A 72,089-nucleotide genomic window follows, 5' to 3' on the forward strand; every position below is an offset into this window, starting at 1 on the left:
TTGGTTTCTTTCATCTATATTATGAATGTAGGAAAATGGAGAGAAGTTGGCAAGTAATTTTAGAGGTTATTAAAGATCGACTCCAACTGGAAGGTTGGGAACCGGCAAAGAGATGGTTGTTGGGGGTATGGAGTGATGTCCGCCCAGGGAAAAATAAGAATATTCTAGTAAGGAAGCTTTTGATGGTAATGAGGCTGATGGTGGCCAGAAAATGGATGTCTAGAGATAGCCCCACCCTGAGGGAGTTTTTGTTAGAAGTTAGAAGGATGATTAATTTTGAGTTTTGTTTGATGGTAAAAGGAGGGAGGAGGGAGAATTTTTGTAAGATCTGGGATCCGTGGTTGCATAAAAGGGACCAACAAGAGAGGATGGGATTGGTGGTTGGTTTAAGAGGAGGAGAGGGCTGAAGAATTATTGACTTTTTTTTTTTTTTTTTTCCTTCTCTGCAACCAGAGAGGGGGGAGGTGGGATGAGGTGGGGGTGGGGGGGGTAGTAGGGGGGAAAGGGGTGGGGTTAGTAGTGTTAAGATCATGTCTGGGCACAACTGAAAAGTAATATGTAGAAAATGTAATAGGAGAGATGTTAATTGTAACCGGGGGTGTGGTTCCTGGACACCAATGAGAAATAATGGAGATGGGTGATCGGTGTCGTGGTTGGTCTCCGATGTCTGTGTGAGAGGATTGTGGGGGTTTGGACCTTGGTCTCCTGGCTCGGGGCCCTATGTCGTGAGGCTCGGGCTCAGGTCTCGGTTGGAGGAGGAGGAGGAGGGGTGTTACTATGCTGAAATATATATATATATTTTTTTTTTGGTTTGTTATTATTTTATTATTACTCGGAGGTCCGCTGGTGGTTGAGTCAATGTGAGATAATAAGCTGGAGTGGGCGAGATGGAGCAGCGAAGGGTTCCTTTGCTGGGTCCAGATAGCCTGCTCCGGAGTAACGCCACAAGTCTATATAAATATATGTGGGCGGTGGTGCTGGAGTGTTTGGAGGAAGGAAGAGGAAAAATAAAGAAAAAATAAAAAAATAAAAAATCTCCAATGGTGGCTCGGTACCGTGGAGGGCTGAGCTTCCAGAGGGGGTTGAATAGCATGTAGTATGTATGAAGTATGTATAAGGCTGGACACGAGAATAATAAGGTTTATAGTTTGTTTTTGTTTGTTTCTTTTTTTTTTTTTGGATGCTGATGATTGTACTCCTTCTCGGCCCGGCGGAGGCAGGAGCCTGGGGGGCGGGGGGGATACCCGAGCCTGTGGGGGCGAGTTCTGTCCTCCTGCGGTCCCCTGCACGGAGGAAGGGACCGCCTGGGGCACGAAGGTTTAAGGTAAATTTAGTGGAGGGGAAAAGTTAAAAGAGAGGTAATGAATTGATGGTGACCATGGATAAGCACCCTTTGGAAGGAGAAATGTTATGTTAACACTTCTATTGAAATGTTATGAGATGAAATACCTAAGAAGATATTTGGTTTAAGTTGTAGAAAAACTGCGGTGGTATCCAGACATGAATGGAGGGGGTTTTAATGTTTGTATGGTGAATTTTGTAATAAAGGCTATTTAAAAAAAAAAAGAAAAACATAGCATAGTCCTTTGCATTCTCTGAAGGCAGATCAAAATAAGCTTTTTGGGGCTCTCCAGTTGGATAGGGTGCCAGAACCTCAGGCCATTCACTAGCTGGAGGTTCTCCCTTTCAGCGATCCTTTCAAAGACAGCAAGATAGGCCTCAACATCATCATCTAACGTCATCTTATGTAAGGCACTTTGCACAGACTTCCTTACATTTACAGCCATAGGCCAACTGTCCACTCTCTCTGACTGAGTAGTAACCTTTTCTCTCAGCAATGCAACTTGTTTCATCAACAGACGGTTTGTTTCCTGTTAAGCAGAAGTCGCCTGTTGTTGCTGCCTATTAGCCTGCACCAGTTGCTGCACTAGTTCCTCCATTGCTTGGGAGTAGGGATGGTCCGAACCTGCTGAGGTTCGGGTTCGTATGAACCCCGAACTCTTGGCAATGATTCCCGCTGTCTTCTACCTCCGTGGAGAGGGTGGAGCGGGAGGACCGCCTGGAAAGCTGGGATACAGCCATAGCCATAGGCTGTATCCCAGTTTTCCAAGCGGTCCTCCCGCTGTATCCACCCGCTGCACGGAGGGGCCAGACAGCGGGAATATGATGCTGAGTGTTCGGTAGGTTTGGACCATCCTTACTTGGGAACGCTTCTGCAGGATAACAGCAGGCTTTATCCAAGACATATAAGTTCAAAAAAAAAATGCTGTTGCCCCTAGCAACTGGCTGCCCGCATCCTCCATCATATGTGACCTGGGTGACGTAGACAGGGGGTGTTAAGGTAGCAGTCCAAGTGCAAGTTAAGGTAGCAGTCCAGGGTTTATTTCACCGCAACTTAAAACAGTCAGCAAAACAGTCCCATAAAAATAAAGAAACATATGCTTTCTGCAGCAAACACAAAAATGGGTGGAAATGCTCCACAGGTTACACAGTCCAAGATCTCAGGTTGTGTCTCACCCCAAGGACGGTTCACTTGTCTGGCAGGACTTTTTCCTTCCTTCTGGAGATCTCAGCAGACTCAGACCTCCAGCATCCAGCAACTCACACACTAGAAGACATGCTGCCCCCTCCTATGCCCCCTGCTCTCCTGTTTATTTTACTCAGATCCCCACCTGTGCTAAACATCAGATAGGAAGAAAAACCTGGAGTGGATTGAAGCTCTGCCCAAACAACTCTCATCATTCACAATTAAAAGAACACCACAATGGGAGTTACCCCTCAGTAATACTTGTTTGGAGCATTACAGCACTGAGAGGAGCAGTCTCAGTGGCACATACCTCCCGTTTATCACTTTGCCTGCTGGCTGGTTACAATATATATATTGTAGGGATCTTCTCGGGGGATGGTGTGTTTGGACACAGTTCACAGCAGACTTGGATTCATAAAAGAGCAGCTTGGCATTTATTTGTAGCATTAACAGTCCAGCAAACAGAAATACAGCAACACCGTGCTTTTCAGTATTAAACAAACAAAAAGGTCTTGCCCGTCTGGGTGCTTACTAACAGGTTTTCTCACCTATCTGACACTATATAACACAGCGTATTTTGCCTGTATTTTAGCTCCAGCAGTGGCTGCATTCACAGCTTCCTCCAAACACACACACTGTTCACTCCTGGCTTGGAGCAACCACCTGCAGGCTCTGCAGAGCTTTATCCTTCTCAGGCTCATAAGGGTCAGATCTCACCTGATCACAAAACCCAAACTGGATCAGGGGGAGGGAATGACAGGTCCCACTACCAAACCTACCTGCCATTCCATGTAAATCCAGGCCCGGCAACAATAAATAATAACTCAGCAGCATAACACTGCTGAGCAACAGATCCCTCCTGGACTTACCATCTCACACTGCGTAGCAACCTAGGTGAGATGTACACCCCCTCGAACACTTCTCCAGTGACATGTCTACTATATATATATATATATATATATATATATATATATATATATATATATACATATACACTACCGTTCAAAAGTTTGGGGTCACATTGAAATGTCCTTATTTTTGAAGGAAAAGCACTGTACTTTTCAATGAAGATAACTTTAAACTAGTCCTAACTTTAAACAAATACACTCTATACATTGCTAATGTGGTAAATTACTATTCTAGCTGCAAATGTCTGGTTTTTGGTGCAATATCTACATAGGTGTATAGAGGCCCATTTCCAGCAACTATTACTCCAGTGTTCTAATGGTACAATGTGTTTGCTCATTGGCTCAGAAGGCTAATTGATGATTAGAAAACCCTTGTGCAATCATGTTCACACATCTGGAAACAGTCTAGCTCGTTACAGAAGCTACAAAACTGACCTTCCTTTGAGCAGATTGTGTTTCTGGAGCATCACATTTGTGGGGTCAATTAAACGCTCAAAATGGCCAGAAAAAGAGAACTTTCATCTGAAACTCAACAGTCTATTCTTGTTCTTAGGAATGAAGGCTATTCCATGCGAGAAATTGCTAGGAAATTGAAGATTTCCTACAACGGTGTGTACTACTCCCTTCAGAGGACAGCACAAACAGGCTCTAACCAGAGTAGAAAAAGAAGTGGGAGGCCGCGTTGCACAACTAAGCAAGAAGATAAGCACATTAGAGTCTCTAGTTTGAGAAACAGACGCCTCACAGGTCCCTAACTGGCATCTGCATTAAATAGTACCTGCAAAACACCAGTGTCAACATCTACAGTGAAGAGGCGGCTGCGGGATTTTGGGCTTCAGGGCAGAGTGGCAAAGAAAAAGCCATATCTGAGACTGGCCAATAAAAGAAAAAGATTAAGATGGGCAAAAGAACACAGACATTGGACAGAGGAAGACTGGAAAAAAGTGTTGTGGACGGATGAATCCAAGTTTGAGGCGTTTGGATCACAAAGAAGAACGTTTGTGAGACGCAGAACAAATGAAAAGATGCTGGAAGAATGCCTGACGCCATCTGTTAAGCATGGTGGAGGTAATGTGATGGTCTGGGGTTGCTTTGGTGCTGGTAAGGTGGGAGATTTGTACAGGGTAAAAGGGATTCTGAATAAGGAAGGCTATCACTCAATTTTGCAACGCCATGCCATACCCAGTGGACAGCGCTTGATTGGAGCCAATTTCATCCTACAACAGGACAATGATCCTAAACACACCTCCAAATTGTGCAAGAGCTATTTACAGCAGAAGCAGGCAGCTGGTATTCTATCGGTAATGGAGTGGCCAACGCAGTCACCAGATCTGAACCCCATTGAGCTGTTGTGGGAGCAGCTTGACCGTATGGTACGCCAGAAGTGCCCATCCAACCAATCCAACTTGTGGGAGCTGCTTCTAGAAGCGTGGGGTGCAATTTCTCCAGCTTACCTCAACAGATTAATAGGTAGAATGCCAAAGGTGTGCAATGCTGTAATTGCTGCAAAAGGTGGATTATTTGACGAAAGCAAAGTTTGATGTAAAAACAATGTTATTTCAAATACAAATCATTATTTCTAACCTTGTCAATGTCTTTCACAACGTATGGTGGTGAATAAGGGTGACTTTTCATGGAAAACACAATTGTTTGGGTGACCCCAAACTTTTGAACGGTAGTGTATATATAATGTAGACATATAGGCATATAGAGGGAGAGTTATCAAAGGCTGTAAAATATACACTGGTGTAAACTGCCCACAGCAACCAATCACAGCTCAGCTTTCAACAAAAATGAAAATTAGCCTGGCCCTTAAGGGGTTAAGGTTGCCATACAATATTTTGCACTGGAAGCATAGGAAAAAAGGGGGGGATTTATCAAGCTGGTGTTAAGAGGATTGGCCCAGTTGCAACCAATCAGATTCCACTTTTCATTTTCCAAAGAGTCTGTGAAGAAAGAAAAGTGGAATCTGATTGGTTGCTAGGGGCAACTGGGCCAGTTTCACTTAACACCAGTTTGATAGATCTCCCCCAAAATTTTTAGATGTCTGTATATAGAGTCGCCAATACCGGCAGTGTCATTGAAAACATAGATATTAAAATATGTCTAAATACATGTTGCACTGTATGTATCTTGTATCAATAAAAGCATGAACATTAATAATAATTATCTAAGATTGTTCTATGTATCCACCTTAGTGATTAGAATATACAATAATGAAGAGTACTAAAATCATGATTGGCACTTAGAATGGATAAAAGGAACCCTTTATAAACTATAATTATGAACAATATTATGAATGACAGTAAATTATAATTTCCTATTATCTACATAATCATTTCCATATTATATTAAATGTTTTCTTTTAATAACCCAAATCCCATAGCTCGGGGAGATCTGTAAGCACTTTCCCTTATAACTAGACTCATTAACAGTTTTAGGCTTGTGTCAGTATTTGTTTTGCAAATTACAAGGAGACTCCATAATTTGTCCTTACTATTAGATGTCATGTCCCATGGCTTAGCTTTTATCTGCTGTTAAATATTAATATTGTTATTATGCTTATGTTACAGTCTGTTCACCTTATTCATTTGTCCCTGCTATCTTCCTGTAGCCATGCTCTAATGTAACAATTCCTCTGCAGTGTCCCACTGTGTATCCTGTGGGGTCTGTTGGTTGGGTGTATTTGGATTAGTAGTACCCTTCCTTATATGTTTTGTCATTTTGTTTAGGCCTACAGAGTACAGGGCAACCCTGTGGAAGCCCCTGTGCCATTGTGACCACAACTGTGATGGCCCCAGCCAGCCCACAGATATTCTTCCCCTACGCACTTCTTCCTCTTGGGCTGTCACACTTTCTGTTATATATATTTATATACAGTGATACCTTGGTTTAACCCCTTCAGGACTGGGCTAATTTTCATTTTTGCGTTTTTATTTTTTCCTTCTCTTTATTTTGAAAAAGAAAGAATTTGTTTTAATTTTTTACGCCATTCATTTTAGAGTAAAACTGACATGTTATATATATATATATTCCTCAAGTCAGTACGATTACAATGATATGTAATTTATATCACTTTTATTTCATCTGACTTTTAAAAAAATTTAAATCTTAAAAAAAAAAAAACGAAATGTGTTTGAAATAACTCTGTTCTCATCCTTATAACGCTTTTATCCTTTGGGCTATGGGGCTATGTGAGGTGTCATTTTTTGCGCCATGATGTATACTTTTGGTACTTTGGTGGGTTTTTGCGCTTACATGGTTTACCGTGCGATATCAGGAAAGTGATAATTTGATAGTTTTGTCGATTAAGCACGTGGCAATACCAAATATGTTTGTTTATTTATTTTTATTCATAAAATGGGAAAAGGGGGATGATTCAAACTTTTATTAGGGGAGTGGATTTTATTATTAATAACCCCCCTTTTTTTTACTGTTTACTTTAACTTTTATTCCCCCTGGGGGACTTACTGTATTTCGGCAGTGATCTCCCATAGAGATCACTGCAGTATACTTAATACAGCAATTATCGATCAGATCATTGCTAAATTACTCCGGTGTGCAGCAGACCAGATGAATCAATTGCCAATCTGGGATCAGCGTCAGTGCGACACTGAGCCCTGGTCGGCTCAGTAGAAGGGATCTCCCCTCTGCGGTCACATCATGGGTGGAGATCCCCCCACTAGACACCAGGAAAAGGGGGAAATCATACATTTAAATGCAGCTGTGGTCTGGGGCTACACATAGCACCCGGAATTGTGGCGGTCCAGAGCGTGGTCGCCGCAAGACCCCTCTCTGAACCCCTCCTCCCCCATCAGGGCGTAAATGTACTGACTGATGAGGGAAGGGGTTAAGAGTAACTTGGATTGACAGCATTTTGCAAGAAGAGCTCACAGATTTTCAAAATTGTAACTTGGTTTAGAAACATTGCTTTGGTTTAAGAGCTCCCTGTACTGGGTGGGAGGGATAGTCGGGGAGGGCAATGGTCTGCATAGCATGGTCTACAGCCCTGTACTCTGACCCAGGAAGTCTCCCTCACCTTCCAAATCATGGCAGATCCACTTCAGGCTGGGACTTGCATCAGGAGACAGGACTGTGGAGGTAATCTCTTCATAGCTGTAACCACTCTCTCCCCAGACAGAGAGTGCTGCATGTACAGTATGTGCCCACATCTGCCCTGCTTATTCCTTCATGCTCCCTGCAGTCTCTGCAGCCCTTGTGTTTCCCATCCTCTCCATTCCTGCTATACTGTGCCTGCACTTACATTCAGCTACACACTCTGCTGCTATAATGTGCCTGCACTAACACTCAGTTATACACACTTCTGCTATAATGTGCCTGCACTTACACTCAGCCATTCACACTAATGCTATAATGTGCCTGTACTTACACTTAGCCACTCACACTGCTGTATAGAGAAGTTTCTGTCACTGTCCTCCTGCACAGCTTTGTGACTCTCACTTTCTGATTGGTCCTTGCTGAACACACACACCCTTCCCCATTTTGATTATTTGACCACACAGACCTCTGACAGCAGCCCTGCTTCTCTATTCTAGCCTGTTGTACTTCAATACTGCATTATGGGGATCTGCATCTCCATTCTGTATCTACAAACTGCTGCTGTGTTTTCATTCTTATGCACTTACTATACATTATACTCCACATGCTGCTTATTTATACTTTACAGTAACTTATAATATGACATATCCAGCTTTCTAAAAAAAATATATATATATATTTTGGGGTGTGGAACTGCATTTCAATGATTCCTTATGGGAAGATGTTTGCATGTGTGCATATGCAGGAAGCGGGAGTAAAAGTGTACTTGCCAACACATTCTTAAATGGGAAAAGGTTAATGCTATGGCTACTTGGTGTACAATATTTGTAATAAAATACATTTTTCCAACATGTAAATTTCATCCAGCTTGTTGCAAACTAACTTTATTGGGGGAAGTAAAAAAAGCTTTGCATGTGGATTTGGCATTCACACTGGGAATAAATGATAAGCAGAGTAGTGAAGCATTGAATTTTTCCCACATGCTGTCAAACACAAATGTCCTATAGAGCTGGAGAATTGATTTGTCTGTGTGTCTGATAATGACAACTACTGATGCTTAAATATCACACTGCAACCTTGGCGAAATAGAAGATCAAGCTGTAATTTACCAAGTGGACAAGTCCTGCCTGGTACAGAGGGCTCTCTCTGGCTATGCTCACACATAATAGTATTTTGGTCAGGATTTTTAGCCCAAACCAGGAGTGGATCCGACAGAAAAATATAATGGAAAGATTTGCACCTTTTCTGTATTTTTATCAAAGCATGACAGGCAGAATATAATATTTTCATTTTTTCCTCCATAGCAGTTGCATTTTTTCACCTAGAAACCCACATGAGCCCTTATTTTTTGCGCCACTAATTGTACTTTGCAACGACAGGCTAAATTTGTTCATAAAATACACTGCAAAAGCAGTAAAAAATGAAATGTGTGGTGAAATTAATAAATTTTATTTTATTTTTATTTGGAGGGTTTTTGTTTATACGCCGTTTGCCCTGGGGTAAAACTGTCTTGTTATATATGTTCCTCAAGTCGTTACGATTACAACGATATGTAACTTGTATAACTTTTATCTTATCTGATGGCTTATAAAAAATTCAAACTATTGTTATCAAATATATGTTCCTTAAAATCGCTCTATTCCCAGGCTTATAGCGCTTTTATCCTTTGGTCTATGGGGCTGTGTGATCGCTTTTTATTACAATATTTCTGGATTTGATGCGACCAAAAATGCGCAATTTTGCACTTTGGAACTTTTTGCGCTTACGCTGTTTATTGGGGGAGATCAGGAATGTGATAAATTAATATTTTGGATGATTACGCACGCGGCGATACCAAACATGTTTATTGATTGATTGATTGATTGATTTATAACATGGGAAAAGGGGGGGTGATTCAAACTTTTATTGGGGGAGGGTTTTTTTTTTTAATTAATAAAAACACTTTTTTTTTTACGCTTATACTAGGAGCCCCCATGGGGGACTTCTAGTATAAGTTCACTGATCTCTCATTGAGATCTATGCAGCATACATTGATGAGATCGATGAGATCGATGAGCCGAAAACAACCGAGTGACGAGCCGGGATCAGCGACATTATGGGGCAGACCCTGGCCAGGTAAGGACACGGGGATCGCCCCTCCGCGAACGCGTTGTGGGGGGGCGATCCCCCCACTAGACACCAAGCATAAGGCTGCGAGTAGTAATCAGATGCAGCTATCAAGTTTGACAGCTGCATCTGATAACTGAATTAGTTGGCACGGTGATCAGGCTATATGTGTCACCCGGGACCGTGGCGGTTCAGCGTACGGCCCCGCTCTAAACACCCCTAGGCGGCCGAGGACGTACAGGTACACCCAGGGTCGTCTAGGGGTTAATTATGGGAAATGCACATATACCGCTATTTCCTTTAATTTAGTAGATCAGGCAGGCTTCAGATTCTGTAAAAAAACGTGATGTCACGAATTAGATGTCATTCCTATGGAGCATCCAGCAGGGGGCGCCCTATATGTAGAAGTCTATGGCACTGTATAGTTTCTATGGATGTCTTTGTAAAGTATGCTTTATTAATTGAATACATTTGTGGAATACTTTGGGGAGCAAGTGTCCTTGCTCCCCAAAGTATTCCATAAATGTATGCAATGAATATATTTGGAGAGCACCGAGCAGGGAGGGAGAGAGGTGCCTGTGCATCTACCTACTTCACCCCTCCCTCCCTCCCTGCTAAGTGCTGTGGGACACATATACGCTGTACTAATCCTCCCATCATCTGCTGTAGCTAAGTAGTGGTGGGCTATGGAGTGTGACAGTGCTGTGTTTGTGTGTTTGTGTCCACAATAGCAGAGTATGTAGTACACCCTTCAAACATAATGGGTTACATCTAAAGCAGCCCACTAATATGAGAGGGAGCCTAGGTAGTATTTATATACAAGAAATGGTTCCCAAGTGTTCCATATGTGAACCCAGTGCTATGGTATGGTAGGAATATGTAACAATGTTTTGTATATGGGCCTTTCTTACATACACCTACAAAACTCTGTCACTAGAAGTCAGGAAAGTAGTGTCTTCACAGTAGTCACATGTGTATAACACATGGCATGAATTACACAGGAAGCAATAGTACCATCTAAATGTAGTAAGGAACTGTGACAGGACTGCAACCATACAGTAACCAGTAAGTTATTGGAAGTTCAGACTATACTGATTAAACTTCATATTTTCTTATTTCATCACAGAAGCCTCTGTGACCTGTCAGAACATTTCATTGCTGCGGCAATGTGAAAAAAATATGATGAGCTGATCCGTATTGAGACAGATTTGAGGCAGATTGAATGATGAGTATAAGAAGGAGACGTGAGCTGGAAATGAGTCTAATAAGTGGAGACCTTTTTCTCTGATAAGATATATTACAGTTTCTTAAATTTGCTTGTTCTATTGATTGATGTAAAGTTTGTTGAGTGTTAAAGGTAATGCCTTTTAAAGTTACTTGGCAGAGTAATAGTATGCAACTTGTTCTCGCATGTACCGTTAAATGAATTTCCGAAGTGCATATTGTATTTTATATCCTTACAGGTAACTAATTTGTCAAGTGTTTTTCTCCATTACCATTGCTTCTCTATACTGGTTTTGCTGTGAAAGTACGCTACAGGTCTTACATAATTAAACAGGCATATTCAATTACAGGTTTTAGCTTAAGGGTAACCATAGCACACAAGAATTTATTATTTATCGCAGTTTCAGAGTAAGCTACACCTTTCCATACCAGACGTTATTTCCTTATGGGTGCTGTCATTACCAGGAGTATTCCTATTGTTGTGAGTGCGAAAGTTCGGCAAGCGAGGTGATTCTCTAGAGCTTGGACAATGTAACCTATTGAGTTTTTTTTATCCATGGATGGAGATATAATCAACATGGAGATAAAGCCGGTAGGAGACAGGCAACAAAGAAAAGTGAGGTTCAGGATAGCGTCATCGTATAGTGGACGAGTGCTGAAAGAAGTCTACACTGATGGAGACTCAGTGGATTCTGAATGTGCCAGCAGCTCAGAGACCGACCAGAACAGTATACAAAGTGAAACCGACGGTCATCTCAATGGTTTTTTAGGATCAGAGTATGATGAAAGCGAAAATGAACCAGATGATTTGCTTGTTTTAGCAAGAGCCACTAAAGATAGAGGATTTGGAACAAAGCGGGTGAATATTCTCAGTAAGAACGGAACGGTACGAGGAGTCAAGCACAAAGTCAGTGCAGGCCAAGCTCTGTTTGACAATTTGGCAAGGATTTTCCAGGTAGGAAAATACAATAAACATGATCATTATTCTTATTCTTATTATCAATATTAGTAGTATAATTGGTACAGAGCAATTTAGACTGTGTAATGTGCTTCTATTTAGCCACAATGCTATGACAAATCTGTCACATGACTCACACCTGTAGATCAATAGACTTATACTTGGGTCCACAGGTATCTGCTGAAGTATCCATTATTTTGACAGGAAAAATAGCAGTTGCCATGCACATGTGAACAGTACCTAAGCCACGCTTTACCATGGACCTGGTTGGCTGTCTAGCTATAATGCTATGTCCCATATCACTGACTGATGCATCTTTATTTGTAAAAAAAAAAAAAAAAAGAGAGAGAAAAAGAAAGGAGCTTATAAGGCTGGGAGTTGGAGTTTAAAGAATCTGTTGAGTTGGAAACTGATCTAATGACTAATACAATATTCAGAGGTTTTTACACATACTAGAATCCTGTTTCACATATATTGTGTGGTGTCCCACCACGGGTGTTGCTATTGGTTACACCCTTCGTAAAAGCCTGTACTTTTAAGGTTTAGTGGTGATGTAGTAGTACCAGAGTTTCTCCTCAAGATGTCGTTACTACAAGTATTTATGCCTAGATATTGCACGGACGCAAGCTAGAAAGCTCTCCACAGCAGTCCAGTTGGGCCCTGGCTCCTGTCAGGTCCCCAGTCTAAGTTGTGCAGTCTAGAAGTAGACCAGAGCACATGCAGCTAGAGACCATTTTGTCTCCAGCAACCTCATTCAACACTATGCAGTGTTAAGCCTTCACTAGAGAGGACAAGTCAGGGATCATCTTAACCCACGCCATGGACCAGGATAGACACAGTGCAGGACAGTATTCATAAGAAGTAAGGAACTCATCCGAATAGAGCAAAGTTGCTAGAAGCCTATGAACTCTGTTTCGCAGTGCGAGTGTAAGCAGGGAACCCTCAGCATTCCGCTTATCCCAGGTAACAAGGTCTGGGGCTTGTGTCACCCTCTAGGACGAGTCAATCGACACTGGTGGGCAATAGGTGGTGCAAAGACCAAAGAGTCAAAACACAGGCACAAGTATTCTCTCTCTTCTCAAGTATTCTTCTATTTCTACCTCCGAAGTTTCAGCAGAGCACAGTACTACTTGGGTTGGTACTCTCTTGACATCCTCCTCTCTACTCTTCTGATCCTCTCTTCTACGTCTCATCACACAACCCAGTCAGCACAACTGTACTACTACTTCTGTTTTCAGTGCAGATCTGAACTCTACAGTATTAAGTAACTTATCAAGTGTTAAGTATTGTATAAAGGCAAAGTTGTATTATCTACTGCCTACCTCAAGTATCTTCAGTGTAAACAAAATTATATTTATGCTAAAGAGACTCTGTAATTCCTTGCCAAGCACCGACACAGCCCACCCACCTTCCTTGGGTCATCTCCCCTTTCTGTGGGTGGCAGTACCAATAGTCCGGGTGGGTCATTACTCCACTCTGGACCACCGTGATAAGTACCCAAGTACCCAAGTACAACAAGCTGGCAGGTCACTGTCCACAGGGCAACAAGGTATGGCCAGCCCATTAAAATAAAAGCAGGTGTGCCACCATACCTGTGTGCCCAATCGGCACTGGCGTTACGACACAATACTAACGGGGTGGGGCTGTATCTGAGCCAACCACCGCAGAACTGGTGTCACACCTAACCATCTGGCAAGTGACCGGCCGTACCCTCACACCGGCGGTGTACATCACAATTGTGTAACGTTTTATGTCGCCTCTGGATGGCTGGGATACCTTTTCAGACAAGAAAATAATGTCCAGAGGACAGTTTGCATATGTCTATGTCTGTGCACTTGAAGCCTCATAGCACCAGTCACTGAAATTGAAAATGTCCTTTTTGATATCTTTTTTTTTTTAAATGGGTGATTAGTTGTAGAAATGCATGGCTTCCTTCTTCTAGAATAGCACCATGCCTGCCCTCAAGTTGTGTGTGGTATTACAACTTGGCTCCATTAACTTCAATGGAACTGAGCTGCAATAAAACAGGTATTGTACTGTTTTTTGAAAGAAAGCACAAATGCATTCTTAATTCTGGTAAATCCCACTAATGTGGTATTCCTGATGCTAATGCTATAAAGTTATTGACAGGATGGTCATAGTGATTACAGATGAGCGGACCTGCCGAGGTTCGGGTTCGTATGAACCTGAACTCTCGGCTTCTGGAGGACAGCCGGAGGACCGTCTGGAAAACTGGGATACAGCCATAGCCATAGGCTGTATCCCAGCTTTCCATGCGGTCCTCCGGCTGTATCCACCCTCTCTACAGAGCGGGCAGACAGCGGCAGTCAGAAGCCGAGAGTTCAGGTTCATACGAACCCAAACCTCGGCAGGTTCGCTCATCTCTAATAGTGGTGACTGGACAGTGACATTTCAGTAAATATGATGTAGAATATGACATACAACTTTTAAAGGAGAACACTGAACTCTAGCAGCAGTAACCACACCATATTTATAATTTTTATAAGTATATATACCAGGATGAAGCCTAAGATGGTGCTTATTTATTAGCTTCACTATAACATATGTCATCCAATGGAATTATTCATGAATTTAAACTCTAGATTTCATTTGACAACTGTCATATCCTTTAAATGCGGCTGGTGTAGTAACCAATATTGAGCCATGTAACTGATCTTACCTCAGCATGCAGGTATCTTTATCTACTGGAGCAATGAAACAGTAAGAAGCTTGATATGCATTGGTTGGCTTTAGTCGGCTATTCATTGCCTCTTGTTGTACCTTCTGGATAACTTGTTTCACTGCACTATGGCACAATGAGGTCTTTATGGTTCAAGGCCAGGTTAATACGAAAAGTCATTCATACAGGTATTCCGGAAAGTTTCCTTTACATCACCATCATTGTGTTTTGAAATGAAAGCTTATAAACACAACCAAGACAGATTGTCAAAATACAAATTGTTCTACATCTTTGTGTAGTTACTGTATTCTGCAGGGAAATCTAGGTTGGAAAAAGGCATTAATAAAAATGTACTGTGTTATACTTATTTAACCTAGCACAGGACTTATAATATTACAGATGCTTTATATAAAAAAATAAAAATAAAAAAGGCATCGCTTCCAAGCAAATATAATAAATAGCGTCTGTCTATCTATCTATCTATCTATCTATCTATCTATCTATCTATCTATCTATCTATCTATCTATCTTTGCAGCATTCAACTAGTGTATTGTCATACAGTGCACAAATAACCATACCATATAGTGCCTATTGATATAGTATAGGTGCCACATAAAAGTGTCACACTGTATATTGGCCACTTTCAAACAGTGGCCAAAAAACACTGACAGGACAGTACTGACTTAAAGGGGTATTTTAGCGGGAAAAAAAAAAATAGGGAGTGAATCAGCATGTGATACAGACAAACGTCCCAATTCATGTAATAAAAATGAGTCAAAATGAGGCAGATATCACCATGTGTATTAAAACCAGCGATCAGCTGACTAGCATTGTCAGCTGACTGCTCACTTTAAGCCTGTCAAAAAAGAATCCACTGGCAGCTGCACTGGCTCTCTCCATGTAATAGGATACGTGCGGTCACTAGCTGATTAAAGAAAACGGTTGCACAAACATTGCTGGCAATCATCAAGCCGTGTAATAGGCTCTTCTCTCATTTACACTGAACTTCAGGCCGTCTAATATAACTGCTTATCAATTAATAAGATTTGTTGGTCCCAATTCTTGGGTGATAAGAGTTATTAGCCAAGAGTGTGTTCAGACTTTTTGGTTTTTAATTGCAGTGACTGAATACAATACCATAATTGGATTTGAAAAGAGGTGAAGCTTTAGTTTCTTTTATACGTTTTCTCAATTTTTAATTTACTCCTCTGAAGCTTCTCTCACATGTGCTTGTGTGGTGTCCTACCATGGGTTTTTCTATTGGATACACCCTTTGTAAAAGCCTGTACTTATTGTGGTAATGTGGTAATGAAGGTAATGATAGAGTTTCGCCACTATGTCACTATGTTAGATGTGTGTATTCAGATGCTGCACAGCTGAAGTGTATAAAGGGTTATTGTTTGTTTGTGTGTCACATGGATTCTGTGGACCATAGGAATCTTTTCTTCTTCTGTCCTATCAACTCTCTCTTTACTTCTTCTATTGCACTCTTCACCCACTCACAACACACTTTAGTTATGCTGAGAAAGGAAGTCACGTGGGAGACAGGAAGAGTAGGTCAGTCTTAGTCGGAACCCCGTATGGGTAGGAAGCGAGACAAGACAAAGCTAATAGTTTTCTCTTCAGTAATGCTACACAACACTATGCAGTGTTAAACCCCTTTCAAGAGAGGACAAGTCAGAGACCACCTTAACCCACGTCGTGGACTAGGAGAGTCACAGAGCAGGAAAGTATCCACAGACAGCAGTAAGCTAAGAACTGATCCGGATAGAGCAAAGTTGCTATAAGCCTAGGAATTCTATCTCGCAGCATGGTTGTCAGCAGGGAACCCTAAGCATTCCGCTCATCCCAGGTAACAAGGTCTGGGGCCTGTGTCACCCTCTAGGATGGGTCCCCCAAATCTAGTGGGCATAAGGTGGTGCAAAGACCCAAAGGTCTACCAAAGGTCTGCCTCATCCTCCAACATTGGCTGCCATTTAATGGCAAATATTTACTGTTATTTTAAAATAACTGCTGTTGTATTGAAATAATGGCAGTTATTTAATGTTATCTGGCGGCCATCCACTCAATTTCACCATTGTGTGGACAGAGCCTTTCTGTGTTTTCAATCCACTCCTAGTTGAGGTTGCAAAATACTGACCAAATACTGACTGAAATATACTGTGTGTGAACCCAGTCTTAAATGTTAACGTGCAGTACTTTCAGGCTGTGTGAACCACATTATATGGAGGGCCTGGTAAAAGAATAATAAAATCTGCAACATGAAGGCTGCAGTGTATACAGTATGTGTGAACATGCCCTTAAACTTCTTAAGAGCTTGATGGCTTTTCGTTGATGCACAAGCTCACAGTAAAATGTGATGTGTTTAATCCTGAGATGGTAAAGAGAAGTCACAACCACTTTTACTGTTATGTACTTGAGATCAAACAGAGAAGTGTATTGGATTACAGTCCAAAGGCCATGAACATTGTGAACTGACAAGAGACAAAGATAAATAGCTAATAGTCTCCAGGTAATGCACATTTTCATAATTATAACAAGATAATGGGTCATAGAAGGACTCTTATCTTCAGGTTACATAGAAAGAAACATTACATGATCAGAAGTAAGGGACAATAATAAGGAATAGCATTTTTATTAACAACATTATAATAATGGATGCGATCAAAGATGCCTCCTGACTGACAGGATAGCCAAGTAAATAGAACTTTAGAAGCAACTATCCTGAATGTTTTTCTATTTGCAGTATTTTCGGTACATCCACAGGATATGTCATAAGTGTCTGTTACATGCTGGGGCCACCTCTGCAACCTGTGAATCTACCTGAGGTAGTTAGGGAGCCAACGACTGCCAAAAAGTCTGCAGTTGATGTAACTCTTATAGCGGGTAATGAGAGTTACATAAACAGTGCAATACAGCATGGAATCTGTTTCTGTATGTCAAGAATCCCTCACACACCTTAGCTAGCAGTGCTACGCTGTTTATGCAACTCCCATAAGTTGCACAGACTGGAATCTTAAGGTGGGACCTGCATCTATAAGATGGCCATAGCACATCTGTGGTGTGATAGGCTTTTTGGTCACGGTGTAGTACACGGCCAGTGATGGTGGAATAGTCGTGACGCCAGTGCTAGTCCAGCACACAGTTGTGATGTTGGTACCTGCATTAGATATATGGCCGGTTTTTACTGTTCCCCAATGGACGGTGACCTGTCGGTCTATGATGGGTCCCTTGAGCTCCTGTCATGGGAGTCCTGAGTGGCAATTTACCCAAACGGCCTATCGGTACCGCCACCCACAGAAAGGGGAAAATGACCCAAGGTGTATAGCGGATGTGTATAGGTGCTGGTGCTGATGTAAGGAAGAATGAGTCCCGGTGTGAAATAAATAGAACAGCTTTACTGTACAGTCTCTTGAACATACAGAACATACAGAACACTTTATCAGTTTAACTTAAGAAGAATACTTGAGAGATACTTGTGATTGAAAAGTTACTTTGTCCTGTGTTTAGACTGTTGTCTGACCCCCTTCTGCCCTACATTGTCGAGTTACCCGTCCTAATAGGCTGACACAAGCCCAAGGCTTGGTTACCTGGGTGAAGCTAAGTGTCCGAGGATGTCTCAGTGTCATCTGCACTGCGAGATAGAATACATAGACTTACTGGTTGCTTTGTTCTATCTAGGCTAGTTCCTTTGTGTTGTAGGATACTGCCCTGCACTTTGTAGAGTGGTTCTTGGCGTGGGCTGGGTTTAATCCCCAACTTGTCCTTCTTCTGTAGTGTCTGCATAGTAGAAATAGTTGATAGGCTGAAGAAACTAAGTGTCTCTGGCTGGTACATACACGTGTGTCTCAACCAACTCACTAACACAACTTAACTGTTCCGGACAGGGGTCCTGGCAAAGCCAGGCCCTGGCTCGACTACAGCAGGGACGTCCGCTTTGTGTGTCCTCCTCATATGAGAATCTGAGTAGGACTGAGCTACTTCCACCTCCTCCCACCAGTGCAAAACTACTCCTTCAGGGGCTTTCTAGTGTGCCTCCCAGGGATTGGTGGAGAGGTGTGTGTACAGAGAAAAGAAGAAAAGTGATAGGTTATAAAAGAAGATTATCTACAATGGTCAACAAAATGCATAATATACAAGGAACAGTAACCTCTCCCTTACTACAGCTGTGCTATAGATAGAAGCTTACATACAAAACACTGACATCTAGTAGTGAAATAACAAACTAACATCACCACATGGCTTTGAGTAAAAGGGCTTTTGCGATAGGTGTGACTTACACAACACCTGTGGTGGGACACCACACATCCAATGAATGTATTCATACTTTCCTTGGAAGTATTGACTGAAGATTAAAGACATCAAACAGAAGTTTCAACAGATAGTTGAATAGCATGTGAACAGTCCTAAATCAGTCCTAAACACTGTGAACTAAGTGCACCACCAGTAAGCCACCAGATGCAGCAGGGATGAGTGGACAAAGCAGAGTAGTGGCATAGCAGGAACTTTGCACAGCAAGAACTCATTTCACCAGGAATGGCACAGCAGAAACTCAGGCCAGGGAACAAGGACTGCATAGAAGGAACCTGAAATCTGGGGGCGGTGCAAGAACACTAAGAACTCATACACCAGAGTTCACAAGGCTAGGCAGGATCAGAATCAAGATACACACATTTTTTACCACCTTTTCAATGTCTTTAAATTATGCATTTATGTCACAATTTGACAATAATGGTAAAACAGCCCTCTTACCCCCGTACTGTGCAAAAATATGGATTACATAGTCTTTTTCCAGCAACCATTTGTTATGTTGCTATGGTTTATTAAACTGGAGAGAAAAGTAAACAATGCTATGTAACCGCAAAAGTAATTGTCATTATTTTAATGCCCACATTCTATGCAGATACTTTATATAGGAATATAAGTTTTAAGAATTTTCAGTCAGCTTGCCCACCTGTGACTAGGTTTTATGTGCTTCAAAAATTGGTATACTGTTTATAGGCAGATATTATGCCAATTACTGTACATCCATAGTACTTCAATTATACTGTACCTTGTTAAAGTACTTACCATTCTTGGTATTTTGTCTGTTTTTTTTTTACTATTTTGTTATATTATAATCAGGGAATAAAATTTAGATTGTTTTTAATTGAACTGACAAAATAGTCTAAATAGTTTTTTGTGTTTGCCTTGCACCTTCAAAATGGCCGATATATTGTGTAAATGAAATGGTACAGTTCCCACAAGAATCCATTTTAATTCCAGATTATAATGGAAAAACGCCAAGAGGGTGAATACACAGTACTTTCACAAGACATTGTAAACAAAGTGGATGAATAATTTATTTGAAAATTAAAAGAACAGAATGAATGACATATAACAGCCAATTCCCAGTGAATTACCCAGCAGGCAGGCAAAATAGGAAATGTAGTTCTTTGACGACAAAATTGAGGAAGGATGCCATTGCAGGGATGACTTACTGTACAAACAGTCACAGGAGTCAATACGATAGGAGCCAAGCTAATTAATGGGCATTTCCTTGTGGGAAGGTGTCCTTGACACAAATGGCAAAGGGATATACTGGGCACTTGAGACCTGGTTGGCACTTACTGTCATTTTTATATACAAAAAATATAACTAGTTTTAGTCCGAAAGATATAGTCTGACAGATAAAGTGAATTAAAAGCATAAAAAACCTCCACTCCAAACCTTGGGTATCTTCGGGCGCAGGTCCAAGATGAGCCAATGTTACTAATAAAAAAACATTTATTAAAACACAACGCGTTTCGAAGTCGTGCTGACTTCTTTCTCAAGTGTCTAATACAAAAAAACATTCAAAGTTCTATATAGGGTGTGCACATGCTCAGATCAGACATATTCCAGGTGGTAACTAATTGCATGCAAAATGAGCTAGACGTCCCCCTAGAGAGTAGGAGGTGCTTCAGGTATTTCTAATCGCTATTTGCTATGTATTAGCACACATATATATATATATATATATATATATATATATATATATATATAGACATATACAGGCAAAAGAAATTAATAACAGATAAAACAATACATATTTATAATACATACATGTTAAAATTTTTTGCTCATCTTGTATTTTCGATCGAAAATACAAGATGAGCAAAAATTTTTAACATGTATGTATTATAAATATGTATTGTTTTATCTGTTATTAATTTCTTTTGCCTGTATATGTCTATATATATATGTGCGCTAATACATAGCAAATAGCGATTAGAAATACCTGAAGCACCTCCTACTCTCTAGGGGGACGTCTAGCTCATTTTGCATGCAATTAGTTACCACCTGGAATATGTCTGATCTGAGCATGTGCACACCCTATATAGAACTTTGAATGTTTTTTTGTATTAGACACTTGAGAAAGAAGCCAGCACGACTTCGAAACGCGTTGTGTTTTAATAAATGTTTTTTTATTAGTAACATTGGCTCATCTTGGACCTGCGCCCGAAGATACCCAAGGTTTGGAGTGGAGGTTTTTTATGCTTTTAGTATACCACTTTGGTTCCTGGGAGTGGCTGCGGTCCAATTACCTACATGCAATAGTTGAGTGTTGTGCCTTGCATTTGCACAACTAACATAGGTGAGAGTCTCCTTATACTTCTCTCCTACTAAGTGTTTATGTGGAAGTTACACTATGGAGCGCTGTTCACATTTGTATCTACAGATAAAGTGAATAACATGGGCCATCTTGGGACAATGGCACCTGTCAAGGGGTGGGATATATTTGCAAGTGAACAGTCAGCAGGGGTTGTTATGTTGGAGGCAGGAAGAATTGTGAAATTTAAAAATCTGATCCAAATTGTGATGGTGAGATGACAGGGTCAAAGTACAAAATAATGGGTCTTATGGAGTGTTCACGATATGCAGTGGTTACTACCTACCAAAAGTGATCCAAGAAAGGCCTGGGGAATATGTATTAATAGCTAACATTTTTTTGCACTGCACTTATTTTAAATTTTCCCGGGTTAAGGTACCGGATTTTTAAATGCAGCAGGCTCCAAGCTGGCATAGATTTTTAGCCTTTTTTTTGGCTAAATAGGGCGAAAATATTGTTAAATTTTGCGCTTACGGGGAGCAAACAGGCAAAGAGTCGCACAATTTTTGTGCAAAAAATTTGCGTTTCTTTTCTCGGTTTGCACTAAGCGCAGAGATTGATGCATCTGCCCCTAATCCATTGGACTTATCTAATAATAACAGGGAACCTGGATCTCTGTAGTCTACAAGTATACAAGCATAGTTAATACTAGAAGCACATGTAGTTTACAAGCATAACAAATGGACAATGAGTTTCAGTGTGGTTCACATGCAACACTGTTGTAGAGGAGCCTGTTCTGCCTTGTTAGCTAAACCTTGTCTGATCTGGCTAAGATGTGTGGATCACAAAGAAAGTCATTTTGAGTATGATATTCTATAAAAATTCTTGACATAACTAAAGGACCCTATATGCCATGTCTATGCCATAACTATTTTAGCAGGGACATAGCTAGGATTCCCAGGGCTCCATCGCCATAAATTTGAAGGACCCCCTCCCCTACTCACAATACAAAGACTTGTGTGTATATATATATATATATATATATATATATATATATATATATATATATACACACACAGTATATGCTCTGTGATGTGGCCAAAAAATAAAATTCCTGAGGGAGAATCTTGGCTGCAGCCACAAGAGTGACTGGCAGAGAAGAGAGCCAATGGCTGCTAGGACAGTCCACTGCTTTTACCTATAAGGGCCCATTAGGAGCCCTTATGGGTAAATGCATAGGTGCAGGAGCAGACTACCTTCTGCTTAAACCCTTATGTACTGCAGTGTGTGAGTGATCCAATGTTCAGAAGAAAAGGAGATATCTGCTTTACTGCTCGTGCTCTGATAACCCCTGACCTATGCACAGAGCTCTGCACATTTTCCTACTTGATGGTCGCCAGAGAACAGAGGTCACAGGTTATCAGAGGAGATCTCTTTGTCTTCTGCTTATTAACCCTTTTTTTCTGTTGCATGTAACAGTGAGTCACTTACACACTGCAGTACATAAGGGGGTAACCAGAAGGACACTCGCTCTTACCTTCTCCCCCGAGCCCCCCTCCTGCATGGGCCCCATAGTAACTGCCTACTGCCTCTATGGTAGCTACGCCACTGTATCTTAGATGGAAATCCCAGTGCTGAGTCTGTGGCTATTTCGAACATGCAAAGTGCAGCAGGAATAGGGTGCAGATGTACTGCACATGTCCGCTGGAGCTAATAAGTCAGAGATGGTACGTGATAGGATGGCCTCTAGAAGAGCTGTAAATCACACCCATAGAGGCATGATTACAGCCAAATCCAGCCCCCGGTTCATGATTTTTGCAGCCCAGATGACTAGATGCTTTGCATACAGCACAGGACTTGATTAGTGATGAGCGAGTACTAAAATGCTCGGGTGCTCGTTACTCGAGACGAGTATTTCCCAATACTCGAGTGCTCGTTTCGAGTAATGAACCCCATTGAAGTCAATGGGAGACTCTAGCTTTTTTGCAGGAGACTCAAGTTTGGTAGAGAGAAGGTCATGTGAAAACCTGTCAACCTCAGAAATTGATGGAAACACAACGGAAATGGACAGGACACAGCAGGGGCAGCATGTATGCATGCCTCTGAGGCTGCCTAATGGCATCATTATGCCTAATTCTGTGTAACAGCCTGGTTAAAACAGAGGTAGGCATAGGGACCACACAAAAACTCAGCCTGACACAGCATGGCAGCGAGAACACAGGGAACCATTAAAACAGAGGTAGCATATCATGAACCACCCAAAAATTCAGCCTGACACAGCATAGAGGACAGAGTGAACAAGGTAGAAGCGGTAGCCAGTCAGCCTTTCAAAAATTATACCAGACCTAGCATGGCAGTGAGCACACAGAGAACAATTAAAAGTGAGTGAAGAAGCAAGTGAGCCTCCCCAAAATTAGGCCAAACACTGCATGGCATTGAGCACACAGAGAACTCCCGGGAGCAGTAGCCAACATGGAGGCCAGGCAGGAGCAACAGTAACCAACATGGAGGCCAGGCAGGAGCAACAGTAACCAACATGGAGGCCAGGCAGGAGCAACAGTAGTTAACATGGAGGCCAGGCAGGATCAGCAGTAGCCAACATGGAGGCAAGGGCAGGCACACCAGTAGTCAGCAGTAGTCAGCATGGATGCCAGTTAAGGCCCAGAAGTAGCCAACTTGAACGCAAGGGCAGGCACAGCAGTAGTCAACATGGATGCCAGTAAAGGCCAAGCAGTGGCCAACATGAAGGCAAGGGCAGGCACACCAGTAGTCAGCAGTAGTCAACATGGATGCCAGTTAAGGCCAAGCAGTAGCCAACATGGAGACAAGGGCTGGCACAGCAGTAGTCAACATGGATGCCAGTAAAGGCCCAGCAGTAGTCTACATGGATGCCAGTTAAGGCCAAGCAGTGGCCAACAAGGAGGCAAGGGCAGGCACAACAGTAGTCAGCAGTAGTCAACATGAATGCCAGTTAAGGCCCAGCAGTAGCCCACACAGAGGCATAGGCAGGCACACCAGTAGTCAACATGAATGTCCATTACTGCTCTGGTCAATCCTGCCTTAAAAACGGCTACAACATCGAAAAAAGGTCGAAAGTACTGGTGAAAGAATGGCAGAGGACACCCGTAAGATAAGATGACATCCACAGATAATATGGTTCGAAATGGACAAGACAAGGAAGGTAAATTGAATTTGACTATCAATTTGACTGTAGCAGTTGGGGTAACATTCCCTGCATCATGTGACTCCCCACTTCTCCCCCACCATTGTTTTGAGGTTGAATTTGACTTTAAATTGGACTGTAGCAGTTGGGGTTAGTTTAACTGGTTGACTTGCGGAAATGCGCACAGATGCGGTGCACCTTGTTGAGCAAGTCAGCCACATTGGGGTAAGTTTTAAGGAACCGCAGCAACATTATGTTGAAGACGTGGGCCAGGCATGGTACATGTGTGAGGCTGCCGAGTTGCAGAGCCGCCTCCATGTTCCACCCCTGGTCACACGCAACCAAGCTCGCTGCTAATTACACACGAACCCGGGTGCTCACCATCAAGGGTACACCTGATGCCTCTCGACCGGGGGTGGTGAGGCCCCGGCCACGACTAGACCAAAAAAACTAAAATAAAACAGCTGGCTGGTTGGTGGGGACGCGATTGGCGGGCAACCAGTCCCGCTCCTCCGCAGACGTAGTGTGACGTCAGAGCATGGCAGTGAGCACACAGAGAACCCTTAAAAGTGAGTGATGAAGCAAGTGAGCCTCCCAAAAATTAGGCCAGACACTGCATGGCATTGATCACACAGAGAACCATTAAAAGTGAGTGAGAAAGCAAGTGAGCCTCCCAAAAATTAGGCCAGACACTGCATGGCATTGAGCACACAGAGAACCATTTAAAGTGAGTGAGGAAGCAAGTGAGCCCATCCAAAAATTGGAGTGAGTCCAAGGGCTGGGATATTTAGTGGACATGAACCCGGGTGCTGACAGCTAACTGGCTAGGCCAGCTGTCAGTCACCATCAAGGGTACACCTGATGCCTCTCGACCAGGGTGGTGAGGCCCCGGCCACGGCTAGACAAAAAAAATTAAATAAAACTGCTGGCTGGTTGGCGGGGGCGCGATCGGCTGGCCCCCGGCAACCAGTCCCGCACCCCCGCAAACGTAGTGTGACGTCAGAGCAAGGCAGTGAGGACACAGAAAACCATTAGAAGTGAGTGAGGAAGCAACTGAGCCTCCCAATAATTAGGCCAGACCCTACTCTGTCTAGACTGGGGACGGTTGACATAGTCTTGCTGGGCTGCCATTAAACTGTCAAAGGCCTTGGAGAGTGTTCCCCTGCCCCTTGACAAGCTGCCTGCTCCACCACTCCTCTCCCCCGCTCTTTGGCCTACAGAACTACATCCTCTGGCGCTAGTGGTGTCAGATGGGAAGTACATTTTCAGCTTCTGCACCAGGGCCTGTTGATATTGATTCACTCTCATACTGCGTTCCTCGGCAGGAATGAGAGTGGAAAAGTTCTGTTTGTACCGAGGGTCCAGGAGGGTGAACACCCAGTAATCTGTGTTGTCAAAAATTTTTTTAATCCGAGGGTCACGGGAAAGACAGCATAACATAAAGTCAGCCATGTGCGCCAGGGTCCCAACACGCAAGAACTCCCTCTCCTCACTAGCCTCAATTTCCTCCTCCTCCACCAATTCCTCCTCTTCAGGCCATACACGCTCAACAACTAGTGTAGGGCTGGGCGGCACACTGTTAAAAGTAGTGGCGGCTGGGGACAGAGTACCGAGGGACAGTCACCGCCATGAGGTTCCTAAAAGCCTCTGTCTCTACCAGCCGATAGGGCAGCATCTCCAAGCTCAGCAGTTTGCCTATGTGCACATTTAGGGCTTGTGCTTGCGGGTGAGTGGTAGTGTATTTGCGCTTCCGTTCAAAGGTCTGCTGCAGGGACAGTTGAATGCTGCACTTGGACACCTTGCTGGAGGGTGTGCAGCATAGTGGAGGTGAAGGGGTGCGTGTAGGGCGGGAGATGCTCGTGCCTGGGGCCTGGGCGGGGGGACTGACAGAGCCAGCACGTGAAAGAGGGTGTGGTGTTTAGCACTCATATGCCTGCACATGCTGGTAGTGGTTAGGCTGGTAGTAGTGGTTCCCCTGCTGATCCTGGCGTGGCACATGTTGCACACTACAGTCCATCGGTCATCCGCACTTTCTTTAAAAAAAAACTCCAAACTTGGGAAGCAAGTGAGGAAGCAAGTGAGCCCACCCAAAAATTGACTGTAGCAGTTGGGTTAACATTCCCTGCATCATGTGACTCCCCACTTCTCCCCCCACCGTTGTTTTGAGTTTGACCTCGTCCTCAACCCTTACCCCTGGGGTTCACCATTTTATTGACACTGCACAGTATGGAACTTAGATAGGCCTTGTGTATGAAATACAGAAATCAGGAAAAATACTTGTGCTCCCACAAGTTTTGGGGTTCTGTACGGTACAATCTGGTACTGGCTGGACCTAGATACACGCTGTGATACTCCCGTACAATGAGCAGTGAAGTTCTATGCAGGATGTACTACAAATCCCAGCAATACAGTTTAGTCCCCACGAGTTTTGGGGGGGCTGTACGGTACAATCTGGCTAGGCCAGCTGTCAGTCACCATCAAGGGTACACCTGATGCCTCTCGACCGGGGGTGGTGAGGCCCCGGCCATGGCTAGACAAAAAAAATAAAATAAAACAGCTGGCTGATTGGCGGGGGCGCGATCGGGGGGGCCCCTGGCAACCAGTCCCACTCCTCCACAGCCGTTGGGCTGTGCGATAGAATGTGCTAGTGGCTGGACCAATACACACTCTGTGACACCCCCTTACAATGAGCAGTGACGCTTTATGCAGGTGTACTACAAATCCCAGCAATACAGTGTAGTACCCACTAGTTTAGTGGGGGCTGTACGGTACAATCTGGTACTGGCTGGACCTAGATACACGCTGTGATACCCCCGTACAATGAGCAGTGAAGTTCTATGCATGATGTACTACAAATCCCAGCAATACAGTGTAGTCCCCACGAGTTTAGGGGGGGCTGTACGGTACAATCTGGTACTGGCTGGACCTAAATACACGCTGTGATACTCCCTTACAATGAGCAGTGAAGTTCTATGCAGGATGTACTACAAATCCCAGCAATACAGTGTAGTCCCCATGAGTTACGGGGGGCTGTACGGTACAATCTGGTATTGGCCGGAACTATACACACACTCTGACACCCCCTTACAATGAGCAGTGAAGTTCTATGCAGGATGTACTACAAATCTCAGCAATACAGTGTAGTCCCCACGAGTTTAGGGGGGGGGGCTGTACGGTGCAATCTGGTACTGGCTGGACCTAGATACACGCTGTGATACCCCCGTACAATGAGCAGTGAAGTGCTATGCAGGATGTACTACAAATCCCAGCAATACAGTGTAGTCCCCATGAGTTACGGGGGGCTGTACGGTACAATCTGGTATTGGCCGGAACTATACACACACTCTGACACCCCCTTACAATGAGCAGTGAAGTTCTATGCAGGATGTACTACAAATCTCAGCAATACAGTGTAGTCCCCACGAGTTTAGGGGGGGGGGCTGTACGGTGCAATCTGGTACTGGCTGGACCTAGATACACGCTGTGATACCCCCTTACAATGAGCAGTGAAGTGCTATGCAGGATGTAATACAAATCCAAGGTATACAATGTAGTACAGCAGGACCAACAGCCCCAAAATCAAAAAGGAGTACACTGAGCACTTCTTAGGGGTGTGTATGCCACACCTAATGCTCCCTTTCTGCCAGCAGCCGATCACCACAGTGTGCTGGTGAAATCGTGGTAGCAGCACTGCAAGTCCCAGCCAGCAGTCTGTAGTAATACTATTAAAAACACTTTTAAGCCATGAAAAGGGCTGTTTGTTTGTATTGCTAGTATATACCCTGCCTACTGGAACGCTAAATCCTACACTGACACTCTCCCTGAGAAGCAGCAGCTTTGTCCCTAATCTCTCACAGCATGCTTCTGAAGCGAGCACTGCCAGCGCCGAGTTTTATATGGCAGGGTCATCTGATCTGGCCAACCAATCACTGCTATCGACATGTATGGGTCCCACGTGATCGTAGGATGTACCAAAGAGTCTACTGCATGTTTATTGGCTGAGAAATAGCGCCCAAACTTACGGGAAACGGATGATGAGATTTTCACAAGTATCGCGAGATGCTCATCTGAGTAATGAGTACCATTGAGTACCCTAATACTCGATCGAGTACCAAGCTCGGACGAGCATGCTCGCTCATCACTAGACTTGATATAAGTATGTTTTCAGGGTGGATTAGGGGAAATTTATAGCGTTACTGTTTTATTCTTAGGTGACTGGTTGCCTCTAAGTAAGGTTTGTTTTCACAAAGAGAATAAAAAAGCTCCCATAGACCAATGATGGATGGATATAAAACAGCCAATTGACATGGAGTCTTTGTTGAAAAAATATTGATACTGACAGAACTAACAATATGCTGTCATCTATTCAGCAATAGACATAGTAAAACCTTCATTGCCTTTTCAGTAGCGTTTAATGTGTTGGAATCATTCCTGGTTTAGACTAAGCCGATTATGTGATCCCGCCGTCTTATTTTATAGTCATTAACACAGTCTTCACATCTCTTCATTTTCATTAAATCTATAATAGCACTTGAAAATATTTAGGCCTAATTTCCACTTTATCTTTTTATTTACTAGAAGCAACACGACATTTGTGGCGGGAACGGAGGCATAGGAAATATTTGATTAAGAGACACATTGGGAGTCATGTAATAAATTAGTAAGACACTTGTGTTTGTTTTGCTTGCTGCTGAATAGGGAGATGTGATACAACTGATTAAACAGGTTGGAGATTTGCAGAGTAGATGGGGACTACGGGGGTACCTGTCTAGGCAGTGCAGAACTTTGTCAGGGTGACTTTAACACTTGAATCTTAATAGAAGAAACCTGCACTCACGGTTTAGAGAATACGTGATGCAGGAACATGGGTACTGGGCTTGAACAACCGGGTTTAGCTAATCTGTCAAGATTTCCTGAGGAGACTGAGTGAGGTTGAGTAGGGTACTTCAGCTTTACTTGCACTTTGCCAACCACTGGGGATAGTCCTGGACAGCTGAAGACTTTCTAAGAATACTTCTGTAAAACTTTGTCATCCCAGACATTGATATCCCCTAATGGTAGTTGCCCCTCTTAGAGTTTAGCAAAGCATACTCTTGTTGAATATGCTTGTGAAGGAAAGTGTTTTGCAGGAGCTAGCACCTGGCCTAAGGTACTAGGAAAATGCCTTGATAGGAACTTTGTAGAAAAGGCCTCTGATAGGCCAGGAGACATGTCTGACAATCATACTCTTGTGCATATAACACAACAAGATACAAACAAAAGCATTACCTCCAAAAACTTTTGATGTACTGAAATAAATACAGTAAAGCCCAGTGGCAGCATCTTGTGGCCAAAAGTGAATACTACAGTTCTGAAAACAACAGTGGTGCAATAGTGTCTGGGAGTAAAAAGAACCTTCTAGAAACTACCTTCAAGGGGTTATCCAGCACTACAAAATAATGGCCACTTTTCCCCCTCTCTTGTCTCCAGTTTAGCTTTGGTTTGCAATTAAGCTCCATTTACTTTAATGGAACTGAGTTCCAAACCCCACCCAACCTAAAGACAAGAGAGGGGAAAAAGTGGCCATGTTTTTGTATCGCTGGATAACCCCTTTCAGTGTCGTCTGGAAGAGACAGATACAGTAGTCGCACATTAGTTCTGGGACACTACATAGACATGTCAATGTTTTGATCAGTTGGGATTTATAAGGGGTTTCCCAAGAAAAATAGACTACTGAGCTATCCACAGGATAGCTCATCAGTCACTGATCAGCACCCACACTACACAGTGAATGGAGTTTCTCTCTGTTCATTGTCTAGCAGTGGTGATGTGTAACTGCATCTCAGGTACTATTCAAGTGAAAAGGAGCTTAACTGCAGTTACGGCCGTATTACAAGGTTCAATGCTTGGGGTAAGCGAGTGCTTATTTACTAGATTGGTGCTCGCTTATAGAGTCTATTTCACAGCTCAATAATTGTATACCCAGGGCTGCACAGACATTGTTAACAATGTCTGTGAAGCCCTTACTTTAAAAGGGTACTCTGTCGTCGGCATATGGAAAATAATATAGATGTTATGCTTACCATTCCATGACCCACTGGTGTCCTCCTGCTGTGTCTCTGGGTCCCCCACTGTCCGCAGCTACCAACACTTCCTCACACTAACCTGTCTTGATTGTGACAGCCCACTCAGCCAATCACTGATCGAGATAGGACAGTGCCATGGTCAGTGATGGGTTGAGCAAGCTGTCACTGGAGAGATGGGTTAATTTGCGGCAGTGTTGGCAGTGGCTGTGTACAGCAGGGGACCCAGAGACACGTAAGGAAGACACCAGGGGATAGTAGAGAGGTAAGCATATGACATCTTTATTTATTTCTATATACAGATGCAGGAGAACCCCTTTATTCAGTAACTGCCTACACGAAGCAATGCACAGCGGACAATGATTTTTTATCATGTTAAAAGTCAACAATCAGCCATCGAGTGAATAATTGTTTGCTCCTCAGCTTTACACGGGGTAATATCTGCCTAATTCGGCCTGATTCGGCAGATATTAGCTCTGCGCAATAAGACCCTTGTGACATTGTGGCACTGCAACACAATGAACGGAGACAAACTTTGTTCACTGTGCGGGCACTAAACTGATGTGGGTGTGGGTGTCAGGTGTTGGCACCCAGTCGCTCACTACATTTTGCTTGAAAAACTCTAATGTTAAATGGAAATCATCTCCTGTAATCAGACGGAGTAAATACTGAGCCGTGTGTGTGTGTCTGTGTGAAGTGCTCTATTTTAAGTGACTGCAGTATGATATACTTGGCTTCCCTAGGTACCACCATAACTTACCAATACCCGAACTTCCCACCCAGGGCTCATCCCCTATTCCGAACACTACCCCCCGTACCCAGTAAAGACACAACCAGCATATTGGAAAAAGGCCATGTCGGCCATATTTATTAATACCAACATTATTTCCAATAAACATATAATGAATAACATACCCAGAAAATTGTGCATAAAACATATAAACTCAACATAACAGCACACAGTGTAGGGACCTGAGTTTGACCTGGAGTAGAAGGTCCCCTTGGAGACCCCATTTTACTTCATTTTGACTCCTCTGCCCTCAGCCGCACTCACCGACCCAAAGGCACCAATTCCCCTGTGGGCTTATTGCCTGACAGGACCCACCATAAATCCAGTTGGATGCATGTCTCCCACTCATGCACCTACAATTTGCCTCCAAGGGGCCCCCTTCTACTCCGCCAACTCCTGACCACCATAGACAACCTAATACCAACTAAGGGAGCGTGGGTGGGACTTTCACTTTCCTGACTAGGCGGGCAGTGACGTATTTCCGCCCGCCTCAGCTTTTATACCCCACCTAACCCCTCCTCCCAAGTGACACTCTCTCCACCCTGACCAGTTAACCCTTTCCCCTAATGACAAACCAGCCTAGTGCAGCCTGAGTAAAGCCGCACTACGCTAGGGCTGTGCCTCCGCTCTGTTGCTCCCATGATTGGTGTGGGTCACATCACTCAGACCCTAACTCACCAAGATTTCATATGTCTTCTTAACTTGTCAAAAGTTTTTTCAAATGACAGTAATGCTTAAAATGTTTTTACTGCTAAGAATATATGTATACATCTTGACATCAAATGAATGCTGAGGCTAGAATATAAGGAGTAGAGCCTACAGTACATCTTGCTGTCAATAAAAAATGTTCACCTTATAATTTTACCAGACTCATTTTTCTAGGTGCAATATCTGAGGTGCAGCACTCATTTGAAGTCTTGAAGCAGCATGAATAGTTTTACCTTCTGGTTCTATGTGTAAGAAAGACATGAAGAAAAAAGATGGCAAGCTGTTATCAGTCCCCCCTGTACAGCCTTCAGTGACCCCGAAGAGGCATATAGGATATTTTCCTCTTGTTATCATCCTTTTTCCCAGAAAAAAGGATATAAACTCTATGGGGGAGATTTATCAAACATGGTTTAAAGTGAAACTAGCAACCAATCAGATTCCACCTTTTATTTTCCAAAGAGTCTGTGAGAAATAAAAGGTGGAATCTGATTGGTTGCTAGGTGCAACTGAGCCAGTTTCACTTTACACCATGTTTCATAAATCTCCCCCTATGATTATATATCGAAGAGCAGTTGCCCATTTATCAACCAGTAGCATTTGTTTAACTTTTTAACCCCTTAGTGACCGTCATGCTGCCTTTTCACGGCGGTCGGTAATGGGCTTTATTCCGATGCGTACGCCTTTTAACGGCGGACGCATCGGAATAAATTACCGCCCGCCGGCGGCGGCTGGGCGGTGGATCAGCTGTCAGTGTGACAACTGACCCCCCTGAAACTGCCCAGAGCAGAGGATTCTCCGCTCCGGGCAGTTTAACCCATTAAATGCCACTGTCAAAGCATGACAGCGGCATCTAACGGGTTCCAGTGGGTCCTTGTCGGCGCCACAGTCATACTCACGTGATCGCGACATCCTGCGTTGCCGTCCGGTCCCCCAATGTCTCTATGGTAACTCCAGTTTATGCCCACATATGGGGTACCGTTGTACTCAGGAGAACCTGCTTTACAAATTTTGCAGTGCATTTTCTCTCCTGTTCCTCGTGAAATTGAGAAATTTTAAACTAAACAAACATATTATAGGAATAAAAATATTATAGGAAAAATTTTTTTTTTTCATTTTTACTTTCTAATTTTGAATATTTTCCTCTAATACCTGTGGGGTCAAAATGTTCAGTGCACCCCAAGATGACTTCTATAGGGGGTGCACTTTCCAAAATGGGGTGACTTTTGGGGGGTTTCTCTTCTCCGGACACTACAGGGGCACTGCAAACGCACCTGGCGCTCGGAAAGTTCTTCAGAAAAATCTGCACTAAAAATGCTAATTGGCGCTCCTTTTCTTCTGAGCCCTGCTGTGTGCCCATGCAGTGGTTTATGCCCACATATGGGGTACCTTTCTACTCAGGAGAACCTGCGTTACAGATTTTGTGGTGCGTTTTCTCTCCCTTTCCTTGTGAAGTTGAGAAATTTCAAACTAAACAAACCAACAAGAAAGAAAAAAAAGAAAAAAGTGATGGCACTGCCTGGCTCTCCACTAGATGGCACTATCTCAGGCTGGGTCCAGTATGTGGTGGTGCTCAATCCGAAATAAACATGCTGTATGAACAATGAATAAAGGATAAAAGAAGGCACTCACCAGCAGTGTATTCAGACCATCCGGCTTTTATTGCTGTGCGCAGGGGGAGCGGGGGAGACAAGGTGGGTGACCGCAGTTTCACGGCTTAGTGCCGCTTTGACGAACCCTCCTGACATAATAACAAACATATTATTGGAAAAATTCTAGTTTTTCATTTTTACTGTCTAATTTTGAATACTTTCCTCTAATACCTGTGGGGTCAAAATGCTCACTGCAAACCAAGATGTATTCTTTGAGGGGTGCACTTTCCAAAATGGGGTGACTTATGGGGGGGGAGGGGGGTTTACTCTACTGACACTACAGGGGCTCTGCAAACGCACCTGGTGCTCAGAAACTTCTACAGCAAAATCTGCACTGAAAATGCTAATTGGCGCTCCCTTCTTTCTGAGCCCTGCTGTGTGCCCATACAGTGGTTTATGCCCAGATATGGGGTACCTTTCTACTCGGGAGAACCTGCGTTACAGATTTTGGGGTGCGTTTTCTTTCCTGTTCCTTGTGAAATTGAGAAATTTCAAACTAAACAAACATATTATTGGAAAAATTCTAGTTTTTCATTTTCACTGTCTAATTTTGAATACTTTCCTCTGATACCTGTGGGGTCAAAATGCTCACAGCACACCAAGATGTATTCTTTGAGGGGTTAACTTTCCAAAATGGGGTGACTTTTGGGGGGATTTCACTTCGCTGGCACTATAGGGGCACTGCAAACGCACCTGGCGCCTGAAAACTTGTACAGCAAAATCTGCACTGAAAATGCTAATTGGCGCTCCTTCCGTTCTGAGCCCCATGGGTGCTTTTTTTCTCCTGTTGCTTGTGAAAATGAGATACTTTAATCTGAACGAACATATTATTTGAAAATTTCTATTTTCCATTTTTTTTTTTCGGCCTAATTGTGAATACTTTCCTCCAGCCCCTGTAGGGTCAAAATGCTCATTATACCCCTAGATTAATTCCTTAGGGTGTGTAGTTTCCAAAATGGGGTCACTTATGGGGGTTTCAAGTATACAAACCTCCTAAACCCACTTAAAATAAGAACTGGTCCCTAAAAAAATTCAGTTTTCGAAATTTCATGAAAATTTGATAATTTGCTGATACATTTCTAAGCCCCGTAACACCCAAGAAAAGTAAAACATGCTTACGAAATGAAGCCAGAATAAAGAGGACATATTGGTAATGTGACCTAGTAACTAATTTATGTCATACGACTTTCTTCTTTCAGAAGCAGAGAATTTCGAAGTTTGTAAAGTGCTAATTTTTTAAATTTTTCATGATATTTTAATGTTTTTCGCAAAAATTACAAAAGATAATCACCAAATTTTGCCACTAACAGAAAGTACCATATGTTACAAAAAACAATCTCAGAATCGCTAGCATATGTTAAAGCATCACTGAGCTATAAGCGCATAAAGTGAGACTGGTTAGATTTTGAAAAATGAGCCTGGTCATTAAGGCCCAAATAGGCTCGGTCCCTAAGGGGTTAAGGACCCTGGAAATTAAAATTTTAGCATTTTCATTTTTTCTCTTTTATTTTTCTATCTACAGAGCCTATAAGGAGCTGTACTTTGTAACTATAAATTATACTGCAAAACTGGAAAAATAAATTGAAAAAAAGAAGTTGCAAATTATGTTGGTGCTCTGTTTTTACACTGTTTATTGAAAAAATTTATGTTATGTGTATGCCTCAGGTTGGCACGATTGTAACAATACCCAATTTGTATAGCTTTTGTCATGTTTTACTACTTATAAAAAAAAATAAAAATGTAATTGCCATTCTAACCCCTAATTGTATTCTGACCCCTATAACATGTTTCATTTTATGTCTACAGAACTGTATAGCCATTTGTTGCACATAGATCTGACCTTTTATTAATTTTTTATTATTTTTTGTGGAATATGATTGGATCAAAAATAACAATTCTGGCAGTTAGTATGTGTTAATAACATATTTTAATAGATCGGACATTTCTGAACGTGGTGGTACCAAATTTATGTTTATCTTTTTACTTTTCATTTTATAAAAGGTAAAAGGGGGGTGTTTTATTTTAAAAAAAAAATACACTTTTGTAGTTTTATCCCTGCCCATGTCCTTTTTCTTCTATGAGCAATCATTTGATTGCTTATTGAGAACAATGCAGAACCTATCTGCTGCATTGACCCATTATCTGCTCTGTAGATATTAAAAAATGAGGATCTTAGCAAACTATTTGATCAAATAGAGTGTACCATGTCACCATGTTAAGGTGTCCTCAGAGACATGATCCCTACTCTAGCATTTTCACACTAGCAATGGCCTCTCCTGGGCTGAACAAGCCTACAACTGGGCAGATAGGATGCCAATAATCTTTATTTATAGCACCCTTGGGACATGGATGGAGTGCAAGCAAACAGGAGGTAGCCACACACCCCACATTCAACAGAAAAAAATGTCATCTCGCTGTGAGTATGTAAAAGTCCGCCCCCTTAACCCTCTCACAGCCTGGCCCGTGCTCCGGCTTGCTTCAGGGGCTCCCGGCATCTCCTGGCACTCAGCCAATCAGTGTGCTCCGGCGGGGTAACTATGGATATGACCATGCCTACACAAGCCCTATTCTGATTCAATAGGACTTAGAAACACAATTCACCCAGCTTGGTTGTATCCATAGTTACCAGTTCAATGTGTTCTTCCAAGCAGCCCATACATTCTAGTCTCTATCGTGTGTAAACCATTCACTGCTGAACCTAGTACAGTACATTTACAACATAAAAAGCAGCAAAAAATATTATAAAACATCATAAACAGGTAGAAAACATCACCAGTATCAATGACAATGTAACAAGCCACCAGATAGGCATCAAACAACACCCATACTGTATGAATCCCAGTGGGACACTGTACTATCTATTGTTAGTGAGAGCAGCCGTTTACACTGCAAAAAAAACCAAACAAACAAAAAAAGCCATTCAAATCATAAACATCTTTTTGTTGTGGATCTTCAAACTGTTAACTAAGCCACTATATTTTCTCTGTTTCAAGGAATAATATCATAATATGTAATATGAAATAATTTTGGGCTTATCGGTGAGATTATTTCTAGATTTGTGTACAGGTGCAATATAGGTGCAGGCTATAGAAGCTGCATTCTGTGTGATACAAAACCCAAATATGCCATGTGTACATGATGCTTTTTGCATATTGTTAGCAAGACTGTAAGCCCCACTGGGTGTAAGAATGTAAAAAATGACAATCTCTGCAAAAATGCGAAAAATGTTGATGCCATATAAATAATAGGAGATATATTTTAGCAGCAATTGGGGTCAAAATTACTTTGTCTTAAAGGGGAACCATCGGCAAGTTAGACTATTCTAACCCACTGTAGCTCCTTTTTGCATACTGAGCACTGAGGATGAAGTTATGTCTGTTACCTTCATATTTGGTGTTGTTCCTGTGCAGTTTTAATGTAGTGCTCCGTCCCATAAGGGGACGGAGCACTGCCCCGCCCACAGTGTGCTGATCCTGTCCCGCCTAGCCCGCCCCTTCTAATGATTATCAGTGGAGCAGGGCTGGCAGTCTGGGGGTGGCGCAATGCCCCAAAAGGCCTTAACGGACAAAACACTACATTAAAACTGCACAGGAACCGCGCCGAAAATGAAGGAAACAGACATACCTTCATCCTCAGTGCCCCATGCAAAAAGGAAGCTATCAGCAGGTCAGGTGAGCTGATAGTTCCCCTTTTATGTTCAATCCTTTGTATTGCATTTAATATTATGATAAGAGATGAGCAAACCAAACCAGAGATAAATCTAAACATTGACTAAATATGGGTTTGGATTGAATTTTGGGTGGTTTGTTTTGGTTGAATCTACTAATATAGTGTAAGCCACATGGCAGAAAGGAGGGGAGTGAAGACTCACATGCCATCAGGGTAGCTCAAAATGCCTTGCAAACAACTTACCGTGCCAACCAGAAGGCGGTATGGGGTAATATAAGGGACACTATAAAAATCTATGCATGAAGCTTCAGAACCATTTTAGGGATAGCAGGTGTTAGGGGAAGTTAAGCTGGTCATTAATGCTCAATAGCTACAGGGCCATTACACTGTTTTATACAAAGGTTTTAGAGCTATTGGTGAAGTTTGGGATTGGACTGAACTATTTGGAACTACTTTGAAAAGTTTGCTCACCTTTACTATATGACACTGAACTAAATAGCAGACATTTGCGGGTGGACGCTTCGTAAATGTCCCCCTTAGTATGAAGTAAGATTAAACTTTAGGCTATGTTCCCACAACATACTATCAACGATCGTTCTTTAGTGAACGGCCGTTGTTTAATGCTAAAGAACAGCCGTTGTTGTAAAACTATAGCCAGAGTTAACGGTCATGAAAGTAAATTCCGGGTGTGGTTTTACAACAACGAACGTTTTTTGCGCTCATCTGTTCGTAATGGGAACTTAAGCTTAAAGTAGTATATAAATTAAAAATGTACAGAAGCCTACTACACCCGCTAATCTGAATGGGTATTATGTGTTATCTCTGTCCTCTTAACCTTAAAATTTTTAATATTGAATTTGCATTTTTTTTTTTGCAGTCTACTACCACCTTAGAATATGGGCGCATTGTAATTTACACTACAAGTCTGCGTGTGGTAAGAACCACTTTTGAGAGGTGTGAAATGGTACGGAAAATCTTCCAGAATCACAGAGTAAAATTTGAGGAAAAGAATATTGCCCTTAATAGTGAATATGGGAAAGAAGTTGATGAGAGATGTCGCCGGGTGTCTGAACTGCCATCTCTACCTGTTGTATTCATTGATGGCCATTATCTTGGGGTAAGTGGTTGTTATTATACACTTTAAGGCTGGGTTCACACTACGTATATTTCAGTCAGTATTGTGGTCCTCATATTGCAACCAAAACCAGGAGTGGAATAAAAACACAGAAAGGATCTGTTCACACAATGTTGAAATTGAGTGGATGGCCGCCATTTAATGGCAAATGCTGTTATTTTAAAACAACGGCTGTTATATTGAAATAATGGCCGTTATTTACTGTTATATGGCAGCCATCCACTCTATTTCAACATTGTGTGAACAGAGCCTTTCTGTGTTTTTAATCCACTCCTGGTTTTGGTTGCAATATGAGGGCCACAATACTAACTGAAATATACGTAGTGTGAACCCAGCCTCAGGCTATGTTCACACTGCGTATGAGTCCGGCCGCATTTTATACACCGCCGTACATGTGCGGCTGAAACTACGGGCGTGGGAAAAATAGACATGCGGCCATATGCGTACGAACCGCGAACATACGTTCGCAGTACAGTTATACTTCCCTAGCTTGTTTCGAAGCGATCTGAGGCAGGTCATTTACTTGGAAATCTTCGCCCAGCCCCGTAAACCACACAGAACCTTTTGGATCGAAAAATCAAGTTCAATTTGGCTGAAATAAGTACTCCGTACGGGACCGCATCGAGATCCACGGCCGTGAGTTTCAACATTTCCGTCCTCAAACAATGGTCAAACAATGGTCTTTTTTCACGGCACCATATACAATCCGTCCGTAAGCTCATACGTAGTGTGCATTGTGCGGCCGTATATCGTATACTTTCAAGCGAACGCATCAACCTCAAAACTACGTGCGTATATTCACGGTTTGCACTACGGCCGGAAACATACGCAGTGTGAACATAGCCTAATACTTAAAGAAATACTCCAGCGGATTGTTTTGTAAATCAACTGGTGATAGAAAGTTATAAAGATTCGTAAATTACTTCTATTTAAAAATGTAAAGCCTTCCAGTACTTATCGGCTGCTGTATGCCCCACAGGAAGTGGTGTATTCTTTCCAGTCTGACTCCAGTGATTTTTGCCGCCACCTCTGTCCATGTCGGGAACTTTCCAGAGCTGAAGAAGTTTTCTATGGGGATTTGCTATTACTCTGGATAGTTCCCAATATAGAGAGAGTTGGCATCAGAAAGCACTAACAGGTCTCCCTGTCTGTCAATGATCCTCCCAGAGTGTGCTAACATACAGAGAGCCATGACTAATTTCAGGCGGCTCCCCACCCAGAAGACTAGTTGCCACCCCTCTCCTGGCCTTGCTTTCCAGAATAAAACTACTTTTTCCCCAGTGTGAAGCTACCGCCGCAGAAGCCGTTAGTAGCCTCGGGGAGCTGCACAGTATATCTATACTGTGCTGCAGGGAACCATATCAGCACAATCGTGCTGATTGGTTCTCTTTAAAGTGCACCTGTCGTTATAACTTTCAAAATCTAAATCAACAGTAGATGTGAAATAAAGTTTGCAATATACATTCATTATTTTTTTTGTTGTTATCATGCTGTAAAACAAAGCTTAACTTACCAGAAATCCAGGTCCAGTTTCCTGAAAGCAGATTTTCTGACCTGTGCTGGTTGAAACAGAGACTAAACACAGGAATTCCGGCCAGTACAGAGAGTCACGGCTCAGTATTTCCATCAATCATATGACTGCCTTCTTTCTGTGAGTGCTCAGATGGCCTGGGATACACAGAACTTCCTGTTTTCTGAATGTTTTCAGTTTTTTTGAGAAAAAAATAAATCAGAAAACAGGAAGTGCCTAATTTTCCATGATAACAAAAAAATAAATAAACAATAATTAATGTAAATTGCAAACTTGCTTTATATCACATCTACTGCTGATTTAGATTTTAAAAGTTATAACGACAGGAACACTTTAATTACTGGCATTCCAGGATGTGTTGTTCTACACTGTACATTATTGTGATATACAAAAAACATTTTATGTCTTTATAGGAGTTGAGATAATCTGTTAGACATTTGACTGTCGGCACACTTAAAGTGTTTCTGATGATTAGTTGCAGCATTGTGAATGCAGTGCTAGAGTATAATGTAGCTCGTAAATCAGAGTCGTAAGAAGATAAATAATGCAATGTATTTACAAAGTTACTCAACATGTTATCTTGGTTGTAAACTGTAAAAAGGCAATTAAATGTGAACAAATCCTTTAAATAAAAAAATGAATGTATGTTTTTTATTTTTTTTATTTTATAGGGAATATTCATTTTCCAAAAGTTCCCACTTTTGTAAATCCTGTGTGCCTCCAATTTGTTTATAGCCTAAAAATCACCATATCCAGTGTATATGCAGTGCATTAGGTAGAAGTTAGGCAGAGTGAATTAAAGGGAACCTGTCACCCTCCGTGTCGGGGTGACAGGCTCCCGACCCCCAGCTACAGCCCCCTATACTCACCTGATCCCGCCGGGTCCCGTTTCTGGATCCATTCGGGTCACGGAGATCTCAGCCGCTGCAGCCCGGCGCGCGCGCTAAGAGATGAGTCCAACGCTCATAGAGAATGACGGAGCGCTGGACTCTCCGTCATTCTCCATGAGCATTGGACCCATCTCTCAGCGCGTGCGCCGGGCTGCAGCGGCTGAGACCTCCGTGACCCGACCGGATCCAGAAGCGGGACCCGGCGGGATCAGGTGAGTATAGGGGGCTGTAGCGGGGGGTCGGGAGCCTGTCACCCCCGCACGGGGGGTGACAGGTTCCCTTTAAGAGTGAGGTATGGCCACTCTAGCCGTCTGATGTCTCCTATGAAATCCTGCACTTTGTAGTTCTATAGTTTTCTTTCCAATAACTTCCACCCTACACTGATATAAGTACACACAAAAAATCAGAAAACAATGAAACAGATTTATCAGTGTCCACAGGATATGGTGTGGGAAGACTTCAGCTAGATTGCTATGCCATCTATTACACAGACGTAATTGCTTGTTATATGGTATAAGTGATTATGTGGATTCTATTCTCCAAAAATAAATCAGAGCCTGTCACTGCATCTCCTATGCCAAAATACAGTATGTCTAATGAAATCACAATTATTACTCATCTCTCCTTATTCCTGTGCCAGCCCCTGTGCTTGCTTCCCTAGTGCATAATATCATTATGTCTATCACTCATCCAGCAAGCTTCAGTGCTCGTCATCCCAGTAGTGCTGTGTTGCTATGGTGAGTGGTCTGACCTAATGACATCCGACGGTGGATTTTTACCCGGATCCAATCAGACATTCATTCTCCAGGCTCCAGCCCTGACTTGGCCTCTTATTCCTGAGCTGGTTTAATCTACAGCTGTGTCATATGTTCTGTTTCCTTGTGCTGGGTCTGGTTTGCTCTCTGGCATTGTCATTTTCCTGCTGGTTTTGTAACTGTTCTTTTATTCCTGAATCTTTTAATCCTACACAATTGGAGACTTCTCATAAGGTTGCAACCTAGGATTTCTTGTACAGTAAAGCCATATCTTCTTCTACATGTTAAGGGAGAACCTTTACGTTTTGGTCTAGCCAGGTCCAATCACGATCTTTTAAAAGGCACGAGCATCAGAAATTCTTTTCTTATACACAGAAATCTACATCGAGAAGCCCTTTTATATTTCTGGGACTTGTATTCTATATTATTAGATGATGACTTAGGTTTTATGGCTGTTAGTGTTCAGCATGGTTGCATAGCACCACCTGCCTAATGAACACAGACACTGCAGACAATAAAATAGATACTTAAACCTAGTCATAGTAATACACAAGCCTGGAGAACACAGAAATGGCTGCACATCACACCCATGGTTGATAATAAAGCTTCTCAACTTCCTTTAAAAACCTAGTCATAGTTATGCTGTTTGCCATACTCAATGTCAGTTCTTCCCAACCTTTTCCACCTAGGGGCACCCCCTGGAAAAAATCTTTAGCTAGGGGCACCCCTACTAAATAATGTTCTACAAAATACAAAAAGCGGCATTCAGTTACTCACAGGTGAGGTCTTCTTTGATCTGAGGCATTCACTTTCCTTTTCCTCTTCACCTGGCCCAGACCACCAGGATGATCTCTTCCAGCTACATTTCATCTCCTCTGGACCTGCCAGACAAAAATCTTAGGCTTCACACATTTCTGGCAACTTTATTTCCTTTATCCCTTCTATAGGCTCCCAAACTGTAGTAATTGCCCTATTTGGTGTTATGTGTAGTAAATCAAATAGGTATGTGGGTTGCACCTATATGTAAGATCCCCTGCTGTTCCTCCATTTACTAATAAAGCCCCCTGCTGTGCCCATCATACAATAATACCCCCTGCTGTGCCCTTGATATAGTAATAATGCCCCCTGATGTACCCCCATATATTAATAATGTCCCCTGCTGTGAACCGCCAATATTATTAATAATAATAATAATAATAATAATAATGTCTTCTGCTGTGTCCCCCATATACTAATAATGCCCCCTACTGTGTATCCCCAAACTATAATAATGTCTCCTGCTGTGCCCCAATATTGTAATAACGCCTCCTACTGTGCCCTATATAGTAATAATGCCTCCTGCTGTGCCCTATATAGTAATAATGCCCCCTGTTGTTCCCTCCATATAGTAATAATGCCTCCTGTTGTGCCCTCCATATAGTAATGATGCCTCCAGCTGTGCCCTCAATATAGGAATAATGTTCCCTTCTGTGTCCTCCATAACCCCCTGTTGTTCCCCCACAGTAATAATGCTCCTACTGTGCCCCCCATAGTAATAATACCGCCTGATGTGCCCCCATATAGTTATGTCTTCTGCTGTGACCCCATATAGTAATAATGCCTCCTACTGTGCCCCAATATAGTAATAATTACTCTGCTATACCCTCCATATATTAATAATGCCCCCTGCTGTGTCCTCAATATAGGAATCAGGCCCCCTGATGTGCCCTCCATATAGAAATAATGCTCCTGTTCTGCCCCTAAAAATAAAAATGCCCACTATTGTGCCCTGCATAGTAATAATGCTCTCCTTGTTGTGCCCTCCATAGTAATAATGTACCCCTACTGTGCCCTTCATAGTAATAATGCCCCCATGCTGTACACCAATAAAAGAAAAAAAAAATCAAAAAATCATACTCACCTAATCTGGGCTGTGTGGATGCAGGGAGCTCTTCTTCATCTTCTGGCTCTAGCCTGTGCGCTGCAGGGATGGATTCTCCAGCAGGCGTGATGATGTCATAACATCACACCTGATGGAGAGATCACGTTTTAATCGGTCCGAGTCTAAGTATTCAGACCTGTCTCTATGACGTGTCAAAAGTTTTGTTTATAGTTCTTTACCGTTCAACTTGTAACTTTACAACAATTGCATAAAGAACTACATTTGGTGTAATGGATGGGTGCTAATCTCACCAGAGCAGACACTGGTACGTATATTAATCCAAAGAAGCAATGTCGAGACAGCATGTCCAAGGAACTTCGCTTTAATCACACCAGTGCAATGTTTTGGCTTGTAGTGTAGCCTGTTTCAAGTAGCGAAGTTCTTTGGATGTGCTGTCTCGACATTGCTTCTTTAGATTTATAACAATTGCAGTACAGTAAGTAAAAAAAAAAAGTGAGCATGGCTGTGGGTTTTTTATGTTTGATTTTTCTTTTTACATTGGGGGGAGGGGGGTTATTACCCCTTTGTCGGGTGTAGTTCAGCAAAAAGTCAAAAAATTTTGCGACTTTTTGCCTGCCTATATACTGCTTAGATATTGCTCAATTATTGCATTGAGGTCTATGGAAGCAAAGTCATTTGTGAACTGTGGCACTATGTCGTAGTAGCAGTGTGATACTATTCCCTAACATTAGGTGCAATGCTACATGATTTTTGTGTCATGTCACCAAAGTCGCTGTGTAGCCCTGCCCTAAAGACTAATATATCCAACCTTCTAAAAACACCTTTGTTGTGAGGTAATTAATGTTATTCACATCAGTTAGTCATCCTAATGTTATGGCTGATCAATATATATATATATATATATATATCTATCTATATATATATATATATATATATATATATATATATATATATTTATATATATATATATATATATATATATATATATATATATATATAACTATTCCATAAACTGTATATTTGCAAGGTTTTGTGCATTTAATTTCTATAATGCACTAAACAGACCAATATAAAATGTGAAATTCTCTTATTGCTTCTGTTCTCTTATATTTTAGGGTGCTGAAAAAATACTATCAATGAATGAATCAGGAGAACTTCAGGACCTGCTCATGAAGATTGAGGTGACTGATCAGTTAATGATTTTGTGCGATATGTGTTGACACTTTTTCTTGAATATATCCTGCAGCATCTATGTATACACGGATATATAGTACATTGTTATATGTCACCAGCACAATGAATTTCTACTAGTAATTGTATCTAAATTGCCGTATGACAGTGGCCCAACCTATCACTCTCCAGCTGTTTCAAAACCATAACTCGCATACTATGACAGTTGTGATGCATGCAAAGAATTGTAGTTTTGTAACAGGTGGAGAAGCACAGACTGAGTGCCGCTATACGACACCAGCTGAGTATCGTGCACAGATCTCATTCTTATTAATGAGGCATGATAGTCAGTGGCCTCAGCAACTGTACTGCTCCGTGAGCAGCTGCACCTCTCTGCAGATGATATCAGATCGGGCAGGACAGTACTGTCACCTACACAACCCTGTCTTGTTTCTTAACCTTAATAATATTAGTAAGGGACATGGGGAAGGTGAAGAGGGTGTGTATTATAATTTCATATAGGCTATTCTGTAGAATAGGGCAGAGGTCGAGGGCTCCAACCGTGCCCTTTACTTTTGAACAATTATATCAGTGACTCACAGGTGGCATCTTCTCTAATGTTGCTCCTTTTTTTCCCAATCTGATCTAGACCGCCATTACTTCTTCCATCTATGTCCGATCTCTGCAGGGTTTGAAGCCCAGACATTTTAAGCTCCTGACTTTTGCATCAGATCCTCATTGTTACACCCTCTAATTAAAATACTGCCACACACTGCACCCTTTGAATATAATAATAGACTCATGCAATTGAAATATAAAACACACTATACCCCCTCAATTTTTTTTAATATACTCAATTAATTATAATGCACTGGTCACCCTTATTGAGATATAATGCATTGTGCCTCCCTTAAAGGAAGTATAATGCTCTGGTAAATAATACTTGATTTGTTCTAGCAGAAGAAGCCGTAAAGGTCCTCTTAAAAGGTCTTGTCATTTCAACAAAGTTTGCATAATGGTAGGGGAAGTAAACTTAGAGAGCAGATGCAAACATAGAGACAGAGCAGAATACACAAGAGCTTACTCTAAGTAATATATTTCACCCCAGGGCTTGATTAACAACATAAACTGCCCACTTGTACTCTATAATGTTATCTGTGCTACTGCTGCTACTTAGGGTGGTCTATACAGATATAGGCTAAGTTCACACTTCATATAATTTCATTACACAATGGCCGTAGTTGCAGTTTTGACACCACGGCTGTTACTTAATGAAATTGTATACTGCTTTAATTACTATAGAATCCCGGCCGGGATTCCTTGCGGCCGCATCGAAAACTGACATGTCAGTTTTGTGCGGCTGCTACTCCTTGAATAGTGGCCGCACAAGACTGACAGAGCAGACTGACAGAGCAGACAAGATAAAGTGCAGCTCCGGCCGCACCTTACATTGTCGGTCAGTGGCGTAGCTACCATAGAGGCAAGGAAGGCGGTTGCTATAGGGCCCGTGGAGGGCGGGGGCCCAGGGAAGATAAGAGCCTCCTGTATCCTTTTGCTTAACCCCTTATGTACTGCAGTGTGTAAGTGACCCAGTGTTCTCTTACATGCTGCAACACAAAAAGGGTTAACAAGTAGCTCTCTGCCTCACTACTCTGATAACCTCTGACCTCTATTCTCTGAGCTCCTGCAGAGGTCAGGGGTTATCAGTGCAGGAGTAGTGAAGGAGAGAGCTAATTGTTTTCTCTATTAACCCTTAGTGTTACAGCATGTAAGAGAACACTGGGTCACTTACACACTGCAGTAAATAAGGAGTTAAGCAAAAGGTAGTCTGCTCCTGCACCTATGTATATAACCATGAGGCTCCTAATACGCTGTTATAGTTAAATACAGTGGATGGACAGAACAAGCAGACATTGGCTTTCTCCTCTGCCAGTCACTGTTGCGGCTGCACGCAGGATTCTGCCTCTGGCCACGAGAGATTTTTTTTTTTTTGCCATATCACTGAATATATATATATATATATATATATATATATATATATATATATATATATATATATCAAAAGTACTTGTGATATAAAGCAAGGTTTAATTTACAATATTATAATGTTTTTTTTAGTTATCATGGAAGACGTAGCACTTCCTGTGTTTAGACTATTGATTAGATTTTAAAAGACTGTAGAAATAAAGCAAATTTGCAATTTACAAGAAGTGTCAGAACACAGGAAGTGCCGAGTTTTCCACGATACCTTAAAAAAAAAAAAAGAAAAAAAAGAATGTAAATTGCAAACTCGCTGTAGATCACATCTATTGTTGATTTAGGTTTTGAAAGTTATAAAAAGTTATAACGACAGGTACACTTTAAAAATTAGAAAATGCTTTAATGCTTTATTGCACTCAGAGGGGACAATAGAAGTGACAATATACATATTATAAACTAGAAAATGTACCCGGCGCTGCCCGGGTATAAAGTCTCAGTGTGTTAATTAGATTTGTTCTAAGGTGCCCAGGAGGCCAAGCTAAAGGTATTGTTTCATCTAATCAGTGGAATTAGTGTATACCTGTAGTGCATAGTTGGAGGGGTTCTGTATGCCTATAGTGTATAGTTTTTAGGGGTCTTGCATATCTGTAGTGCATAGTTGGGAGTGCTGTATACCAATAGTGTATAGTTGGGGGGGTCCTGTATACCTGTAGTGTGTAGTTGGGGGGGGGGCTGTATACCTGTAGTGTATAGTTGAGGGAGGTCCTGTATACCTGCAGTGTATAGTTGGTGAAGGTCCTGTATACCAGTACTGTATAGTTCGGGGGTCCTGTATACCTGTAGTATATAGTTGGTGCTGTATACCTGTGATGTATAATTGGTGGAGGTCTTTTATACCTGTAGTATATAGTTTGGGGGTCCTGTATACCTGTAGTGCATAGTTTAAGGGTCCTGTATACCTGTAGTATAGAGTTGGTGGAGGTCCTGTATACCTGTAGTGTATAGCTTTGGGGTCCTGTATACCTGTAGTATAGAGTTGGTGGGGATGCTGTATACCTATATTATATAGTTGGTGGAGGTCTTGTCTACCTGTAGTGTATAGTTTTGGGTTCCTGTAAACATGTAGTGTATAGTTTGGGGTCCTGTATACCTGTAGTATATAGTTGGTGGAGGTCCTGTATACCTGTAGTGTAAAGTTTGAGGGTCCTGTATACCTGTAGTATAGAGTTGGTGAAGGTGCTTTATACCTGTAGTATAGAGTTGGTGGAGATCCTGTATACCTGTAGTGTATAGTTTTGAGGTCCAGTATACCTGTAGTGTATAGTTTGGGGTCCTATATACCTGTAGTATATAGTTGGTGGAGTTCCTGTATACGTGTAGTGTATAGTTTTGGGGTCCTGTATACCTGTAGTGTATAGTTTGGGGTCCTGTATACCTGTAGTATATAGTTGGTGGAGGTCCTGTATACCTGTAGTGTATAGTTTTGGGGTCCTGTATACCTGTAGTATATAGTTAGTGGAGGTCCCGTGACCTGTAGTGTATAGTTCTGGGGTCCTGCATACCTGTAGTGTCCTGTATTCCTGCAGGGTCGTATTTACCATTAGGCACCCATGGTCTGGTGCGTAGGGTAGCACCTTGCAGAGGGGCAGTACCCTCCCGTTCAGACTTGCCAGAGGTCTTTTCAAGGGGGGTATGGTGGTATTAGTCAGGTCTGGTATAGCGGTGTTATCCAGTCACAGTATGGCGGTATTGGTCAGGTCTGGTATGGCAATGTTATTCAGTCACAGTGTGTCGGTATTGGTCAGGTCTGGTATGGTGGTGTTATCCAGTCACAGTATGGCGGTATTGGTCAGGTCTGGTGTGGCGGTGTTCTCCAGTCACAGTATGGCGGTATTGGTCAGGTCTGGTATGGCAGTGTTACCCAGTCACAGTATGGCGGTATTGGTTAGGTCTGCTATGGCAGTGTTATCCAGTCACAGTATGGCAGTACTGAACAGGTCTGGTATGGCAGTGTTATCCAGTCACAGTATGGCGGTATTGGTCAGGTCTAGTATGGCAGTGTTATCCAGTCACAGTATGTCGGTATTGGTCAGGTGTGGTATGACAGTGTTATCCAGTCATAGTATGGCGTTATTGGTCAGGTCTGGTATGACAGTGTTATCCAGTCCCAGTAAGGTGGTATTGGTCAGGCCTGGTGTGGCGGTGTTATCCAGTCACAGTATGTTGGTATTGGTCAGGTGTGTTATGACAGTGTTATCCAGTCACAATATGGTATTAGGTCTGGTATGGTGGTGTTATCCAGTCACAGTATGGCGGTATTGGTCAGGTCTGGTATGGCGGTGTTAAATGTGACGTCTGGAGATATTACGTAGTAATTTTGATGCTAATTAGTGAGTGAGGATGGGGCATCTTCAGGTTTAGTGCTTAGGGCAGCAGCAGCTGGTAATACTGTCCTGTATACATGTACTGTATAGATGGAGTAGGGGCCTTGTATACATGTACTGTATAGATGGAGTAGGGGGTCCTGTATACATGTACTGTATAGATGGAGTAGGGGGCCCTGTATACATGTACTGTATAGATGGAGTAGGAGGCCCTGTATACATGTACTGTATAGATGGAGTAGGGGCTCCTGTATACATGTACTGTATAGATGGAGTAGGGGGCCCTGTATACATGTACTGTATAGATGGAGTAGGGGGCCCTGTATACATGTACTGTATAGATGGAGTAGGGGGTCCTGTATACTGTATATGTACTGTATAGATGGAGTAGGAGGTCCTGTATACATGTACTGTATAGATGGAGTAGGGGGCTCTGTATACATGTACTGTATAGATGGAGTAGGGGGCCCTGTATACATGTACTGTGTAGATGGAGTAGGGGGCCCTGTATACATGTACTGTATAGATGGAGTAGGGGGTCCTGTATACATGTACTGTATAGATGGAGTAGGGGATCCTGTATACATGTACTGTATAGATGGAGTAGGGGGTCTACCAGTTATTTCTGTGAATGTTGTGAGGCAGCTGCCCTAGCAACCATTCACATTCCAGCTCCCTGTGAAAATGAAAGCAGTAATCCTATTGGTTGCTAAGGCTCCCAACTGCCGTTTACTGCTGTAGACATGCAGCTAATTATATCACCTGTGTTTGCAGTGAGATTTTCCCATTCATTTCTATGGGACGGTCTTCTCCCTTCTCTCCTGCACATCTATCGGGGACGGGACCTTCGCAATAACCTTCCCGGGTACCCAATGTATCTGTGGGCCAAATTTGGGATCAAACGGTTCAGGCGTTTGGAGGTCTATATGGGACAGACATACTTTCATTTTTATTATATAGATGAGACTTAACAGGAACTTATGTTTAGCTGCAATTGCTCTACAGATGTTTGATGGCAGCAGTTGAGTACGTTGTATGCTGTTCTCCAGTCCACAGTGTACCCCTATATGATGCATTGGCACAATCCAGGCCTGACCACTGATAAACAGAATGTTTGTCCATAGCACATTATGCAACAGCCTAATGCTTGTGTTAAACTTGTGTATATTCTATTACATTTTCCCTAATGAACCCCTAAAGTGACTAATATTTTTCTTTTCTTACACAGAGAGTGCAGCACCCTCACGCATGTGCCTCTTGTGGGGGGTTTGGCTTCCTTCCTTGTCTAGTGTGCCATGGAAGCAAGATGTCAGTGTTCCGAAACTGCTTCACAGACTCTTTTAAGGCTTTAAAGTGCACAGCGTGCAATGAGAATGGGCTACAGCGATGTAAAAGCTGCACCGGTTAAGATAAAAAAAATGTTGCTAAGAATAATTTTGAAATATGTCATTTCTTATCCATTTTTTAAGGTGATATTTGCATAAATAAAGGGAATTTGTACATATGAGTCTCTCAGTGATTTATAAGGAGAAATCCTATTTAAAGTGCAGCTACTGTACATTCATAAGTAACTGTTCCCTTGCCTGTTCATGGTCATATATTTGTCCAGTGTGCATCATGATAGACGATAGAGATGACTATATCAGGGATAAATTGCCTTCTTGGCATTTTACAGAACGCCAAATTTATACGTGAAACCTCATTTGCAGCATATAAAACATTAGAGGGGTCATTGTCCCACATTGGGCAAATAGGGCTTCATGATAAAAAATCTGCCCATTAGTGATATGCCAACAACATTAATTTTAACTAATTTGCGCAGTTCAAATAGATAGTGCTGATAAATATTACTAATATGTCAAACCAAAGGCTTTCTGAACTTTAAAAAGTACATTTTTTTAATGAACCAGAAACTTGCTGACATATCAGAAACTTGATAAAAAAACAAAAGTTCTGTTTGTATTAGAAACTTGAGACATATTTAAAGGGGTTATACAGGAATAAAAAACCATGGCTGTTCCCCCCCCCTAAAACAGTGCCACGCTTGTCAACAGTTTGGGTATGGTATTGCAGCTCAGTTTTGTTGAAGTGAAGACAATTTGTAATGCCACAAACAACCTGAGGACAACTGTGGAGCTGTTTTTAAGAGACTGCAGCTATGTTTCTCTAATGCTAGATAACCCACAGCAAAATAAAAGCAAAATACAACAGAAAAATAGGTATAAAACCCAGACATATTTTGAATTTAGCTATAAATAAACTTTGTTAATAAAGCTCCTTATACAGTGCTCAATCATATTTGTGTTTCCCAAATCCCAGACAGAAAACCCACCCAAAACATACTTTTATTTCTCTTTCAACTAGTAATTTGGGCAGTCCTTGGGTCCCAACTAGTTATGGTGCTATATTCCACTGTAATCACACCTCTCCAGGCCTAATTTACAGCTCAGTTCGTCTCCAGGCCTGAGCGCTCATACTAGCGCTTTGGATATAAAACCAATAGATACAGGGGACTGTATACCAAATAACTGGATGCCAAATGATGAGACACTAAGGACTTAAAGAGCTCAGACTAAAATACACGAAAACATTGACTTTAGTGCAAAACATCATCCAGAAAGGCACCATTTTAATATACATATTAAATGGTTTATATATTGCACTTGATATAGGCATTGTTCTGAAAAGTAAGGGGTATTTCTATCTTTCATGCTGGCATTTCCATGGAATATGACTAAATGCTTAATAAGAGGAATAATGATAAGGGCAGTCACCCCCTAGGAAAGAGAGGTAGTGGGATTGATCCGCAGTAGAGCACAGATGCAAGTTAGCTGCTCTCTACTGACTACGCTCGATTATGTGGAAAAACTTCCGCTAGTTATTCTTCACCTTGAAACCTGGGACTCTTACTACCTCACAGGGCGGTCATCAATACTGTGTAGACAGAAGATGGTCAGATAACACAGTTCTTCAAGAGACACTTAACTAACATCCTGGCAGAGGACAGTACTACTTAGGCAAGGGCTTCTACCCGGCCCCTATCTACCGCTACAGTTTTTCCTATTTTATCTTTACTTCAAGCTACTGTTGAGATATCTACTGTTTATTGCACATAAAAACCAAAGCACTGTTACATTTTTGTATTGCAGATATTGAAGATATTTTTAAAGTAAAGTTTAAGTCTGTTTAAGTGGGACTCTGTAATCTCTGTTGCAACAATCGGTACCTCAAACTCCTTTTACCAAAGGTCCGGTGCTCGTATGTCCAGGGGTTGCTAATAACACCCCTTGCCACTGTGATAAGTCGCCCAAAACACCAGAGCCCACCGACTAGTTCGACACCAGTATCTATCGCCCAGGCCATGCCTCCAAAATATCATTTACCCATGGCCATTATCACAAGCAACAAGCAAAAGGACAAACAAAACCAGGTGCCACCGATCAGAGCTGGGAGGAGTTTTGGTGCCCTAGGCAGAGAGGGCAAATGGCGCCCCCCCCCCCACAAAATATATATATATATATATATATATATATATATATATATATATATGGGCATAACTAGAAATGGCTGGGCCCCATAGCAAACTTTCCAAACTCCCCTCGCTGCTGGGGAGGAAATGGACGCATGGTTTCGGCACATGCATTGTCTGACTTTTTTTCTATGTGTTTTTTAACTGCTTAAAATATAAACAAGGTTGCACATTAAATATCTGCATACCAGACCTGACCAATACCACCATACTGTGACTGGATAACACCAACATACCACACGTTAACAACACCGCCATACAGTGACTGGATAACATCGCCACACCAGACCTGAACAACACCGCCATATTGTGACTGGATAACACCGCCATACAAGACCTGACCAATACTGCCATACTGTGACTGAATAACACCACCATACCAGTACTGCCATACTGTGACTAAATAACACCGCCACACCAGACCTGACCAATACCACCATACTGTGATTGGATAACACTGCCACACCAGACCTGACCAATACCACCATACTGTGACTGGATAACACCGCCACACCAGACCTGACCAATACCGCCACACTGTGACTTGATAACACCGCCACACCAGACCTGACCAATACCACCATACTGTGACTGGATAACACTGCCATACCAGACCTGAGCAATACCGCTATACTGTAACTGGATAACACCACCAGACCTGACCAATACCGCCATACTGTGACTGGATAACACCGCCACACCAGACCTGACCAATACCACCATACTGTGACTGGATAACACCGCCACACCAGACCTGAGCAATACTGCCATACTGTGACTGGATAACACCGCCATACCAGACCTTACCAATACTGCCATACTGTGACTGGATAACACTGCCACACCAGATCTGACCAATAGCACCATACTGTGACTGGATAACACTGTCATACCAGACCTGACCAATACTGCTATACTGTGACTGGATAACACCACCATACCAGACCTGACCAATACCACCATACTGTGAATGGATAACACAGCCATACCACACCTGACCAATACTGCCATACTAATTATATATATATATATATATATATATATATATATATACATACACATACATACACATATATATATCCAGCCTGCTACTGCATATATATATATATATATATATATATATATATATATATATCTCAAGCCTGTTACTGCACATACTGTGTGTATATATATATATATATATATATATATATATATATATATATATATATACAGCCTGCTACTGCACATGTCACAGGGCTGCTTTCTTTACAGACAGTGTGTGACTACAATTCCCAGTGTGGTCTGTCTGTTTCCTTGGGTGGAGGGGAGAGTCTCAGACAGCAGACAGACCACGTTGGGCGTAGTAGTCCTTTGTCACAGCACTTGTACAAAAAAAACCCACACTTCTGCTTCTCTGTAAGCACACACACACCTTACACTTACAGGAGGGGGAGGAAGGAGCTGTCACTGTCTCTGGGGGAGGTCCCGGCGGGAGAGGGCTAGGGCCGGGTCAGAGGTCATCCAACCTCACAGGATGCTTCTCAGTGCTGGCAGCTGGCAGTCTCCAGGAGAAGGAGTCTCTGAGGGAGCAGCCATGCTTTATCTCCCCCTCTCTTCACACTCTGATGCGGGGCCCCCTCCCCTGGTTAGCTAGTGTCAGGACAAGCATCCTGAAAAGCTAACCAGGGCACATCACACACACACAGGGAGGGAGAGAAAGGGAGGGGTAGCGCACAGGCTTTATTTCCCTCTATTCTACACAGTCTGTGCCCTCGGACTTGACTCCGCCCCCCTCCCCCACCGTAACTGTACGGCAGAGCAGAGAGGACCTGCGTACGTGCACTCACGTGGGGGAGGAGACAGTTCAGCTGTGGCTGGAAGCAGGAAGCAATGTGAGAGGCGGGGGCATGCGTCCGGAGTTCAGATGCAGAGTGCAGACAGTTTCTCCCCAGGTGGTCTAACCGAGGAGAAACTGTCTGCACTCTGAGAGGAGACAAACGACTTACTGGCCGGGCCTTGATGTGGTGGGCCCCATAGCAACCGCTACGGTTGCTACGGCGGTTGTTCCGCCACTGTATATATAAATATATATATATATATATATATATATATATATTTAATGTGCATAAAAAAGACATATATACACAATTTAAATACAATAAGTTCAGGTTCACACAAACCTAAAAGATTGCTATCTGAATGCTGATGGTTGGAGAAGATAGATACATAGGCTGCATCCATCTTCACCAGCCACTAGGATTATATTGTAGTATTAATTATGCAACTCTGTGCCCCATGTAGAAGTTAGGCTAACCCCTGTGCTTCCCTACATAGTCCCCACATAGTATAGCCCCCACATAGTGTATAGCCCCCCACATAGTGTAGCCCCCACATAGAGTATAGCCCCCAAGTAGAGTGTATAGCCTCCACATAGTGGAGTATATAATATAGCCTCCACACAAGGGTCCAGTTCACTGTCACTCAGAGCGGTTCTACCACAGCCACACAGGATCATGCTGGAAGTTGTTGTTTTACCACAGCCACACAGGAGCATGCTGGGAGTTGTTGTCTTACCACAGCCACAAAGGATCACACTGAGAGTTGTTGTTCTACCACAGTCACACAGGAGCATGCTGGGAGTTGTTGTTCTACCACAGCCACACAGGAGCATGCTGTGAGTTGTGGTTCCACCATAGACACACAGGAGGATGCTGGGAGTTTCAGTTCTACCATAGCCACACAGGATCATGCTGTGAGTTGTTGTTCTACCACAGCCACACAGGAGGATGCTGGGAGTTGCAGTTCTAACAGCCACACAGGAGGATGCTGGGAGTTGCAGTTCTACCTTAGCCACACAGGAGCACTAACACACACCCACATTCCATTAGCACACACTCCACTAAAACACACACACACACACACACATATACATATACTCACCCACACAGCAGTAGAAGTGGAGGGTGACACTCTCCCTGAGCAGAGGATCATACTCCTCATCTGTCGCCATTGGGAGGAGGCGGGGGTTGTTGTCTGGGAGAGGCTGTGGGGGCCGGTTGATGGGGCCTGGCTGCAGGCTACAAGGAGCTTCTCCTTGCTGTGTCTCAGCAAGGCTTTTGCGCAGGGGCAGGGGCCTGATGAATGAATTGTGCCCCCTGTAATTAACCACCAGATGGCACCCTAGGCCATCGCCTACCCCTGCCTACCCTTTGTCTGGTCCCTGGCACTGATACAGCTGCCCACCTGCTCTTCTAGCAATATCCCCTAATAAATACTGAGACTGCCTCTCTGTACCCCCCACCCCAGTGGACCCAATGACCTCATGGGAAAATGAATAAAATGGTTATTTCATAAAACCAGGGCCAGAGGTAGCAGGTGCCTTCATGTAAGGTCCCCTAATAGGCTCTATTAATCACATCTATAAATGAGAACCCCCCTACTATCCTGGTAACAATGCATGTGTTTTTGCTTAGAGGTTGAGGTACAATTCATATTATCTAATCACTAATGTTTTTTGGTCCACATTTGACGTTTCCATCTGTTGCAGAATGTTCTAGCCTCAGTGTTGAATAATGTATTTCTTTTGCAAGCCGAGCATTACAAATTCCTGTGCATTCTAAATAATTTAGGAGGTTTCCCACTGAATGCTTTTGTGGTTTCATTACGTGGCTTAGTCAAAGTGCATATGTTGTAATTATCATTAGTGGAGGGGAAATACAACCAGAATTGGAACAGATGGATGCTCTATTTATAGGCCTTCATCTGATCAGTGCTATGGGGCTGTTAATATGGTCGTTTTTATACAAACACATTGAGATTTGCCATATTGCCTCAATATGTCCAGATTGTAAGTAAGTTATATTGTGACTACATGAATAACCAACACTGTCAGATTAAAGAGAGAAAGAATAGATCATGATGTTACCATGTCCTAAACTCAATATGTGTTGAAACAATTCCTAATCTCCACTGTGGGGCCAATGGCTTCTTGTCGCCCTCCTGATTCTGTATGCCAGGTGCAATACATTAATCATGAAAATCCAATTTTACAGGACATTTTTAACCAGACCCCCCACCTACAAGCAGCCATAAACCACTCAGTAATCGTTTAAGGTCTGCCTCCTTTAACTGCTATTCCATGAAAAGATCCTGTGAAAAATGGGACACAGAGGAGGTGTGACTGTAGCCTGACTGTCTAAGAATTTAATGCAATTCCTTTCAGGAGCATTCATTTTTATAGGTTTGTCTAGTAGTAGAGGATGAAAAAAGGTGAAATGACCAACAAACAGAATTGCACAAATTGCTTAACATTTTTGCTCACGCTCTTTTTTTGCACAAAAATAGGATCCACACAAATATTTTAAGTAGGGATAACTAAAGATAAAATAACTAAAAAAACTATTCAAGGGGTTGTCTCATGCCTTACTGGATATATGGATGTCACAGAGGGGAGTTTCCTAAGTCAAAGCACCTCTCATATTGCCCATCCATAGTTTACATCGTCAGCTTTTCATTAACCATTACTCCCTTCCGGTGTCAGCTATTATTACTGGGGCGTTACAAGTCCCGCAACCATATACAGAATAATTGGCGTAGCTACCATGGAGGCAGACCACACAATTGCTATGGGATCCCCTTCTCAGCAACTTCTCCCTGAGCATGGCAGTCGCTGGTACCATCAAGCAGCAACCACCCCAATTCTCCCCCCCCCCCCCCCGGACGAGAGACAGCGGTCGACCAAGCAGCTGATGAGACAATCTTCTGCTCCGCATCCGCCCCTGTACTGAGTGTCGCTGCTGGCCTGGCACCATCATTTGCATTAACCCATCAACCACCCTCCCGGGACCAGAGAGAGTGGGCAGAGCAACTGCCTCCCTCCTCTCCTAGACAGAGACAGCATCTTGGTATCGGTGCTGCCCTGGCACCATTGTTCGTCAGCCTCCCTTCCCCAGATGGACACAGTGTCATGGGCCAATACCTCCCCTTCCCTTTCCATGACCGACTAAATGATGCCACTGACACCATTCTCTGCCTGAACTCAGTTAGCCTCAACTGGGGTATACTTTTCCCATCACATTTCCTTACGTACTTTCACCTTATACTGAGTGTTTTAAATCAAGTAATTGTATATACTATATATTTTCTGTTTTCCTATGAAGAAAATACTTTAATGGGATAAATAGTACATTAACGGAGAACCATAACACTTTATTTCCATTATTCCTTTCCTTTTTTTTAAATTGTTATTATGAATTCTGCACTTAGGGATCCGGCAGGAGTATTATATGTTTTCACCAGATGGCACTAGTGTGCTTTAAAGGAAATTCAAATTCATGCATCAACAGAAAATCAAACATTCAGGATGACTTAACTAGTCAAATCTAATTATTGTGAAGTAGAATTATTTGGAAATATATTTATTAGGTGCTGTTCACTTCATATGTGTCATGTATGTTTAGCATGTACACTGGGAAAGCTTGGTTAAACATATACATTATTTACAATGGTAAATGTTGATGGATACTACTATATAGCATCCTTCACAGGCATCCATTAAAAGGATCCCTTGACAGCCTTTAGAAAACCATACCTCATGGCATACGTCTTCTTTATACAATGGGTTCCATGGTTAAATGATGATAATATACAGCATCCGTGCTGGCCTCCATTAAATGTACAGTATGTGGCATATAACAGAGGCCAAACACATGATGTGAACAGCCTCCTATTGTTATTTTTCTATAGAACTCTTATAAGTGTGCTATTTCAGATTAATTCATGACACTGCCTCTTTTGGTCCACTTTTGCCCCCCCCCCCCCCTCATTTTCTAAGAGCCATAGCTCTCTTAAAAATGTCCATGTGCAGAGCTGTATGTGCGGCGTGGTAGCAGCATGGGCCTTTTGGTAACAGTAGCTTAAGCAATGTTGTGGCTGCTTGGTGGGTGTAGGGTCACTCGGGCACTTGGCACGATAGCCTGGAGTGGAGTTGATACTCACCCCCAGTCAGACAAGCACTGCTTCCGCAGGTTTGGATGGCCCAAGTGTAACCTGGTGTTTACTTGAAAAATGACTTACAGTCCAGTAGCTTAACCAAAATAGTGTCCCTTTACGGAGGTACTTTTTTCAGTGCAAATACAAAATAAGGCTAAATAGAAGCAGCAGGAACAACAGAAGTGAGAGTAGGGGAGCATATTGAGGGCCTTCTCCAAATTACCTTTGCACTGTGCCAGGATAGTGTAGTTAAGAGAAGAAGAAAACTCGTACTACTGTACTTGACCGCCTAATGCCCTACAGTGTAGGGTTACTCATCTTATAAGGGTAGTACAAGGCCCCAGGTCCCTGCGCTGGGTGAAGCAGACTTCCTTAAACTTTTCAGAAGAGCTGCATATTACGCAGTAGAATACGTAGGCTAGTTGCAGCTTTGTTCTACTGTAGTCAGTGCCTAACTAGATATGGGTCACTGCCCTGTACTTTGTTAAGAGTATCCAAGTCGTAATCCAAGGTAATCCTCAGAGGACGTCCTTTCCTCCTGAGCAGTCTAGCACTGCATGCTGGTGGTGACTACTTGCTTACTTGAAACATTCCCCCTCTGTGTCTCTCTCTTACAGAACTGACTACAGAACTTCCCTCCCAACATGAACTAACTTCCTTTTATAGGGGCAAACTAAGTCTCCCTGTGATTGGTGGGGCTGTGTGTGGCAAAAGAGAGCAACGCGAGGATAGGACAGAAAAAGAGGGAAAAAAGACCTGCACCTGTAGCAGGAGGAACACAAACATGTGACATAAACAGTTTAACCCAGTGTTTCCTTCAGCTTTGCATAGAACAAGGCATACAAAAACCACAGAAGTGACACCTGGGGGGGGGGGGGGGGCACACCTCTGATCATATCCCACTGTGACACTGTGAGAACCTGAACCAAGTTACTTTACCCAGGTGCAATAACAAGTTAGTGGCACACCTGTACTGGGACACTACATACGGGGCTTATTTTTTGCCGAATAAATTGTACTTTTAAATGACGCCTTACATTTAACCATAAACTGAGGCAGACTCTATGACCAGACTGCCAATTGGACCACACAAAGGTAAGTATTATATCTTCTAAAGTAAGGGTAAACAATCGGGACCCCTGCAGTGATACTACTGGGGGGTTCTGATCGGTAAGTGACAAGAAAAGCTCCTGTCATTGACATTTAAATGCCACGACTGCATAGCGATCGAAGCGTTTAAGGAGTTACCAGCAGCGCGATCACTGCTGCTCGTCCTTAACTGTTAAGACCTGATTCTCTATAAGCTTCTGAGTTAGCTTAACCCCTTCCCGCATGAACACGTAACTGTACGTCCTTGCACTGGTGGGGGAGTTCAGAGCGGGGCAGCGCGGTGACCCGGCTCTGAACCGCTGCGGTTCTGGGTGCAGCATGTAGCCCGGGACCACGGCTATTAGCGGGCTCGGTCGGATCACCGTGCCCGCTAATTAAGTCTTCAGATGCAGCTGTCAAAGTTCAAAATTGTGCATTTTTGGTTGCATCAAATCCAGAAAAATTGTAATAAAAAGAGATCAAAAAGTCATATATGCGCAATCAAGGTACCGATAGAAAGAACACATCATGGTGCAAAAAATGACACCTCACACAGCCCCATAGATCAAAGGATAAAAGCGCTATAAGCATGGGAATGGAGCGATTTTAAGGAACATATATTTGTTAACAATGGTTTTAATTTTTTACAATCCATCACATAAAATAAAAATTATACATGTTACATATTGTTGTAATCGTAAAGACTTGAGGAAGATATATAACAAGTCAATTTTTCCATAGGACACATGGCTTAAAAACCAAGCCTGCCCAAAGAAAAAGAATTGCGTTTTTGTTTTCAATTTCGTCACACATATAATTTTTTTCATGGTTTCACAGCATACTTTATGCAAAAATTCAGTCTGTCATTGCAATGAGTGACGCAAAAACTAATGGCTCATGTGCGTCTGTAGGTGTAAAAATGCGAGTGCTATGGCCTTTTAAGCACAAGGAGGAAAAAACGCAAAAACGAAAATTATCCCGGTCCAGAAAGGGTTAATAGAATCCCTGAGCATTATGGCATACCTGCAGGGGCGGATTAAGGATACCATGGGCCCCGGGCAGTTCAGAAATTGTGGGCCCCCTGCTAACCACACCCTCTCTAGCCCTGTCCCCACTCCACTAAGCTCCGCCATATAGGAGGCTGCTGCTGCTGTTGCTGTCTATGGGACACTTCAGCTGATAATGACAAGGACTTACAGGAGGCGGCTTCTCTTCATGAGTGACGTTTTGCTAAATCAAAGTTGTTCTCTGTTCCTTTTCCTCTCCATCTGGCTCCGGCCATCATGAAGACTTCCCCGGCCATGACTCGTCCCCACAGGATCTGCCAGACAAACATTTTAGACTCTTCACTGCAGCATCATCCTCATCTCTATACAATGTCCACATCTGCTTCACACAGTAACCGTGCTCCCTCTGTCCTCCATATATATACCCCCCTCTGTAACATCCCCTCCATATATATATACCCCCTCAGTAGCATCCCCTCCATATATATACCCCCCTCAGTTGCATCCCCTCCATATATATACCCCCCTCTGTAGCATCCCCTCCACATATATATACCCCCCTCAGTAGCATCCCCTCCATATATATACCCCCCTCAGTAGCATCCCCTCCACATATATATACCCCCCTCAGTAGCATCCCCTCCACATATATATACCCCCCTCAGTAGCATCCCCTCCACATATATATACCCCCCTCAGTAGCATCCCCTCCATATAAATATATATATATATATATATATAGCCCCCTCTGTAGCATCCCCTCCATATATATACACATATATATATATGCCCCCCTCAGTAGCATCCCCTCCATATATATATATATATATATATATATATATATATATATATATATATCCCCCTCAGTAGCATCCCCTCCATATAAATATATATATATATATATATATATATAGCCCCCTCTGTAGCATCCCCTCCATATATACACATATATATATACCCCCCTCAGTAGCATCCCCTCCCCATATATATACCCCCCTCAGTAGCATCCCCTCCATATATATTATATATATATGTATATATATATATATATATATATACCCCCCTCAGTAGCATCCCCTCCTTAAATAGCCCCCTCAGTAGCATCCCCTGCATAAATAGCCCCCTCAGTAGCATCCCCTCCATAAATAGCCCCCTCAGTAGCATCCCTTCCATAGCCCCCTCTGTGCAGCATCACCCCCCCTTAGCTCCCTCTGTGCAGCATCACCCCCCTTAGCCCCCTCTGTGCAGCATCACCTCCCACCCCCTTCACCCCCCTTAGCCCCCTCTGTGCAGCATCACCCCCCACCCCCCTCTGTGCAGCATCACCCCCCACCCCCCTCTGTGCAGCATTACCCCCCCTCTGTGCAGCATCACCCCCCACCCCCCTCTGTGCAGCATTACCCCCCCTCTGTGTAGCATCACCCCACCCCACTCTGAGCAGCATTAATCCCCCCTCTGTGCAGCATTAATTTCCCCCGCCCCCTCTGTGTAGCATCACCCCACCCCACTCTGTGCAGCATTAATCCCCCCTCTGTGCAGCATCACCCCACCCCACTCTGTGCAGCATTAATCCCCCCTCTGTGCAGCATTAATTTCCCCCGCCCCCTCTGTGTAGCATCACCCCACCCCACTCTGTGCAGCATTAATCCCCCCTCTGTGCAGCATCACCACCCCCAACCCCCCTCTGTGCAGCATCACCCCACCCCACTCTGTGCAGCATTAATCCCCCCTCTGTGCAGCATTAATTTCCCCCGCCCCCTCTGTGTAGCATCACCCCACCCCACTCTGTGCAGCATTAATCCCCCCTCTGTGCAGCATTAATTCCCCCCGCCCCCCCTCTGTGTAGCATTAATTTCTCATTTCTAATAGAATTTTTTTTTTTACATAAAAAAAACTCTAGTCTTTCAGTACTTATCAGCTGCTGTATGTCCTGCAGGAAGTGGTGTATTCTTTTGAGTCTGACACACTGCTCTGTGCTGCCTCCTCTGTCCGTGACAGGAACTGTCCAGAGCAGGAGCAAATCCCCATATAAAACCTCTAATATACTGGACAGATGTGGCAGCAGAGAGCATTGTGTCGGACAGGAAAGAATACCCCACTTCATGCAGGACATACAGCAGATGATAAGTACTGGAACAATAGAGATTTTTATATAGAATTAATTTAAAAATCTGTATAACTTTCCGACACCAGTTGATTTGAAAGAAAATGTTCACCTTAAAGTTATAGGCACATTTATTTCATCGTAGGGTGTATTCACACATTCGGGTTTTTATTGCAATTATTGAATACAAAGCCATGACTGGATTTAAAAACAGAAGTCCAATCTTCCCTTTCTGTGTGTCCTTCAATTATGATCTGATCTTTATTTTTGTCCTATCTCTGGATAGCATAAACTGCCCTATTTCCCCCAAAATAAGACATCCTCCGAAAATAAGGCATAGTGCAGGACTTATAAGGTTGGCCTAAAATAAGACATCCCCCTGAAAATAAGACATCCCCCTGAAAATAAGGCATCCCCAGAAAGTAAGACCTCGGCCCCCATTTTGTTTTTGTCTGGTTCTGCTGGTTTGTGATGGCAACTACAATACAGTATATAGTAAATGTTATTTCTTTTTGTTCAACAGTAAGTGTGAATTCTTGAAACAATTCTTGAATTCATGAAACAATAAGACAACCCCTGAAAGTAAGACACAGCACATCTTTGGAAGCAAATAGTAATATAAGACACTGTCTTATTTTCGGGGAAACAGTATAGTGACAGAGAAGCTAAATAGAGTGATGTATCACAGAGATATCCTCCTGAATAACATGGACAATAAGTAGTCCTCTCCATTATGTACATGAGCCCAGTAGTCCTGGATATTCATGAGAAGCAAAAAACTCTGCCCACCAGATGTTGATTGGCAGTTATCTATCCATGCTTGTCATGATGTCTGTGACTTAGAGCCCTATTACACGGGACGATTATCGTTCAGATTATCGTTAAATCTTTCGAATCTAAACGATAATCGTTCGGTTGAATAGCAGTTAACGACTAACAACCGAACGAGAAATCGTTGATCGTTTAAGAAGACCTGGACCTAATTTTATCGTTGCTCGTTCGCAAATCGTTTGCATTGAATAAGATGTCGTTCGGTCGCAGTAGTAACGAACGCAATAGCGAAGACAAGACGACCGCAAGAACGATCATAAGTAACGATTATCTTTCCATGTAAATGGGTGAACTATTTCAGGTCTTTCACAATAGCGGTTGTTGGATCGTTTATTGTTAACGATTATGCGAATGATAATTGTCCCGTGGAATAGGGCCCTCAGGTTCTGGATGAGAGCCTACAGGGTCACACTGGACCTTCCCTCTGTCAGCTGCAGGGCCGCCATCAGGAATTTCAGGGCCCCATACTACTGACTTGTCTGGGCCTACACCTAACCAAAAGCAATAATTCAAAAAAACCTTCTAAGTCAATTGAGGTCATATCTTTGGATATTTACAGCCCCATAATATGTGCTGAAATACAAGTCAATTAGGACACATTTTCAGCCTTAAGGGTATAAACCCACACACCGTATATGCAGCGTATTTACAGCTGCGATACGCAGAAAACTCGCAGCAAACTCGCAGCAGATTAGATCTAAATAACTGAACACAGCATCAAATCTGTACCAACAAATCTGCTGCGTATTTGTTGCATATCTGCTGCGTATACGGTGTGTGGGTTTATACCCTAAAAATAACTAGTTTTATAGAAGAATGGCCACAAAATTTTAGTCATTTAGTATTGTCACTTAAATTAACTTTTGGCATGTCACAGAGGTATGTTAAAAGTTTAGATCAGAAAGGGTCTCTGCACTTTCACTGAATTTTAGACTCTATCTAACATATCTATAAGGGGTACTCCGGCAAAAATCTTTTTCTTTCAAATCAACTGGTTTCAGAACGTTATATAGATTTGTAATTTACTTCTATTTAAAAATCTCCAGTCTTCCCGTCCTTATCAGCTGCTGTATGTCCTGCAGGAAGTGGTATATTCTTTCCTGTCTGACACAGTGCTCTCTGCTGCCACCTCTGTCCATATCAGGAACTCTCCAGAGCAGGAGAGGTTTTCTATGGGGATTTGTACCCCTTTCAATGGGGTGATTGGCTGTGATTGGTGGCTATGTACACAAGCCTTTACAGCACATCATTGCTGACACCCGAGCATCTGTAATAGATCTGTACTATCACTGGTGTGGCGGCAAATGTAAAAAATTTTAGGACATTTGCTGCATTTTTATTTAAAACAGCAAAGAAGCAGAGAAGCACATAAGCCAAGGGTCTGTTCACACAGGGATGGATATGTTGAAGATTCTCTGCAGCAGGTGTGAGTCTAAAAAATCTGCAGTGTATAACTATACCAGCAAAGTGGAATGTATACATATATACTGTGCACCTGTAAATAAGTCATACAGTATACAATAAGGAAGTATTATCACTTTACATATCATCATCATTCTGTTACTAACTAAAACCCAGTAAACTAACACCAACAATACTAATAATACCAATACACACGGGACAAATAATACTGCCACATCATCACCCATATATGAAAACCACACTGTGACAGAATAATGCCTGCAACTGTATGTACCCATACTGAACAAAACTACCAATAGAATATGATGCTGAGGTGACCAATGAAGCTTCTATACAGGTTACACATAATCAGCTACACCATGAGCATAAATTACCACTAACAAATGACTGGATAGTATAGCCATACTATTACAGTACACAAAACACAATACAAAGACTAACATTGCTCCAAAAGAGAGACTACAGCGCCGCTACATCCAGTGACATACAGGTGATGTCTTCTCTGATCAGAGACTTTCACTTTCCTTTCCTGTCTAGATTAATAAGAGGGACTTCTTCCGGCCATGACTCATCTCAGCAGAATCTGCCAGACAACCATCTTAGGCTCCGCACTTTTCCAGCATCCTACACTTATACAAATGTCCTATCCATAGTGCTCCACACTATAAAAGTGCCTTCCTAACAGTGCCCCTACACAGTAGTTTCCCTCTCCAATAGTGCCCTCACAAATTAGTTACCCCCATATCAGTACTATCAAACAGTCATTTGCCTCCTTAAAAATTCCCCCATACAGTAGTTACCCCATAATAATTCCCCACACAATAGTTGGATCTTCATATAATAACCCTTACTGAAGATTACTTACTTTTTGTCTCCAGTGCACCACACTATAAAAATGCCTCCCTAATAGTGCCCTCACACAGAATTTTGTCAGGCCTCGTTCCTGGGGCCTGGGCGGGGGGACTGACAGAGCCAGCACGTGACACAGGGGAAGGAGCAGGGGTGTGACTAGCAGTCACTGAACGGCCTTGGTTCCACTGAGTGGGGTGTTTAGCATTCATACGCCTGCGCATGCTGGTAGTGGTTAGGCTGGTAGTGGTGGCTCCCCTACTGATCCTGACATGTCACAGGTTGCACACTACAGTCCGTCGGTCATCCGCAGTTTCTTTAAAGAACCTCCAGACTGGTAAACATCTAGGCCTGGCCACTGGAGTTTGACTCTGTGAAACAGTTGCTGATCTACTTGCTCTGGCCCTGCTTCTCCCTCTGCCCACCCTTCTTCCTCTTCCAATCATTCCTGTGACTGACCTTGCCTCCCCCTCAGAAGCTAAGTGTAAGTGCTGCTATATAGAGAATGCCACCCTCTTATGCTGCGTTTACACAAAGCGATTTTGAAGCAACGATTTGATTTTTATAACGATCAGTGTTTAGACGAATAAATCATTAGAAAAATTAGAAAAATATTGCGATAGTTTTTAAATCGCTTAAGCCCATCTTTTACATAGGGTGAATCTTTGAAAGACTGTTTACACAAAGCGATCTGCGAATTTTTAGCGAACGATGAACAACGATCTGTGAACATGCTGAAAGATCAAATTGAACGATTTTTTGCTCGTCACTTGATCATTTGCTGTGTTTACACAGAACAATTATCGCTCAAATGCGATCGTTATAGCGAAAATTCGAGCGATAATCGTTCCGTGTAAATGCAGCATAACACAGGGCAATTAGCAGTGAGCTTGTATATGGCTGCACTGAGAAATAAAGGAATAAGAAAATATACTGGTCAGACTGGTTTTTGGAGGTTGTCAAATACAATCTGTGGGTAAGTTCTTCTATATACTGTATGCTACGCCACCCTCTAACAGAGGGCAAATAGCAGTGAGCTTGGATATGCCTTCACTGAGAAATACAAAAATCATAAAATATACTGATGGTCAGGTCACACTAGTTTTTTGGAGCTGTGGTATACAATATGGTAGTGGCTGCACCTATACACTGTGTGATACCCCCTTACACAGGGCAATTAGCAGTGTGCTTGGGTATGGCTTCAGTAAGAAATACAGAAATCAGCAAATATACTGGTAGTCAGTGTCACACTAGTATCTGGAGGCTGTCGTATAGAGTCTGTGTGTAAGTGGTGGTCTGTGGTCTATGGCACCTGTTACACAGGACAATGAGCAGTGAAGTTCTATGCAGGTGTACTACAAATCACAGCAATACAATGTACAACAGCAGCACCACCAGCCACAAAATAATAAAAGAGTACTGAGCAGGGCCGGACTGGGACTTAAAATCAGCCCTGGCACTCAAACCTCAGCAGCCCACATAATATATCCTCCCCAATATATGATAGATAGCAGTGTACATGCTGCAGCAAATTCTGCTCATTACTCACTACTTCATTAAATATATGAACCCTACCATCAACACATAAAAAACAACATAACCTGCTGTGGATTTGTGGTTGCACATTTATGTATTTCAGCTGCACCAAATTTGCAATGGATCTGTGTGGTCCATACCAGGTACAAATTAAGAGACCGGCCGGTTGATCTTTAGCCCGGCAGAGTTCTGATGTGGGCGCATCCGTGCGCGTCCGCATCATAACTCTCCACTGCACACTATGGAGCTTGCGGCCAGAGCCGCTCGCTCCATAGCGTGCACTGACAGAGTTTTCTGCGGCCGCTATTTAATGGATGGCGGCCGCAGAAAACTGACATGTCAGTTGTTTGCGGTGCCGCTAGGGATCCCGGCCGGAGCGTATACTATGTGTATACGCTCCGGCCGGGATTCCATAGGCAGCAATTGCACGTATATGTTCGTTTTAGGAATGTATACGTGAACATAGCCTTATAAGAGATCCATAATGCAAGACACCATTGTCTTATCAACAAATGTAGTATGTGATGGTAATGGCGTCTTGTATCAGGGATTTGCTATAAAGTTGTGAATATTATTTCTCTGGAAGAAAGTGCTGGACTTTTGTCTATGGAATCCTACGTACATTTAGTCACATTTAAATACAGATTATTCCAGTGGTATAAGTGCTGTAGGATGTGCTGGTCACCTGCATCCACACAACATGCATGCTATACATACATCATAAACACACAACACACACTGTGCATACATATATACATACAGACATACACACACACCGTGCATACATACATATCACATACATATATATATATATATATATACACACACTGTGCATACATACATACATAGACATACACACACACACTGTGCATACATACATACATATCATATATATATATATACACACACACACACACACACACACTGTGCATACATACATATATACATACAGACATACATACACTGTGCATACATATATACATACATACAGACATACATACACTGTGCATACATATATACATACATACAGACATACACACACACTGTGCATACATACATAAATCATATATATACACACACTGTGCATACATACATATATACATACATACATATACACACACTATGCATACATATATATGTATACATACATACAGACATACACACTGTGCATACATACATACATGCATGCATACATACATACAGACATACACACACTGTGCATACATAAATACATACAGACATACACACACTGTGCATACATACATACATATATACATACATACAGACATACACACACTGTGCATACATATATACATACATACAGACAGACATTCACACACTGCATACATACATATATCATATATACACACACACAAACTGTGCATACATACATACATATATACATACATACATACACACACTGTGCATACATACATACATACATACATACATATATACAGACATACACACACTGTGCATACATACTTGCATATATCATAAACCCACTACAGATGCATGCATACACTATATACACATACTGTACATACATATATTATATATACACAATCATTTACACACACACACACACACACACACACACACACACACTACACATACAGTGCAAATTACATACTAGAACATACTATATAGATACACACTATCACTTTGCACATATGCACACACACCCAAAGACAAAAAACAATCAATTACTGTCCATAACTAAGCTTCTTACATCCCAGCTGCTGACAGGCCCTGTCTTCCTTACAGCCAGCATGGTGCTCCCCTGCCCCTCCGACTGCAGGAAGGAGATGATGACTTCACTGTGTGGGGTCAGGAGATTTGGTTGCCTGGTTACACAGCAGGGGGAGAGGGCAGGCTCAGGCTGAAGCTTGGTCTTCCTTTCTTCTCACCAAGCAGTGTTAGCAGCAATGGCCCCCTCCCAGTCACCTCAGTCAGCAGCAGCTACTCTGTGCTGCAGGGGGCAGCAGCTGCTTCTCCTCTCTCCTCCAGGAAGTTGATCCTCTGTGGCACGTCCAGGAAATGACGTCAGCCGTCCGAGTAAGGGTACTATTACAAAGAACGATAATCGGCCGAATCGGCCCTATTTGGCCGATTATCGTTCCGTGTACTAAAGACAACGATCAGCCGATGATCATTGTCATCGGCTGATCGTTGATATAAGTTCAGACCTATAATCGTCGGGCGCCGACCGTGCACCGCTACGTGTAATAGCGGTGCGCGGCCGACACTGACGATTAGGAAAGAAGAATACATACCTAATCCATGGTCCAGGGTTCCTCTTCCTCAGAGCTTCTTACCGGGTCCCAGGCGCTCCGGCTTCTCAGCGGCCTGTGTCAGCTGACAGGCCCCTCGGCCAATCACAGGCCGGAACCGCCGCAGCCAGTGATTGGCCGAGCGGCCTGTCAGCAGAGACAAGCCGCTGTGAAGCTGAAGTGCGCGGACCCGGGGAGAAGTTAAGAAGAAGAGGAACCCTGGACCATGGATTAGGTATGTATACAGTTTAAACAAAGGCTGCAAGGACATCGGTAACGATGTCCCTGCAGCCCTTGTTTAACGATTATCGGCCCATGTAATAGGCCAAGTAAACGAGCAACGATCTAGCAGATCGCTGCTCGTTTACAGGTATTATCGGGCCCCCATCGGCCCGTGTAATACCACCCTAAGAAGTAGCAGACGTGCCTGTGCGGCACCTCCGCTACACATGGGAGGGGAAAGGGAGAATGTGCCGGCCCAGCCCAATCCGGCAGAGGCTGAGTGAACAGCGCAGAGGCCAGCAGCGCTTTTCCCCTTTCTGCCAGCAGCCGATCACCACAGTGTGCTGCTGAAATCGTGGTAGCTGCACTGCGAGTCCCAGCCAGCAGACTGGAGTAATAAAAAAAATAACGATTTGAAGCCCTTACAAGGGCTGTTTGGTTCTTTCTCTAGTATTTCCTGCCTACTGGAACGCTAATTCCCTCCCTAACGCTCTCCCTGACCAGCAGCAGCTCTGTCCCTAATCGCTTCCAGCATACATGGGAGCCGAGCCTCGACGGACGCGATTTTTATATTGCAGGGTCATCTGATCTGGCCAACCAATCGCTGCAATCGACATGTATGGGTCCCACGTGATCGCAGGATGTACCAAAGAGTCTCCTGCATGTTGATTGGCTGAGAAATTGCACCGAAATTTACAGGAAACGGATGATGAGATTTTCTCTAGTATTGCGAGATGCTTGTCTGAGTAACGAGTACCATCGAGTATGTTCGCTAATCACTATTCTCTACCAGTGGCAGATATAAAAAGAAGATCTGGTATCCCACTCTGGAGCCTATCAGGTAAGACCCTTTACTTATCAGTCATCTCTCTGATCCTCTGATCCTCTAGAGACTGGGATAATGTCTCCTGGTTTTTATATAGTTACATATAACATGATATATGTTTCAAGACCAAAAAAAAATTTGAAAAAGAGATTAAAAAAGAGCGCAGAGAGCTGAAGAAGAAATGTCAAGCTCTGAAGAGGAAGAGGAGGCTGGCTATGTAAGTAGAGAGATGCAATACACTCACATACAGACACATTATAGATCACACCACCATATATACTGGATTTCTGATAAGTTTAGCTTTGTTTTACAGCATGATAACAACAGAAAAATAATGAATGTATATTGCAAACTTGCTTTATTTCACATCTACTGTTGATTTAGATTTTGAAAGTTATAATGACAGGGACACTTTAAGCCCAGCACATTGTCCTATACTTACAAAGTTAGGCCACGTTCACACTATGTATTACAACAGCTGTTCTGTGACATGGCCATGTCACTTAACGGTCTCTGTCTGTGAAGTTCACCCCAACCGGTATTGCAGTAAGGATGAACATCACCACTTTTGAATTGGAATGCGGGCACATTCGGGCGTGCCTGCCTTCCAATTCACCATAGCTGACAATGTAAAGTGCGGCAGGGATTCCATAGAGTTCAATGCAAACTTGCAACAACGCCCATTGTTTAATGAAAATATACTGTGTGTGAACGATGGCCTTATAGTGTTTGCAATTTTAGGCCATGTTCAGACCTAGAAAGAGAATGGCCGTTCCGTGATCCGGCTGGGTCACAGAACGGCCGGTCTCAGAAAAGATCATCCCCGTCGGTACTGCAGTACCGGCCGGATGATCTTTAGCGCCACTGAGTTCTGATGCGGGCGCATGCATCCATGCGCACCCGCATCAGAACTTTCCACTGCACACTATGGAGCGAGCGGCGGGAGCTGACTGCGTTTTCTGTGGCTGCTATTCATTGAATAGTGGCTGCAAAAAGCTGATATATGTGTATACACTCCGGACGGAATTCCATAGAAGGCAATGTAACGTATATTTTGGTATTAATCACAGACGTTTTTGCAACCGGCAACAATTGGCCTATTTTTACAAAAATATACATAGTGTAAACATAGCCTAATACTGTGTATTAATGTGCTGTTCACAAAAGCTGTATGCAATCTAATGCACTTAGGGGAAGATTTATAAAAGGGTACATACACATGTACTTAATCCGCTCTGGATTTTATGCTACGGTTAAACCTTACTTAACCAGAGTTCCCCTATAACAATTGGTTGTGAATAAATCTTTACCTTCAGCTGTATTTTGTGTTTACTTTGGTGCGGTACGGGGAGCTGTCAGATGGGCTGTCCATAAAAGTGACCAGCAGACCATCGCTATCGTTATCAGGATTTTGGTTTGTGCAGAAAGGTAACAGTCATTACTTTTCTGCATGAACTAATACATGAAACGATTATCAGCCGGAACGGCCAGTAATCGGGCAAGCGTGGCTGATAATCGCTCTGTGTAATAGTACCCATAGCGGGCCCCAGGGCCATCCTAACAGAATTATGGGCCCCTGGGCAGAGCTGTGAACTGCTCCCCCCCCTCGAAGCTCTGCTGACACCC

General features: G+C 42.8%; 1 protein-coding gene across 1 annotated transcript; it reads left to right on the plus strand.

The window, feature by feature from the left end:
• Window positions 1–11,380: 11,380 nt before the first annotated feature.
• Window positions 11,381–50,221, plus strand: GRXCR1 (glutaredoxin and cysteine rich domain containing 1). The gene is made up of 4 exons (XM_069976160.1): window positions 11,381–11,779; window positions 37,953–38,192; window positions 44,384–44,449; window positions 50,031–50,221. Exons 1-4 carry the CDS (start codon window positions 11,381–11,383, stop codon window positions 50,208–50,210), a joined length of 885 nt encoding a protein of 294 aa, XP_069832261.1. The 3' UTR covers window positions 50,211–50,221.
• The last annotated feature ends 21,868 nt before the right edge of the window (window positions 50,222–72,089 follow it).

Source organism: Dendropsophus ebraccatus, chromosome 7 (genome assembly GCF_027789765.1).
Source record: "Dendropsophus ebraccatus isolate aDenEbr1 chromosome 7, aDenEbr1.pat, whole genome shotgun sequence".
Lineage (NCBI taxonomy): Eukaryota > Metazoa > Chordata > Amphibia > Anura > Hylidae > Dendropsophus > Dendropsophus ebraccatus.

Coding starts and splice junctions, on each gene's coding strand:
- GRXCR1 (XM_069976160.1), top strand. CDS start 11,381: ATGGATGGAGATATAATCAACATGGAGATAAAGCCGGTAGGAGACAGG. Junction 11,780..37,952: donor ATTTGGCAAGGATTTTCCAG/GTAGGAAAATAC, acceptor TTTTTTTTGCAG/TCTACTACCACCTTAGAATA. Junction 38,193..44,383: donor TTGATGGCCATTATCTTGGG/GTAAGTGGTTGT, acceptor CTTATATTTTAG/GGTGCTGAAAAAATACTATC.